The sequence below is a fragment of the Phocoena sinus genome, chromosome 5 (genome assembly GCF_008692025.1).
Source record: "Phocoena sinus isolate mPhoSin1 chromosome 5, mPhoSin1.pri, whole genome shotgun sequence".
NCBI lineage: Eukaryota > Metazoa > Chordata > Mammalia > Artiodactyla > Phocoenidae > Phocoena > Phocoena sinus.
The window spans coordinates 19268419-19329366 of NC_045767.1; the positions used below are offsets into that span (position 1 = coordinate 19268419).

At 35.5% G+C, this 60948-nt stretch overlaps 1 protein-coding gene across 2 annotated transcripts; it reads right to left on the reverse strand.

The window, feature by feature from the left end:
* Window positions 1-3875: 3875 nt before the first annotated feature.
* On the reverse strand, window positions 3876-59746 carry ADAD1 (adenosine deaminase domain containing 1). Of its 2 annotated transcripts, none has more exons than XM_032633108.1 (11): window positions 59575-59746; window positions 58639-58827; window positions 56316-56483; window positions 51594-51661; window positions 46877-47003; window positions 40027-40150; window positions 38058-38195; window positions 36612-36841; window positions 25221-25458; window positions 20972-21104; window positions 3876-3989 (listed from the first exon to the last, which is right to left on the reverse strand). In XM_032633108.1, the coding sequence occupies exons 1-11, from the start codon at window positions 59744-59746 to the stop codon at window positions 3876-3878; spliced, it is 1701 nt and encodes a 566-aa protein (XP_032488999.1). The 2 variants fall into 2 exon arrangements, with proteins under 2 accessions (XP_032488999.1, XP_032488998.1); XM_032633107.1 differs by having other exon boundaries at window positions 38058-38228.
* Between the last annotated feature and the right edge of the window lie 1202 nt (window positions 59747-60948).

Sequence of the window (60948 nt, forward strand, 5' to 3'; positions counted from 1 at the left end):
AGAGAGAATATTAAAAGCAGCAAGGGAAACCAACAAATAACATGTAAGGGAACTCCGATAAGGCTATCAGTTGACTTTTTAGCGGAAACTCTGAAAGCTAGAAGGGAGTGGCACAATATATTTAAAGTGATAAAAGGAAAGAACCTACAACCAAGAATACTCTACCTGGCAAGGCTCTCACTCAGATATGATGGGCAGATCAAAAGTTTTACAGGGCTTCCCTGGTGGCACAGTGGTTGAGAGTCTGCCTGCCGATGCAGGGGACACGGGTTCGTGCCCCGGTCCGGAAAGATCCCACATGCCGTGGAGCGGCTGCGCCCGTGAGCCATGGCCGCTGAGCCTGCGCGTCCGGAGCCTGTGCTCCGCAACGGAAGAGGCCACAACAGTGAGAGGCCCGCATACCGCAAAAAAAAAAAAAAAAAAAATTTTACAGATAAGAAAAAGGTAAAAGAATTCAGTACCACCAAACCAGCTTTACAAAAATTGTTAAAGGAACTTCTTTAAGAAAAGGTCACAACTGGAAACAGGAACATTAAGAAATGAAAACGTTCATCAGTTAAGGCAAACATACAGTAAACGTAAGAAATGATCCACACACAAAGCTAGCAGACAGGTTAAAAGTAGTACTAAAATCATCTATATCCACAATAAGCAGTTAATGGATACACAAAACAATTAGATGTAAAATATGATATAAAACGCAGTAATCATGATGGGAGGTGAGAACAAATGCAAAGTTATTAATATGCATTTGAAATTAAGAGACCAGCAACATATGTTATAAAGCAGAAACTAACACACCATTGTAAAGCAATTATACTCCAATAAAGATGTTAAAAAGAGACCAGCAACTTAAACCCATCATGTATATATATAGATTGCTATATAAAAACTGCATGATAATCACAAACCAAAAATCTGTAATAGATACACATGCAAGAAAAGAAAAAGGAATTCAAATGTAACACTAAAGATAGTCATCAAATCACGAGAGAGCAAAAGAAATAACAGCAATAACCAATAACAGCAGCAAAATGAGACTGTGGGAAACTCTGCAAACAAAGAACCCAGTTTTTTCAAGAACTAAATTAAAAGAAAAAAATGAGAGGGCATCTATAGATTAAGAGATACTATGAAACAAGATTGTTTTAATAATCATGCCATGATTTATAATACATGTGTGATGGGTACTACTCTCTCTACTTCTGTATGTCTGAAAATTTCCATAAAAAGTAAACAAAGAAAATGTGAAATGCTGTTTTACTGTAGGTCACTTCCCTACACAAAATCTTTCAAGGACTCCCTTCTGCCTACCAAACAGAGAACATCTGCTAGACTCATTTCTCAAATCTTCCATCCAGTGTTCTATATTGGCCTCAAACACTGTAACATTTCCCCTCTAATCTTTGCTTCAATTTCCAAGTGGAATGCATTCTCTCTCTCATTTCAACCTTCTAAATTTTATCCATCTTTCAGTGCTTGCTTCAGGTAACATAACAGAACCTTGGAGCTAAAAGAGGACTTTAAACTAGTTTCATGGGTTTTTGAACAACTTTAGAAGTAGAGGTTTAGAAGTCTAAATTTAGAAGTTTGCTTTTCCCAACAGAACTTTAAAAATAAATGGAACTTTGAATAAAATGTTTTTCCTGTATTGAAAAATAGCTTACCCCTAAACCTTCTACATAAAAGTATTTCATAATTATCTACCTTTCTTATAAAAATCTTTGAGAAGTATCTGCCACTAATAACGTATTTATCATGCTTACAAATATTGTGCTCAGCATGCTTATAAATTAAACATTACATATGATTTATATTAAAAAGTTTGCTTTTCTTAAAGCAAAATATTTTGTACAACCCCAATACATTATATATAGAAGAGATAATAAGCATTTCTACTTTTGATGAAGGGCAGCCTGAAGTCCTTTCTATTAAGCTTCCAACCCTGAACAAAGAATAACAACCACAAGTACCAATTTCATCCTTGCAAAGATAAAAAATTGAGCTAAAAGAAATTAAATAATTTACAATTGTCAAGAGTCATAACAGCCAATGTTGGGTTTCACATCTATATCCTGCCCCTTCTGCTAAATGACTGCCTTCTACTAAATGCCATCTCCTTTACCCTTTATATAGCTTATCCCTCTCTAGAATATAATCTTTCTCTAAATCACAACACCATATGTAAGTTAAGTAGACATAATACATACACAGAGACACTCAGTGACCACTTGTTGAATAAATAAGTGGCACTTACTAGATTCTGTCTATAAAACAGCTGGGTATATTTGTTTTATCTTATCCTTAAAATTAAAATTTTCTTGAGGAAATAAATTGTCTAACATATGACCTTTCACTAGTTAGGTAAAACTTTCAGAAGCAAATATTAACAACTTGGTGCTTTTCCTTATTTTGTGTCAGTCAAAAGCAGAATACCCACAAATGTGAAGAGCCAAGAGAAGATGAAAGGTGTTGTATTTTTAGAGGCAATTTACTATCAAAGAGAGGTAAAGTAATAGAAATAAAGGCTGGAAATTAGCTGTAGATGGAATCAACCCAGATAAGAGACTAAAATGATTTTAGAAGGAAATACCAATATAGAGAAATTAGCACTAGATATCATCTAACTGATGGAAATGGAACTTATTAATAAGAGTATATTTATGTTGATCTACATGAAACTGTCCATATTTGACCATTTTTGACCTACTTCCCCCCATAAAAATGGCAATTTCACAGGGTTCAACCTACTGATAAGTATAAAATCTAGTTTACTGAAAGACATGTAAGTATGTCTTTCCAGAATGACTTCAGTGTTCATCAACTAAACTCTACCATACTTTTTTAGAATAGACAAAAAACAAATCCAAAAACCAAAAACACAAAAACCCTACATTAATCTTATCAGAGATTATAATAGTTCATATGGGTTGGAGTTGGAGTGAGACTAATTTAATGAAGATCCAAGCTAAGAGGAACAATGTCTGAGAGCCAATGCTTAATTCATCTGTGATTTAAACTAAGGAAGAGATTGAAGAGGCTAAAGTATGGAACAAACTCCCAACTTCAATAAAGATATACATCCTAACCCAAGAGTAACTAAACTTTCTCTTTCATCTAACTGTATAAACAAATACAAATATAAAGCTAAATAATCTTTTATTGATCTATTATTAGAAGTCCCTACTAATCTAAATTATAAAGAATAACATTTGGATGAATCTTACAGAATACCTGAAAATAGGCAATCTTAAAGCATTTACAATAATCCTCTATTAATCAGAATAACTAATGTATCAAATTATTCCCTAACATGGTTAACGTTTTTCTGCATTTACATGTTCAGTTTGCATTCAAGAGCTTCTCTGACATGAGAAATGATGTTTTAGTTACTGTTTCTTACTATGGTTATTGGCAAATATTAGACATTCAAATGTCTGTTGATTTAATCAACAAATAAGAATTATTATTTATATTCTTGAATTCCAATTTTTAATTAAGAAAAAACGAGTGAGATATCAGGACACAATGCTGAATATCTTTGCTGAACAAATAACTTAAAGCAAAAACTTAAAAGAAAATGAATATTCTTTTAAATTACAAAAGGGTAATGGCTTTATAATATCTATAAAAATAAATACAAAATAGCTATATAATGAAGCAGGTAATTATTTTTTCAAAAACTAAAAAACATTTAAAACCCTAATGTTTCAACATAAATTGACACGAATATTTACAAAATTTCAGCAATCTCTGAACACTGCTGTTGCATGACTCTGATTTTAAAAGCTGAAAACCACCAACATTTAAAAAAAAATTTTAGTAGTCAAAACACATGAAAAAAAAAACGATTTTTAACATGACAATGGATTAATTCACATACTAAATTGCTCTATACAGGGAGATTTCACAATCCAGGAGCCATAGCCATGCTGCTGTAAGTAGGATTTCAACAAAGTTTTAGCTTCTTGATAGGATCCAGACATATGCTACAGAAAGAAAAAAATATTGAATTATAGAATATAGGCAGAATTAGGCTTATGAAAAGTAAGTAGCCCTAATCTTCTTTCTTTAGTTTGACATTTTAAAAATTAAGAAAAATCTTTTTATTTCCCATTTTCCTCAGTATTGTTTTTGAAACTAAAAATTTTCCTTCCCAACACCCCTAAAAGACAGTTTTTCTTAATTTTTAATTAGAAGAGCAATCATACTCATTACAGAAAACTTGAAAATAGAGAAAACAGAATAAAAATCACCTGTGCTGGATCACATGGTAAGTATATGTTTGTCTGCATAACAAACTGCCAAACTGTCTTCCAAAGTGCTTTATACCGTTTTAACATTCCAGTCAGCAGTGCAACAGGTTTCTAGTTTCTCCGCAAAAACACCCGGTGTAGTCAGTCTTTTGGATTTTAGTAGGTGTGCAGTGGTATCTCATTGTGGTTTGATTTTGCATCTCCCTAATGAGTAATCAGGCTGAGTATCTTTTATATGTGTATTAGCCATTTGTATATATTATTTGCCACTTTGAAAAACTGGGTTGTTTGCCCACTTAATAATGAGTTATAAGAGTTCTTTATCTATTCTAGATCTAAGACCTTTGTCAAGTGTATGATTTGCAAGTATTTTCTTCCATTCTGTGGCTTGTAGCTTCATTTTCTTAATCCAAGTTTTAAATTCTGGAGTCCATCAATTTTTTCTTTTATGGATTGTGCTTTTGGTGTCATATCTAAGAAAAATTTGCCTAACCTAGGAAGACAAATGTTTCCTCACATTTTCTTTGGAAGTTTTTATAGTTTTTACCTCTTTTAGTTCTATGATCCATTTTGAAGTTTTTGTATGACTGATATAAGTCTAAGTTAATTTTTTGGCTTGCCCACAGATACCCAACTGTTCCAGCACCATTTGTTGAAAAGATTTTTCTTTCTCCCATTAAATTACTTTGTACCTCTGTACAAAATCAATTGATTGTAAGTGTGTGGGTGTATTTCTGGTCTCTTATTCTGTTCCACTGATCTATATGTCTATCATTACATCAATACATTGTCTTGATTACTGTGGCTTTATGGTAAGTTGTTGAAACTAGGTAGGGTACTCTACCAATTTTGTTCTTTTTAAAAATTGTTTTGGTTCTTCTATGTCCTTTGGATTTTACGTAACAATTTTAGAAACAGCTTGTCAATTTCTACACAAAAGCTTACTGGGATTTTGATAGAACTTGCACTGAATCCATAGATTATTTAGGAGAGAAGTGACATTCTAAAAACACTGAGTTTTCCAATCTATTAATTGGTACATCTCTCCACTTACTTAGGTCTTTTTAAATTTCTCTCAGCAATGTTTCATCATTTTTGGTGTACAGGTCTTACCTTCTTTTATTAAATTTATTCCTAAGTTTATTTTTATGCTCCTGTGGATGAAATTTTTTTCTCAAGTGTAATTCTGGGGTGTTCAGTCCTAGTATATAAATATACAATTTATTTTTCTATATTGTTCTTACACCGTGTGCTAAATTCACATATAATATAGTTGTTTTGGGTAGCTTCCAGAAGATATTTTACATACAATATCATTTAGAAATAAGGACAGTTTTTCTACTTCCTTTCCAGTCTGGATGCCTTTTATTCCTTTTTCTTGCCTTGCTGCTCTACCTAGGACCTACAGATCATGCTGACTAGAAGTGGTGAGAGCAATCTTTGGGGGAAGGGGAAACAGTATTCAGCTTTTCAGCATTGTCAGGTAAACTGTAGTTTTTCAGTGATGCCCTTTATCTGGTTGAGGAAGTTCACTTCTAGTTTGTTCAGTGTTTTTATTGTGAATAGGTGTTGGATTTTGTCAAATGCATTATGTACATCTACTGAGATAAGTATATGGGTTTTGAACTTGAATATATTCACATAATACATCAAATGATTTTCTGATGTTAAATCACCCTTGCATCCTGGAATAAACCTCCTTGGTCATGGTGTATAATCCTTTTTATATGTTGCTGGATTTGGTTTGTAAATATCTTATGAATAATTTCTGCATTTATGTTCCTAAGAGATACTGATTTGTAGTTTTCACTTCCTGTGATGTTTCTGACCACTTTTGGTATCAGGGTTATTATACTGGCCTCATAAAATGAGTTGGGAAGCATTCTCTCCTCCTTTATTAAACAGTTTTTGTAGGATTTATGTTAATTTTTGCTGTTATGTTTGGTAGAATTCACCAGCGAACCCATAACTGCACTTGTGCTTTTAAGAATTTTAACTAATAATTCAATTTTTTTTTACTTTAGTTCAATTCAGATGTTCTGTTTAGTAAGGTTTTGTAATTTGTCTTTCTAGGAATGCATCCATTTCATTTAACTTGTCTAATTTGTTGACAAAAGGTTGTTTATAGTATTTCCTTATAATTATTTTAGCTCTTTGGGGTCTTCAGTGATGACTCTTCTTTCATCAAGATTTTGATCACTTGCGTTGTCTCTTATTTCTCAGTTATTTCTTAGTTCTTTAGTCTAGCTAAAGTATTATGAATTTTTTTGCTGATTTTTTTCAATGAACCAGCTTTTGATTTCATTGATTTTTCTATTGATTTTCCTGTCTTTTATCTCATTAATTTCCAACCCATCCTATATTATTCTCTCTTTTTTTAAAATTTGCTCTTCTAACTTCTTGAGGTGGAAGGTTAAATAACTGATTTTATGGTTCTCTTCCTTTCTAATATAAGCATTTAAAGCTATGCATTTCTAAGCACTTCTTTGATTATATTCTCTAAATTTTAATATGCTGTCTTTTCATTTTCATTCAGTTTGAGATATTTCTTAATTTCCTTTGTATTTCTTCTTTGACTTGTGGAATAGAAGTTGTTTAATTTCCAAATGTATAATTATTTCTAGATTTCATTCTGTTGTTTTCTAATTTAATTCCATAGTAGTTAGAACATACTTTGTATGATTTTAATCCTTTAAACTTATTGAGACTTGCTTTATGGCCTATATGGCCTATAGTGGAGAATGCCTCATGTGTATTTGAAAAGAATGTATATTCTGCTGTTGTGCATAGTGTTTAGTCTGGTTGGTTTGTAGTGCTATTCAAGCCTTCTATATTCTTACTGATTTTCTGTCTAGTTGAACTATCAATTACTGAGGGAGGAACATTAAAACCTCCAACTATAATTGTAGAATTCTCCATTTCACCTTTAAATGCTGTCATTTTTTGCTTATGTATTTTGGGGATCTGCTGTTATACCCATATACTTATATAATTGTTGTTATGTTCCTAATGTATTAACCGTTTACCACTATAACACGTTACCCTTTGTCTCCAGTAATATTGCTCATCTTGATGTGTACTTGTTTATTTTAATGTAAACACTCCAGCTCTCTTACTGCTATTGTTTGCCTGGTATGTCTTTTTTTTCATCCTTTTACTTTCAATCTATTTGTGTCTTTGAATTTAATGTGTCTCTTACAGATAGTATACAGTTGGATCTTGCTTTTTAGCCCAATCTGAAAAATCTCTGTCTTTTTTCTGGAGCATTTAGAATATTCAAATTTAATGTAATTATTGATATAGTGGATTTATGTCTGCCATTTCACTTTATTTTCCAAGTCCTGTGTCCTTTATTTCTCTGCTTCTTTATTGCCTTCTAGTCCTTTTAAAAATGCACTTTTAGTACACCATTTTAATTCCTCTGTTGATGTTTTAGCTGTAGTTTTCCAGCTATTCTCTTCATGGCTACTTTAGTAATTACAATATGCCTCTTTCTCTTACCATAGTCTGCTTCAGATTCATACTGACTTAATCCTGCTAATATATAGCAACTTTGTTCCAATATTGATCCATTTCTTTCTCTGTCCTTTATTATTGCCATTTATACTCCACTCACATACATTATAAAATTCAATAATACAGTGCTAAAATAATTTTAAACAACTTTGGTTTTTTAAAGAAAATAAGAAAAAAAAATATACACATCTTTAATTTTTTTTTTTTTTTTTAAACATCTTTATTGGGGTATAATTGCTTTACAATGGTGTGTTAGTTTCTGCTTTATAACAAAGTGAATCAGCTATACATATACATATGTTCCCATATGTCTTCCCTCTTGCGTCTCCCTCCCTCCCACTCTCCCCATCCCACACTTCCAGGCTGTCACAAAGCACCGAGCTAATATCCCTGTGCCTTGCGGCTGCTTCCCCCCAGCTATCTACCTTACTACGTTTGTTAGTGTGTATATGTCCATGACTCTCTCTCGCCCTGTCAAAACTCACCCTTCCCCCTCCCCATATCCTCAAGTCCGTTCTCCGGTAGGTCTGCGTCTTTATTCCTATCTTACCCCTAGGTTCTTCATGACATTTTTTTCCCTTAAATTCCATATATATGTGTTAGCATACGGTATTTGTCTTTTTCTTTCTGACTTACTTCACTCTGTATGACAGACTCTAGGTCTATCCATCTCATTACAAATAGCTCAATTTCATTTCTTTTTAAGGCTGAGTAATATTCCATTGTGTATATGTGCCACATCTTCTTTATCCATTCATCCGATGATGGGCGCTTAGGTTGTTTCCATGTCCTGGCTATTGTAAATAGAGCTGCAATGAACATTTTGGTACATGACTCTTTTTGAATTTTGGTTTTCTCAGGGTATATGCCAAGTAGTGGGATTGCTGGGTCATATGGTAATTCTATTTGTAGTTTTTTAAGGAACCTCCATACTGTTCTCCACAGTGGCTGAACCAATTCACATTCCCACCAGCAGTGCAAGAGTGTCCCCTTTTCTCCACACCCTCTCCAGCATTTATTGTTTCTAGATTTTTTGATGATGGCCATTCTGACTGGTGTGAGATGATATCTCATTGTAGTTTTGATTTGCATTTCTCTAATGATTAATGATGTTGAGCATTCTTTCATGTGTTTGTTGGCATTCTGTATATCTTCTTTGGAGAAATGTCTATTTAGGTCTTCTGCCCATTTTTGGATGGGGTTGTTTGTTTTTTTGTATTGAGCTGCATGAGCTGCTTGTAAATTTTGGAGATTAATCCTTTGTCAGTTGCTTCATTTGCAAATGTTTTCTCCCATTCTGAGGGTTGTCTTTTGGTCTTGGTTATGGTTTCCTTTGCTGTGCAAAAGCTTTGAAGTTTCATTAGGTCCCATTTGTTTATTTTTGTTTTTATTTCCATTACTCTAGGAGGTGGGTCAGAAAGGATCTTGCTGTGATTTATGTCATAGAGTGTTCTTCCTATGTTTTCTTCTAAGAGTTTGATAGTTTCTGGCCTTACATTTAGGTCTTTAATCCATTTTGAGCTTATTTTTGTGTATGGTGTTAGGGAGTGATCTAATCTCATACTTTTACATGTACCTGTCCAGTTTTCCCAGCACCATTTATTGAAGAGGCTGTCCTTTCTCCACTGTACATTCCTGCCTCCTTTATCAAAGATAAGGTGTCCATATGTGCGTGGGTTTATCTCTGGGCTTTCTATCCTGTTCCACTGATCTATCTTTCTGTTTTTGTGCCAGTACCATACTGTCTTGATTACTGTTGCTTTGTAATATAGTCTAAAGTCAGGGAGCCTTATTCCTCCAGCTCCTTTTTTCGTTCTCAAGATTGCTTTGGCTATTCGGGGTCTTTTGTGTTTCCATACAAATTGCGAAATTTTTTGTTCTAGTTCTGTGAAAAATGCCAGTGGTAGTTTGATAGGGATTGCATTGAATCTGTAGATTGCTTTGGGTAGTAGAGTCATTTTCACAATGTTGATTCTTCCCATCCAAGAACATGGTATATCTCTCCATCTATTTGTATCATCTTTAATTTCTTTCATCAGTGTCTTATAATTTTCTGCATACAGGTCTTTCGTATCCTTAGGTAGGTTTATTCCTAGATATTTTATTCTTTTTGTTGCAATGGTAAATGGGAGTGTTTTCTTGATTTCACTTTCAGATTTTTCATCATTAGTATATAGGAATGCCAGAGATTTCTGTGCATTAATTTTGTATCCTGCTACTTTACCAAATTCATTGATTAGCTCTAGTAGTTTTCTGGTAGCATCTTTAGGATTCTCTATGTATAGTATCATGTCATCTGCAAACAGTGACAGCTTTACTTCTTCTTTTCCGATTTGGATTCCTTTTATTTCCTTTTCTTCTCTGATTGCTGTGGCTAAAACTTCCAAAACTATGTTGAATAAGAGTGGTGAGAGTGGGCAACCTTGTCTTGTTCCTGATCTTAGTGGAAATGCTTTCAGTTTTTCACCATTGAGGATGATGTTTGCTGTGGGCTTGTCATATATGGCTTTTATTATGTTTAGGAAAGTTCCCTCTATGCCTACTTTCTGGAGGGTTTTTATCATAAATGGGTGTTGAATTTTGTCGAAAGCTTTCTCTGCATCTATTGAGATGATCATATGGTTTTTCTCCTTCAATTTGTTAATATGGTTTATCACATTGATAGATTTGCATATATTGAAGAATCCTTGCATTCCTGGAATAAACCCCACTTGATCATGGTGTATGATCCTTTTAATGTGCTTTTGGATTCTGTTTGCTAGTATTTTGTTGAGGATTTTTGCATCTATGTTCATCAGTGATATTGGCCTGTAGTTTTCTTTCTTTGTGACATCCTTGTCTGGTTTTGGTATCAAGGTGATGGTGGCTTCGTAGAAGGAATTTGGGAGTGTTCCTCCCTCTGCTATATTTTGGAAGAGTTTGAGAAGGATAGGTGTTAGCTCTTCTCTAAACGTTTGATAGAATTCACCTGTGAAGCCATCTGGTCCTGGGCTTTTGTTTGTTGGAAGGTTTTTAATCACAGTTTCAATTTCAGTGCTTGTGATTGGTCTGTTCATATTTTCTATTTCTTCCTGATTCAGTCTTGGCAGGTTGTGCATTTCTAAGAATTTGTCCATTTCTTCCAGATTGTCCATTTTATTGGCATAGAGTTGCTTGTAGTAATCTCTCATGATTTTTTTTATTTCTGCAGTGTCAGTTGTTACTTCTCCTTTTTCATTTCTAATTCTATTGATTTGAGTCTTCTCCCTTTTTTTCTTGATGAGTCTGGCTAGTGGTTTATCTATTTTGTTTATCTTCTCAAAGAACCAGCTTTTAGTTTTATTGATCTTTGCTATTGTTTCCTTCATTTCTTTTTCATTTATTTCTGATCTGATTTTTATGATTTCTTTCCTTCTGCTAGCTTTGGGGTTTTTTTGTTCTTCTTTCTCTAATTGCTTGAGGTGCAAGGTTAGGCTGTTTATTCGAGATGTTTCCTGCTTCTTAAGGTGGGCTTGTATTGCTATAAACTTCCCCCTTAGAACTGCTTTTGCTGCATCCCATAGGTTTTGGGTCGTTGTGTCTCCATTGTCATTTGTTTCTAGGTATTTTTTTATTTCCTCTTTGATTTCTTCAGTGATCACTTCATTATTAAGTAGTGTATTGTTTAGCCTCCATGTGTTTGTATTTTTTACAGATCTTTTCCTGTATTTGATATCTAGTCTCATGGCGTTGTGGTCGGAAAAGATACTTGATACAATTTCAGTTTTCTTAAATTTACCAAGGCTTGATTTGTGACCCAAGATATGATCTATCCTGGAGAATGTTCCATGAGCACTTGAGAAAAATGTGTATTCTGTTGTTTTTGGATGGAGTGTCCTATAAATATCAATTAAGTCCATCTTGTTTAATGTATCATTTAAAGCTTGTGTTTCCTTATTTATTTTCATTTTGGATGATCTGTCCATGGGTGAAAGTGGGGTGTTAAAGTCCCCTACTATGAATGTGTTACTGTTGATCTCCCCTTTTATGGTTGTTAGTATTTGCCTTATGTATTGAGGTGCTCCTATGTTGGGTGCATAAATATTTACAATTGTTATATCTTCTTCTTGGATCGATCCCTTGATCATTATGTAGTGTCCTTCTTTGTCCCTTTTAATAGTCCTTATTTTAAAGTCTATTTTGTCTGATATGAGAATTGCTACTCCAGCTTTCTTTTGGTTTCCATTTGCATGGAATATCTTTTTCCATCCCCTTACTTTCAGTCTGTATGTGTCTCTAGTTCTGAAGTGGGTCTCTTGTAGACAGCATATATAAGGGTCTTGTTTTTGTATCCATTCAGCCAATCTGTGTCTTTTGGTGGGAGCATTTAGTCCATTTACATTTAAGGTAATTATCGATATGTATGTTCCTATTTCCATTTTATATATTGTTTTGGGTTCGCTACTATAGGTCATTTCCTTCTCTTGTGTTTCGTGTCTAGAGAAGTTCCTTTAGCATTTGTTGTAAAGCTGGTTTGGTGGTGCTGAACTCTCTCAGCTTTTGCTTGTCTGTAAAGGTTTTAATTTCTCCATCAAATGTGAATGAGATCCTTGCTGGGTAGAGTAGTCTTGGTTGCAGGCTATTCTCCTTCATCACTTTCAGTATGTCCTGCCACTCCCTTCTGGCTTGTAGGGTTTCTGCTGAGAGATCAGCTGTTAACCTTATGGGGATTCCCTTGTGTGTTATTTGTTGTTTTTCCCTTGCTGCTTTTAATATGCTTTCTTTGTATTTAATTTTTGACAGTTTGATTAATATGTGTCTTGGCGTGTTTCTCCTTGTATTTATCCTGTATGGGACCCTCTGTGCTTCCTGGACTTGATTAACTATTTCCTTTCCCATATTAGGGAAGTTTTCAACTATAATCTCTTCAAATATTTTCTCAGTCCCTTTCTTTCTTTCTTCTTCTTCTGGAACCCCTATAATTCGAATGTTGGTGCGTTTCATGTTGTCCCAGAGGTCTCTGAGACTGTCCTCAGTTCTTTTCATTCTTTTTTCTTTATTCTGCTCTGCAGTAGTTATTTCCACTACTTTATCTTCCAGGTCACTTATCCGTTCTTCTGCCTCAGTTATTCTGCTATTGATCCTATCTAGAGTGATTTTAATTTCATTTATTGCATTGTTCATCGTTGCTTGTTTCATCTTTAGTTCTTGTAGGTCCTTGTTAACTGTTTCTTGCATTTTGTCCATTCTACTTCCAAGATTTCGGATCATCCTTACTATCATTATTCTGAATTCTTTTTCAGGTAGACTGCCTATTTTCTCTTCATTTGTTAGGTCTGGTGGGTTTTTATCTTGCTCCTTCATCTGCTGTGTGTTTTTCTGTCTTCTCATTTTGCTTATCTTACTGTGTTTGGGGTCTCCTTTTTGCAGGCTGCACTTTCGTAGTTCCCGTTGTTTTTGATGTCTGTCTCCAGTGGCTAAGGTTGTTTCAGTGGGTTGTGTAGGCTTCCTGGTGGAGGGGACTAGTGCCTGTGTTGTGCTGGATGAGGCTGGATCTTGTCTCTCTAGTGGGCAGGTTCACGTCTGGTGGTGTGTTTTGGGGTGTCTGTGGCCTTATTATGATTTTAGGCAGCCTCTCTGCTAATGGGTGGGGTTGTGTTCCTGTTTTGCTAGTTGTTTGGCATAGGTTGTCCAGCACTGTGGCTTGCTGGTCGTTGAGTGAAGCTGGGTGCTGGTGTTAAGATGGAGGTCTCTGGGATATTTCCACCGTTTAATATTATGTGGAGCTGGGAGGTCTCTTGTTGACCAGTGTCCTGAAGTTGGCTCTCCTACCTCAGAGGCAGAGCCCTGACTCCTGGCTGGAGCACCAAGAGCCTTTCATCCACACAGCTCAGAATAAAAGGGAGAAAAAGTAGGGAGAATTAGTAGAAGTATGAGTAAAGAAAGAAGGAAAGGAGGAAAGGAAGGAAGGAAGAAAGAAGCAAAGAAGGAAAGAAAGGAGGGAGGGAGGGAGGGAGGAAGGAAGGAAGGAGGGAAAGAAGGAAAAAAGACAGAAAGAAAGATGATACAGTAAAAATAAAATAAAGTATAATATAGTTATTGAATTAAAAAATATTTAGGAAAAAAAAAGGGACGGATAGAACCTTAGGACAAATGTTGGAAGCAAAGCTATACAGAGAAAATCTTACACAGAAGCATACACATACACCTTCACAAAAAGAGGTAAAGGGGGAAAAATCATAAATCCTGCTCCGTGAGACCACCTCCTCAATTTGGGGTGATTCGTTGTCTAAAGGAGGGAAGGAAGGAAGGAAAGAAAGAAAGAACGAAGGTAAAGTATAATAAAGTTATTACAATTAAACTTAATTATTAAGAAAAAGAATTTTTAAAAAAAAGTCATGGACGGATAGAGCCCTAGGACAAATGGTGGAAGCAAGAGTATACAGACAGAATCTCACACAGAAGCATACACGTACACATTCACAAAAAGAGGAAAAGGGAAAAAAATCATAGATCTCGCTCCTAAATTCCACCTCTTCAATTTGGGATCATTCCTTGTCTATTCAGGTATTCCACAGATGCAGGGTATATCAAGTTGATTGTGGAGCTTTAATCCGCTGCTTCTGTAGCTGCTGGGAGAGATTTCCCTTTCTCTTCTTTGTTCTCACAGCTCACAGGAGCTCAGCTTTGGATTTGGCCCTGCCTCTGCGTGTAGGTCGCTGGAGGGCGTCTGTTTTTTCGCTCAGACAGGACGGGGTTAAAGGAGCCTGTGATTCGGTGCCTCCAGCTCACTCAGGCCGGGGGTTGGGGGATGGGGGAAGGAGGGGCACTGCGTGCGGGGCGGGCCTGCGGCGGCAGAGGCAGCGTGACGTTGCGGCAGAGGCCGGCGTGATGTTGCACCAGCCTGAGACCCGCCGTGCGTTGTCCCGGGGAAGTTGTCCCTGGATCCCGGGAACCTGGCAGTGGCGGGCTGCACAGGCTCCGCGGAAGAGGGGTGTGGAGAGTGACCTGTGCTCGCACACAGGCCCCTTGGTGGCGGCAGCAGCAGCCTTAGCGTCTCCCGCCCGGCTCTGGGGTCCGCGGTTTTAGCCGCGGCTCGCGCCCGTCTCTGGGGTTTGCGCTTTCAGCCGCGGCTCGCGCCCGTCTCGGGGGCTCGCGCCCTCAGCCGCGGCTCGCGCCCGTCTCTGGGGTTCGCGCTTTTAGCCGCGGCTCGCGCCCGTCTCTGGAGTTCCTTTAAGCAGCGCTCTTAAACCCCTCTCCTCGCGCACCAGGAAACAAAGAGGGAAGAAAAAGTCTCTTGCCTCTTCGGCCGGTGCAGGCTTTTCCCCGAACTCCCTCCCAGCTAGTCGTGGTGCACTAACCCCTTCAGGCTATGTTCAAGCCGCCAACCCCAGTCCTCTCCCTGAGCTCCGTCCAAAACCAAAACCCGAGCCTCAGCTCGCAGCCCCGCCCGCCCCGGCGGGTGAGCAGACAAGCCTCTCGGGTTGGTGAGTGCTGGTCGGCACCGATCGTCTGTGCGGGAATCTCCCCGCTTTGCCCTCCGCACCCGTCGCTGTGCACTACTCCGCGGTCCCGAAACTCCCCCCTCTGCCTCCCGCAGTCTCCGCCCGCGGAGGGGCTTCCTAGTGTGTGGAAACTTTTCCTCCTTCACAGCTCCCTCCCACTGGTGCAGGTGCCGTCCTTATTCTTTTGTCTCTGTTTTTTCTTTTGCCCTACCCAGTTACGTGGGGAGTTTCTTGCCTTTTGGGAGGTCTGAGGTCTTCTGCCAGCCTTCAGTAGGAGTTCTGTAGGAGTTGTTCCACGTGTGGATGTATTTCTGGTGTATCCGTGGGGAGGAAGGCGATCTCCGCGTCTTACTCTTCCGCCATCTTCAAGGTCCCCCCCACATCTTTTATATCTACCCACATAATTACTGTTTATAGTATTCTTTATTCCTTCCTGTAGACTTGTTATCATCTGGTATAATTTCTTCTAAGCCTCAAGGACTTCCTTTGGAATTCCTTCTAGAGAAGTTCTGCTAACAACAAATTTTCTTAATTTTTGTCTACCTGGCAATGTTTTTATTTTGCTTTTGTTTTTAAAGGAATCCTGACCCATTAGCAGTCACTTCTCATTCTCTCCTCCCCACAGCCCCTGGAAATCAGTAATCTACTTTCTGTTTCTATGAATTTGCCTATTATAGACATTTCATATAAATGGAATCATACATGCAGCCTTTTGTGGCTGGCTTTTTTCACTTAACATTTTCAAGGTTGACCCACACTGTAGAATGTATCAGTACTTCAGAGTTCCTTTTATGGATGAATGGTAGTCTGTAGTATGGACATGCCACATTTTGTTTATCCATTCATCAGTGGATGAACATTTGGATTGTTTCTACCTTTTCTGTATTATGAATAATGTTACAGACATTTATGTTTAAGTTTTGGTGTGGATAAGTGTTTTCAATTCTTTTATGCATATACCCAGGAGTGAAATTCCTGGGTTACATGATAACTCATATTTAACTTTTTGAGGAACTGTTAAATTGTTTTCCAAAGTAGATGTACCATTTTATATTCCTATCAGCAATGCATGATAGTTCCAATTTTTTCACATTCTTGACACTTGTTAATGTCACTCTTTATTACAGCTATGTCCTAATGTGTGTAAAGCAGTATATCACTGTGGTCTTCATTTGCATTTTCCTAATGACTATGTTGAACATCATATGCTTATTGGCCATTTTAAAATTTTCTTTGTAGAAATGTCTGTTCAAATCCTTTGCTCATTCAAAAAATTTGGTCATCTGTCTTTTTATTATTGAGTTGCAAAAGTTTTTTGTGTATTCTGGATACACGTCCCTTATTAAATATATGATTTGCAAATTTCCTAATGATAATTTTTGAAATGCAAAAGTTGTACTTTTAATGAAGTTTAAAATACTATTTTTTTTCTCTTTTGGATTGTGTTTTTGTTATCAGATCTAAAAAGCCTTTTTTCTTACTTAGGAATACAAATATTTTCTCCTATGTTTTTCTCTGAGTTTTATAGTTTTAGCTCTTACGTAGGTCTATCCATTTTGAGCTCATTTTTGTATATGGTATGAGGTAGAAGTCCAAGTTCATTCTCTTCCATGGGGATATTCAGTTGTCCTAGGACTACTTACCGAAAAGACTATTTTTTCCCACTGAATGATCTTGGCACTCTTGTTAAAAATCACTTAACCATAATTGCCAGGGTTTATTTCTGGAATGTCAATTATATTCCATTGATCTATATGTTTATACTAATACCAGTATTATACTATCTTGATTATTATGGCTTTGTAGTATGCTTTGAAATCAAGAAGTGTGAATCCTCCAACTTTGTTCTTTTTCAAGATTGCTTTGGCTCTTCTGGGTTTGCTTCCATTACTGCTAATGAGAAATCAGCCTTAAATGTATTGGTCTATGGTTGATAACTATTTTCTCTCTTGCTGCTTTCAAGATTTTCTCTTTGTCTCGGTCTTAAGCAGTTTGACTATGATGTATCTAGGTATGAATCTTTATTTTTTTCTTTCTTGGGGTTTCTTGAGCTTCTTGGATCTGTTAATATTCTTCCTCAAATATGGGGTTATTTTTAGTAATTTCTTCAAGTGTTTTTCCTGATCCCTTTTCTCTCTCCTTTTCTTCTAGGACTCCTAGCATTGGGTTGGCCAAAAGGTTCATTTGGTTTTTTCCGTAAGATGGCTCTAGTATCACTTAGTTGTCTTCAACTTCATTCAAAACAATTTTGTTAGATTGTATGTGACAGCTGTCATATCATCGTGCATTTAAAAAAAGACTTTTCAAAATTGGTGAATTTTTGTGTAGCCATTTTAATACTGAAGATGGAAGAAAAAAGCAACATTTTCAGCATATTATGCTTTATTATTTCAAGAAAGGTAAAACGCAGCCGAAATGCACAAAAAGATTTGTGCAGTGTACGGAGAAGGTCCTGTGACTGATCAAACGTGTCAAAAGTGGTTTTTGAAGTGCCGTGCTGGAGATTTCTCGCTGGAGGGTGCTCCACGGTCAGGTAGTCCAGTTTAAGTTGACAGCGATCAAATCAAGACATTCACTGAGAACAATCAAAGTTGTACCATGTGGGAGATAGCCAACATACTCAAAATATCCACATCAAGTGCTGAAAATCATCTGCACCAGCTTGGTTATGTTAATCACTTTGATATTTGGGCTCCACATAAGTTAAGCCAAAAAAAACCTTCTTGACTGTATTTCCACATGCGATTCTCTATTTAAATGTAATGAAAATATTCCGTTTTTAAAACAAATTGTGATGGGCAATGAAAAGTAGATACTGTATAATAATGTGGAACGGAAGAGATCATGGGGCAACTGAAATGAACCACCACCCAACCACACCAAACGCTGGTCTTCATCCAAAGAAGTTGATGTTGTGTATATGCTGGGATTGGAAGGGAGTCCTCCATTATGAGCTCCTTTCAGAAAACCAAATGATTAATTTCAACAAGTACTGCTCCCAATTAGACCAACTGAAAGCGGCACTAGATGAAAAGCATCCAGAATTAGGCAACAGAAAATGCATAATCTTCCATCAGGATAACGCAAGACAGCATGTTTCTTTGATGACCAGGCAAAAGCTGTTACACCTTGGCTGGGAAGTTCTGATTCATCTGCTATATTTACCAGACATTGTACCTTTGGATTTTCATTTATTTCGCTCTTTACAAAATTCTCTTAATGGAAAAAATTTCAATTCCCTGGAAGACTGTAAAAGGTACACAGAGCAGTTCTTTACTCAAAAAGAAAAAGTTTTGGGAAGATGGAATTATGAAGTTGCCTGAAAAATGGCAGAAGGTAGTGGAACAAAAGGGTGAATATGTTGTTCAATCAAGTTCTTGGTGAAAGTGAAAAATGTGTCTTTTATTTTTACTTAAAAAACGGAGGCAACCCAACATAAGTTGGTACACTTAATACTGTTCCACAAATCTTTGAAGTTCTGTTCATTTTTCTTTAACCTGTTTCATTCTGTCCTTTAAAATAATTTCTTTTGATCTATCTTCAAAGTCCACTGATATTTTTCCTGCAGTCTCAAATGTACTGTTGAACCCATCTAGAGAATTATATTCATTTCAGTTATTATATATTGTTTCAATCCTAGAATATTCATTTGGGGTTTTTCTTTTTGTAGTTTCTATTTCTCTACCGAGATTACCTATTTACTGAAACATTGTTGTATTTTCCTTTAATTACTTGAACATATTTATAATAGCTGCTTTGAAGCCTTTGCTATATTCAACATTGGGATCCACTCAGAACCAGTTTCTATTGAATGTTATTTTTCCTGAGTATAGGTTTTACTTTCCTGTTTTTTACATATCCCATAATTTTTGGTTGAAACAGACTTTTTAGATAATATATTGTAGCAACTCTGGATTCTGTTTTATTTTTTTTAAGTTTGCTGCAATTGTGAGATCTGTTTTCCCCATGGTGTGTACTGTCTCTTTCTAGTTTTCTTATGTTTTAGCCTGGCTTCCTAGGGGTTACCCTGTAACTGCAAAGCTTAGTGATAAACAAATAGCTTAGTGATAAGGAAAAGATTTCAGCAGACATTATGCTCGAACACCTTGAACCTAAAAGGCTTCTACCTTTTTCTGATCAATTCATTTGGGGAGGGGTGGGTGGTACAGTGTATTTAATGTTGCAGGCAGTTCTATTTCACACTTTCACTCTTTACTAGGTTCTCTTGAGTCTGCATTGCACATGAGTGTAATTTCTCAGTCAGCCAAGGATATATAGAGAATTTCTCTCAACCCTTCCATGGCTCTTTCACTTCCAAGATCTCCCTGTTAAGTTACTAACTGGTATACCACTTGCCCCAAGGACTGCAACCTTGGGCCAGCGAAGTTACTGATTTTCTCCATTATTTTCCTCTACCAGGTTTGGCACATTTAGTTGAAAAAGTCACAAATTTTCACCCTCTGCCACACATCAAGTTCATCCCCTCTAGCAGAAAATCTACTACTTTTGGTGGCATTCTCAATCTGATAAAACTACAGTTCTTGCTGTTCAAACTAGCAGAGAGGAAGGAGAGAGAACAGGAACAGCTTTGGGCAAAGGTGCCACAAATTCCTGCTGTTCTTACCCAAAGTTCTAAAAGTTTTACAAGAGTATACACTTTTCAGTGTGTTTTCTGCCTTTAGTTAACTTCCAGAGTTGTGAGAAGGGGTTTTATCCCCTGATAATTTTGTCCAGCTTTATGTTTTTTACAGAGATGACTTGCAACCTCTTTATGCCCAAACCCGAAATTGTCTAGGTAAGCTTTTATACTGAAAAATGTTTGTATATACAAACAAACCTACAGTTAATATTAATTGCTTTACAGGATGGAATTATACAGTTTGAGTATTAAGATATTGGTGAAATTAAGAGACTTTCACATAATACTATATTACTGAAACTGAAATTAGGTTATTAAAAACAATTTGTATTTAATAATTTGATAACATGGATATAACATATTATGAAACGGCTCAGGTCTTAGTATGTTGAATGAAAAAATCAGATTAACAAGCATATATAATATAAGCTTAATATTTTAAAATATATACATACACAAAAATATAAATACATGATAAGAAACTGAAAGAATATGCTTACATTACAAGATTAGAGTATTATATTTGAGTAGTAGGTGGATTTACAAGTAATATTTTCCTTCTGTACTTAAAAAGAAAATTCCAAATTCTGTACTCAACATGAATTATGTTCGTAATACTAAAAAAAGAATATATATATTTAAAGATAGAAAAAGGCTACCTACATCACTTAAGCCCAAATCACAAACTCAAATTAAAGGTGTTTCACAATTTTAAGATAGGCAAATTAATTTATATGAATATACTAATATATCATTTTAGAATACTTAAATACTATCGTTAACATAGCTAATATCATATACGTAAGAAATTTTATTACCATTTTGTTCCTCTGGGTATGACAGTAGGTTTTGATCGATATTGTCAAAGTAGGTACACACCATACTGAGGTAGCTACTTTCAGGGGCAACACTTATTTACATATCCAATTTCCAGCATGTTCACTTAAAAATTAATTTTATCACTACATGGTAATCTCTTATTTTCAGGAACTATTTACTCAACTTTTGCTATGTATCATCAGCATTATAAAATTACCACATTATTATTGTCTTAAATTTTTATTTCAGTGATTAGCTTCATTCCTTTTAAGACTTACCTTAGCTGCATGATATGTACTAGCTTCAAGTAAATCTTCTTTTTTAGCTTCTTTGGCAAGTAGGTTAAATCGACTTAACATTGCAGCCTTACAAAGCCGACTTGCCATTGACACACCACTTTTAAATGGGGAACTGAAGTAGAAAAGAATGAAACATTCACTAATCATTATTCAGTATTTATGTTGGCACTTGTAGGGATTAAAATCAACACAGAATCTACAAATATTTATCTCAATTATGTACAGTGCATATAGTGACATTTTTTTACATAAAATTATTCTGAATATTTAACTTTCTGAAGCTAATTTCTTTTATGAAATTATAGTTTAAGTTATCAGAGTACTGCAATAAAAATTAAAGCAGAGGATGGATATTTGGAACATTTCTTTTGTTTGAAGCAAAATTAATCTATGGTGATCCAAATTAAAACAGTGGTTCTACCAAGGATTGACTAGAAGAGGGCAAAAAAGTATTTTCTGAAATGAAGAAAATGTCCTGTATTCTGACTGGGGTAATGGTTACACAGGCATGTATATAAATAAATAAATAAATAAATGTATACATATAAAAACTCATGAAATTGTACATTTCACTCTGTAAATTTTGACTCACTAAAAAAGTAAATTATACACACTCACCTCACCACCCTCCATATATATGTGTGTATGTATGCACATATAGATATGTATTTTTCTATGTTTCTAATAGAAGTGGGTCCACAGATCATGAGCTTTCTTGCTATTGTAACTCTTTCCCTTCATTATATCTTCTCATTAGTTGTTCTCCTGATAGATTACAAAAATTGCCAAAATCCTTTATTCCTTCCTGTCTCCATGCTCTTCACAATGTAACTTTTCAGATTCTCCCATCACTAACTATGGTTGATTGCTCCTCCCCATGAATTTGGGCTGGCCTTGTGACTTGTTTTGGTGAATAAAATAGACTATGTGCCAGTTCCAAGCCTGGGCCTCAAGAGGCTTTGTGTTTTCATTCTCTGGGGACCCCTTCCTCTGCCATGTGAGCCTCCTAAGACTGGTCTACTAGAAGGTGAGAGAACACATGGACCAGAGCCCAGCTGTCCCTCTAAGATCAGCCAAGATGCCCTACAGCTGACCTGGAGTGGACCCCAGACACATGGGAGAGCCCGACCAAATCTAGCTCAGTTGACCTAAGGACTTGAACAGCAATAAATGGTTGTTGTTTTAAGCCACTAAATTTTGAGATAGTTTATATGCAGTAATAGTTAACATAAATGCCTATTAATGAAATGTACTAATCTCTATATATTAATTTTCCACCATCATACCTTTTTTTGGTGGTGGATTTTTAGATGATTCTCTTGGGCTTTTCAGGTATAAAATGATACCATATGCAAAAAGTCGTAATTTTACCTCCTCCTTTCCAATATTTTATATCTCTCATTTCTTTCTTTTGTTCAAATGCATTAACTAACATGTTAAATAACAGCAATAACAGTAAACAATCATGTCTTGTTTCAGATGTTAGTAGAAATGACTCTGAGATTTCATCATTAATCATGATGGCACTTTTGGACTAATAAAGATATATTTTACCCTTAACAAAAATATCTACTCCTTTTTTATTGAGTATCTTTATCTAGAATAGTTGTAGAGCTGTATTACATGTCTTCTTAGAATTTATAAAAATGAATATATGGTGTTTTTCCCTAGATCAATTAATATGACAAATTATATTAATACGAGTTTCTAATTTGGTATTATTTTTACTATGTTATTCTCACATTTCTAGAAAAAATTCCACTTGGTATTATTGTATAAAATATATTATTTTAAGGTTCTGCTTCCTAATATTTTATTTAGCAATTATGCTTGAATATAAAAGTGAGCTTGGTCTGTAACTTTTGTGGTAGGGGGACAGCAATCTTCTATTAGGTTTAAGTATCAATGATACACTTGCTTCATAAAAGTATTTGAATGTTTTCTATCTTTTTAGATAGCACTGGAAGTTCCTGCTATTTAATGGTTTATAAAATTAATCCGAACCACCTCAGAATGGTGTTTTCTTTGAAAAAGAGGTAGGGCGCCTTCTTGGTAACTTTCTCAAGAAAATAATGTTAGATATTTTTCCCTCTTCTGTACCAATTTTAGAAAAATATTTTCCTAGAAATATATGCATTGCACCCAGATTTTCAAATATATTTGCATGGTAGGGCAAAGAAGTTTCTTATGACTTCTTTTAATTTTCTCTGTAATTACTCCTTTATCATTAGTATATATGAGATTAGCTACTGATTTTTTTTCACAGAATCAGTTTTTTTATGATCATTTCTAACTTCTTCAGTTCTCTAGATCTTTAATTTACATTTCTAGTTTTATGAACTTCTTCATTCTGTTTATTTTCATTATTTGTTGCTATATAAGAATTGGCTTTTCCATTCACTTTGCTTTAGCTATATATCCTACAAGTTCTGAAATGCAATGCACTAAATATCCGTGTTTTCTAAATATTCTAATATTTTCTAAATATTCTAAATATTCTGTGATTTCATTTTGTATTTCCTCTTTGAGCCAAAAGTTGGAGAACTTCTTTTTCCCAATGAAAGTGGTTTCTAAATATTCTGATCTTGTTATTTACAGTTTGATTGCATCACAATCAGAGAACACTGCCTACATCACTTTTACTTCTTAGAATTTCAGATTTTTTTTGTGGCCTAACATACGGTCAATTTTTGTTAATGTTCTGCAGGTTCTTGAAAAGCAGGTATATTTTATATTTTATGGTACAGAGTTTTAAAGAAATTAATCAAATCTACCTTATTGTTATTTAAGACTGTTATATTCTTGCTTATTGTTTTGTTTACTCAATCTACTAGGAACTGAAAGAGGTGAATTATTGCCTCAACTAATAGTGTATTTCTATTTATCCTTTTATTTTCTGTAATTTCTGCTTTATGAAGGTTGATACTATGTTATTTGCTGCAGTTACTCAGAACTGTTCTTCTTCGTGGATTATATTGCTAAAGTGTCCTTTGCCTTATGTAATGCTTTGGGGATGAATAATCAGATCATATCTGCTTTCTTTGCAATCACCTGGCAAACACTTAGCCATAATAAATGAGTTAAGCTCATTTTACATTAATTTCATCTTTGTTATACTACTATGTTTTCAGTAAACAGTTTTTTTATTATTTTTTTTTGGCCTTGCCATGAGGCATATGGGGTATATTAGTTCCCTGACCAGGGATCAAACCCATGCCCCCCACATTGGAAGCATGGAGTCTTAACCACTGGAGCACCAGGAAGTCCCTCAGTAAACAGTTTTTTAATGTCTTCCACAGAAGACTTGTTTTGTTTGTATGTGTGTAGTCTGTTATTAACAGAAATACACTTCTTAACGCTGACTCAATGCATAAGTAGTATAATTCATCCTAGTTGAAATAATCAATAGTATGCTTGACTGAGTTCATACCAAGAAACATTTGTATGTGATCTTAATTTAAATCTGTCTTTCACAAAGAAAGCAAATTTAGGCACTTAAACTTTTAACATTATTCATTACCACATTATAAATGTATTTTCACACTAAAAGGAGGATTTTAGTTTTACTTGATAATCAATGACAGGAATATTACAAAGAAATGTCTAAAAGGCATAATGTATTATGGCTAAGAACAAAGGCTTTGGAAATAAAATGCCCAGATCAGAATCCTACTTGTGTCACTTAATAGTTGGGTGACTTTAAGCAAGATATTTAAACTAGCTTGAATCTCAGTTTCTTTACCTGTAAAAAAAACAATATCACCTAACCCACAAGGTTTTTATAAGAAAGCAGTATAACATAGTACAATAGTTCTCACACTCAAGTGTACATAAATAATATTTGGGAAAGTTGTCAAAAATACAGATTCTGGAGCCCTAAATCCAGACATTCAGATTCAGTAGGAAAAACTGAATTTTTAAAACAAATACATTATTTGCTAATTATCACTAGAGAAACAAAGGATCTGGAGACTGATTTTGAATGCTGGCTCTACCATTTATTATGTAACTTTGGTAAATTATATAACTTCTCCAGGCCTGTGTTCTCAAGAAAAAAAAGTTTTTTAATTAGTACAATGCCTGCAACATAGTCACACTTGATAACTGTTATTATTATTAATCACAACTCAAAAAATTGTATTCAAAAAACAAGATAGTTTTTAAAAATCATATTAAAATGTATTGTTTTGCTTAATATGTGATTTTTGAAGAAATTAGTGACGCTAACCTTTCGGTGGTCTTCCCAGTTAGGCCATCCACAATCTCCAAAGAAATGTCCCCTTGTGCCCAATTCAGACTCAGGAATTTATATTCCAAGTTTGTTTGACATGGATATGCAGAAGGTACTAAACTAATATGAGGTCTGTTGACCAAGTAAAACATTGGAAGTTTTGAAGTGAGTGCATCATCAACACGTTGCTTTATAGCAATTTCTAAGCCTCTAGTATCACTGCAATTCCCATCACCTACAAAGCAAAAACAAAGTAAATACTCAGAAGTTCAATATGAAAAGACTATACTGAAAAAAAACGATATAAATAAAAGTTTAATCGTAAATAGTTCACTTCTTTATCCTGTATCTTGCAACCTTCTCTTTCTGACTTCTACTCTCTTAGTAGCTACTTCTATACTCTTTACCAGAATCAAGACAAGGTAATAACAGTCAGAATTTCCATCCAAAAAAGAATCTTCTACAGAAAATAATGAATTGACATTCCAGTGAATAAAAGCAAAAAGCCAGACCTGACCAGAAACAAATCAGTACTTTTACAGGGTTCTGCCAGAGAGAACTGGCTCATTCTGTCTTGATTTCTAAGATTACAGCATGAAACCAGCACATAATGTAGCAGATATATGTAGCTGAGAAATAGCTGGTTAAAGTGTGTTATTTTTCCACATCTGAGAGCCACAGCTTGGAACTGTTCCAGTACCACATGGCTTAGTTTCACAACATGAAGTACTTTAAAGAATGACCGTTTCTGATTATAACTGTGGCCAATGCCAAAAGCTTTGAGTTCTCAGTTAAAATTACTGTTGAAGAAGAAAGCTCAAAAAGATGATTAGTATAAGAAAATGGGCTGCGTCAAACTTAAAATAGAAGTTAGGGAACAGTCATTCCTATTTAAAAATTAATAATTCCAAAGCAGATCTCTTTCCTCCTTAGAGGGTCTGAAGTTCTCACAACAAGAGAATCTTTATATACCAGTAGACATATTTCACAGATAAAGTTTTGTTTTCACACCACTGGAACTGTTGAGATGGCTACTGGGCTTACACTCACTATGATTATTTGGGAACTAGAAAATGATGTAAAAAGAACATGAGTTGCTTCTGACACTCTTTTTCTAAGCACTCCTTTCAATGTTCCAAATCAAGAGATACTGACTAATGCAAGCTAGTTAAGTTAAAGATATACTTAGACGTAGGAAAAAAGAAGAAATAAGTTCTGTAGAATAGTCATTGTATCTATAACGAACAGAAAACATGGGTTAAAAAAAATGTTACGTATTACACACTGTACTACAGACTAAGTGTGTCCCCACAAAATTCATATACTGAAACCTGATCCCCAATGTGATGGTATTTCGAGGTGAGGCCTTTGCAAGGTGATTAAGTTATGAGGGTCAGAGCTCTCATGAATGGAATTGGTGCCCTTATGATATGAATGGAATTGGTGCCCTTATGATATAAGAGACCCTAACCCCTCCCACCATAGGAGGACATACTGAGAACAGTCATCTATGAAGCAGAAAGCAGGTCCTCAACAGATAATGAATCTCTCAGCCCTTTGATCTTGGACTTCCCAGCCCCCAGAACCGTGAGAAATAAATGTTTATTGTTTAATCCATGCAGTCTATGGTATTCTTTTGTTTTTTGGTAGCAGCCCAAACAGACTAAGACACTGTAATAAGATAATGACATTGGTTGTGCCTAAAACAGCAAGATAACATTTGGAAAAAGAAAAATAAAAACCTACCAGTAACTCCACGTTAAGATTCTCTAAACATCAAATTGTTTCACCTAGATGTTTTAATGTGGTGGTATAAAATTTAATAGAAAAAAATCAAGTATATTAATATTTTATTAGAAATTTTACTTTCTCCATTTATATATGTATGCTTTAATTATTAGCTATACCTGAGGTATGATTTTAATTTTATCTTGAGGCTAAATCCTGTTCCCGGGAAAATATATCTCTAAAATTATATCACACAATTTCGATTTGATTCATCTAAAATGATTTGAAATAATAACATAAAACTCAAAGATTAAAGGCAAAGGTTAAATCTTAGTAAAGACTATAGCAAACCTGACCTGAGAACTTTCCTGCATGAATAGGTCTCAGATGGGATTGATATATATATACTAAATATGTATAAAATAGATAACTAATAAGAACCTGCTGTATAAAAAAATAAATTAAATTTAAAAAAAAAAGAAAAGTTCTCAGGACCTTAGTCTACCATAAGTTAATATAAGTGAACAGAAACAGCTGCTGAAACAAGTAATGAAGGCATACCTCAATTTATTGAACTTTGCTATATTGCACTTTGCAGATATGATGATTTTTACAAATTGAAGGTTTCTGGCAACCTTGTGTTGTCAGATGATGTTTAGCCTTTTTCAGCAATAAAGTACTTTTAAATTAAGGTAAGTACGTTGCTTTGTTTTAGACATAACGCTATTGCACACTTAACATATAGTATAGTGTAAACATAACTTTTATGTGCACTGGGAAACCAAAAACTTCGTGTGATTCACTTTATTGTGATATTGACTTTATTATGGTGGTCTGGAACTGAACCCACAATATCTTTGAGGTGTGCCCACACAAACTGAAGCTGCATTAATAAAAATACAGTGTCTAAGTCAAAGAATTCAGCATTATTATAGAACTATGCACTGCTCATATCATGTCTGAAACATCATATTTAGTCTGAGGCATTACATTTTAACACCGCCACCCACAAATTACAGAACATCTGGAGAAAACAAATCATGCTCCTGTGAAACACAAATCATGTCTAAATAGGAGAAGACATGAAGGCAGAAGCATCTTATCTTTGTATTCTTAATTCTCATTCTATATTTTATGTGAATGGTGCCCCTGAGAGTTATTTAACAGTGCACAGCACCTAGCATATAGTAGATGGCTCAATAAACACCTGATGAAAAAGGAACATAAAAGATCAGATTATCAGAGAGCAGTAATCATCAATTCTGGATACACATTAGAATCAGTAAGGATGGAGATATTAATACTAATGCCATTCCCATATTATTTTAAAAGCTATCCAGGTGAACCTGAAGTGCAACAAGAGTAAAGAATAATAGTTAAAATTTATTTTTCAAGTTTTCCAGGCAGCAGAATTGGTATTAAGAAGAAAAATAAAAGCATTTAAAAAAAATAAAACATGCTGACTCAAAGCATTTATCCATGAAACATTTATTGACCTCCTGGTACAAACCAGACCAAGATGAGTGTCGCAAAGCACCTGCCTTTCAAGAGTGTCAAGTTTAGCAGACACAATAGTGGGATTCTAGTCACTGGCTGGGCTCAGACAAAGCTGTCAGAGCTCAATTTAATACAAAAGGCAGAAGCATGAGAAGTTATGAAAACTGAGTATGAGTCCAGGCTCTGCCAGCAGGCAAACTGAATGATTTTGGGCACGTATTTTTATTAACATTCTAAACCTCTTATTACTGACCTGAAAACAAAAAAAAAGAAAGAAATGAACAACAGAATCTCTAAGGTTATCACATGCTTCTTAAAAGTTCATGAACTATGTTGAAAATAGATTCCTTCACTAAGAGGGAATCAGAATTTAGTATTCCCTATAATGGAATTGTACAATTCAAATTAGCGTATTGAAAAGGACTCCTGAATGGAAACACCTCTGGATAAACATTCTTGAGGTATTTATTCAGAAAACTTTATCTTAACAGGATAACAAATTTGCAAATACACCTTAAAAGGCTTGAAAACGAATATAAATCCAGCTCTTTTAATAACTAAGCAAAATGAATTTTTTTCCAGATTACTCTGGATTATTTTCTATACAAATAATAGTGCCTTTTTATAGTGCAAGTTTAAGACATTTTTCTTAAAAAAGGAAGACTATCACCATAAAATGACAAAATGAATTATCTGAGAACATCTACAGTATAAAATTAGTTTCCAAAAACTGCCCGTTGTGGAGCACAGGCTCTGGACGCGCAGGCTCAGCTCACGGGCCCAGCAGCTCCGCCGCACGTGGGATCTTCCCAGACCAGTGTACGAACCCGTGTCCCCTGTATCGGCAGGCGGACTCTCAACCACTGCGCCACCAGGGAAGCCCTCCAAAAAGTTTTTGAAAAGTTAAATGAAGTCTTATAATAATCTCTCCATTTTTAATTGATCTACTAAAATATCTTAGGTTTTTCAAGCATCAAAATAAAGATTTGCAAAAGATTTCATAAGACTTAAGAGAAAAGGGGACAAGGTCATTATCATCAAATAATTAGATTTAATCTGCATTGTCATTTAGTTCAGAATTAAAGGGAAACAAATTTCAATTCTAAAGAGTAATTTTTTTTTTTTTTTTTTTTTTGGAGGGCTTATAATTTTTATTTCCTCAGCTGTAAAAAAATTTTTTTTTTTTTTAAACATCTTTATTGGGGTATAATTGCTTTACAATGGTGTGTTAGTTTCTGCCTTATAACAAAGTGAATCAGCTATACATACACATATGTTCCCATATGTCTTCCCTCTTGCGTCTCCCTCCCTCCCACTCTCCCCATCCCACCCTTCCAGGCTGTCACAAAGCACCGAGCTACTATCCCTGTGCCTTGCGGCTGCTTCCCCCCAGCTATCTACCTTACTACGTTTGTTAGTGTGTATATGTCCATGACTCTCTCTTGCCCTGTCAAAACTCACCCCTCCCCCTCCCCATACCCTCAAGTCCGTTCTCCGGTAGGTCTGCGTCTTTATTCCTATCTTACCCCTAGGTTCTTCATGACATTTTTTCCCCTTAAATTCCATATATATGTGTTAGCATATGGTATTTGTCTTTTTCTTTCTGACTTACTTCACTCTGTATGACAGACTCTAGGTCTATCCATCTCATTACAAATAGCTCAATTTCATTTCTTTTTAAGGCTGAGTAATATTCCATTGTGTATATGTGCCACATCTTCTTTATCCATTCATCCGATGATGGGCGCTTAGGTTGTTTCCATGTCCTGGCTATTGTAAATAGAGCTGCAATGAACATTTTGGTACATGACTCTTTTTGAATTTTGGTTTTCTCAGGGTATATGCCAAGTAGTGGGATTGCTGGGTCATATGGTAATTCTATTTGTAGTTTTTTAAGGAACCTCCATACTGTTCTCCACAGTGGCTGAACCAATTCACATTCCCACCAGCAGTGCAAGAGTGTCCCCTTTTCTCCACACCCTCTCCAGCATTTATTGTTTCTAGATTTTTTGATGATGGCCATTCTGACTGGTGTGAGATGATATCTCATTGTAGTTTTGATTTGCATTTCTCTAATGATTAATGATGTTGAGCATTCTTTCATGTGTTTGTTGGCATTCTGTATATCTTCTTTGGAGAAATGTCTATTTAGGTCTTCTGCCCATTTTTGGATGGGGTTGTTTGTTTTTTTGTATTGAGCTGCATGAGCTGCTTGTAAATTTTGGAGATTAATCCTTTGTCAGTTGCTTCATTTGCAAATGTTTTCTCCCATTCTGAGGGTTGTCTTTTGGTCTTGGTTATGGTTTCCTTTGCTGTGCAAAAGCTTTGAAGTTTCATTAGGTCCCATTTGTTTATTTTTGTTTTTATTTCCATTACTCTAGGAGGTGGGTCAGAAAGGATCTTGCTGTGATTTATGTCATAGAGTGTTCTTCCTATGTTTTCTTCTAAGAGTTTGATAGTTTCTGGCCTTACATTTAGGTCTTTAATCCATTTTGAGCTTATTTTTGTGTATGGTGTTAGGGAGTGATCTAATCTCATACTTTTACATGTACCTGTCCAGTTTTCCCAGCACCATTTATTGAAGAGGCTGTCCTTTCTCCACTGTACATTCCTGCCTCCTTTATCAAAGATAAGGTGTCCATATGTGCGTGGGTTTATCTCTGGGCTTTCTATCCTGTTCCACTGATCTATCTTTCTGTTTTTGTGCCAGTACCATACTGTCTTGATTACTGTTGCTTTGTAATATAGTCTAAAGTCAGGGAGCCTTATTCCTCCAGCTCCTTTTTTCGTTCTCAAGATTGCTTTGGCTATTCGGGGTCTTTTGTGTTTCCATACAAATTGCGAAATTTTTTGTTCTAGTTCTGTGAAAAATGCCAGTGGTAGTTTGATAGGGATTGCATTGAATCTGTAGATTGCTTTGGGTAGTAGAGTCATTTTCACAATGTTGATTCTTCCCATCCAAGAACATGGTATATCTCTCCATCTATTTGTATCATCTTTAATTTCTTTCATCAGTGTCTTATAATTTTCTGCATACAGGTCTTTCGTATCCTTAGGTAGGTTTATTCCTAGATATTTTATTCTTTTTGTTGCAATGGTAAATGGGAGTGTTTTCTTGATTTCACTTTCAGATTTTTCATCATTAGTATATAGGAATGCCAGAGATTTCTGTGCATTAATTTTGTATCCTGCTGCTTTACCAAATTCATTGATTAGCTCTAGTAGTTTTCTGGTAGCATCTTTAGGATTCTCTATGTATAGTATCATGTCATCTGCAAACAGTGACAGCTTTACTTCTTCTTTTCCGATTTGGATTCCTTTTATTTCCTTTTCTTCTCTGATTGCTGTGGCTAAAACTTCCAAAACTATGTTGAATAAGAGTGGTGAGAGTGGGCAACCTTGTCTTGTTCCTGATCTTAGTGGAAATGCTTTCAGTTTTTCACCATTGAGGATGATGTTTGCTGTGGGCTTGTCATATATGGCTTTTATTATGTTTAGGAAAGTTCCCTCTATGCCTACTTTCTGGAGGGTTTTTATCATAAATGGGTGTTGAATTTTGTCGAAAGCTTTCTCTGCATCTATTGAGATGATCATATGGTTTTTCTCCTTCAATTTGTTAATATGGTTTATCACATTGATAGATTTGCGTATATTGAAGAATCCTTGCATTCCTGGAATAAACCCCACTTGATCATGGTGTATGATCCTTTTAATGTGCTGTTGGATTCTGTTTGCTAGTATTTTGTTGAGGATTTTTGCATCTATGTTCATCAGTGATATTGGCCTGTAGTTTTCTTTCTTTGTGACATCCTTGTCTGGTTTTGGTATCAAGGTGATGGTGGCTTCGTAGAAGGAATTTGGGAGTGTTCCTCCCTCTGCTATATTTTGGAAGAGTTTGAGAAGGATAGGTGTTAGCTCTTCTCTAAACGTTTGATAGAATTCACCTGTGAAGCCATCTGGTCCTGGGCTTTTGTTTGTTGGAAGGTTTTTAATCACAGTTTCAATTTCAGTGCTTGTGATTGGTCTGTTCATATTTTCTATTTCTTCCTGATTCAGTCTTGGCAGGTTGTGCATTTCTAAGAATTTGTCCATTTCTTCCAGATTGTCCATTTTATTGGCATAGAGTTGCTTGTAGTAATCTCTCATGATTTTTTTTATTTCTGCAGTGTCAGTTGTTACTTCTCCTTTTTCATTTCTAATTCTATTGATTTGAGTCTTCTCCCTTTTTTTCTTGATGAGTCTGGCTAGTGGTTTATCTATTTTGTTTATCTTCTCAAAGAACCAGCTTTTAGTTTTATTGATCTTTGCTATTGTTTCCTTCATTTCTTTTTCATTTATTTCTGATCTGATTTTTATGATTTCTTTCCTTCTGCTAGCTTTGGGGTTTTTTTGTTCTTCTTTCTCTAATTGCTTGAGGTGCAAGGTTAGGTTGTTTATTCGAGATGTTTCCTGCTTCTTAAGGTGGGCTTGTATTGCTATAAACTTCCCCCTTAGAACTGCTTTTGCTGCATCCCATAGGTTTTGGGTCGTTGTGTCTCCATTGTCATTTGTTTCTAGGTATTTTTTTTATTTCCTCTTTGATTTCAAGAGTAATTTTTAAAAACAATTGGAGCTATCAATTAATGGAATAGATTGTCTTTAAATCTTATACTCCACATTATTGGATCCTTTTAAGGTAGGGTTAGATGATCCTCTATCAGAAATGGCATAAAAAGAGTTTGCGAAGACATACAGATGGCCAAGAGGCACATGAAAAGATGTTCAACATCGCTAATTACTAGAGAAACGCAAATCAAAACTACAATGAGATATCACCTCACACCAGTCAAAATGGCTATCATAAAAAAATCCACAAACAATAAATGCTGGAGAGGGTGTGGAGGGAAGGGAACCCTCCTACACTGTTGGTGGGAATGTAAATTGGTACAGCCACTATGGAGAACAGTATCGAAGTTCCTTAAAAAACTAAAAATAGGGACTTCCCTAGTGGTCCAGTGGCTAAGATTCTGCACTCCCAGTGCAGGGGGCCCAGGTTTGATCCCTGGTCAGGGAACTAGATCCCGCATGCTGCAACTAAGACCCGACACAGCTAATAAATAAATAAATAATTTTAAAAAACAAAACTAAACTAAACTAAAAATAGAGCTACCATATGATCCGTAATCCCACTCCTGGGCATATATCTGGAGAAGAACATGGTCTGAAAGGACACATGCACCCCAATGTTCACTGCAGCACTGTTTACGATAGCCAAGACATGGAAGCAACCTAAATGTCCATCAACAGAGGAATGGAAAAAGAAGATGTCGTACATACATACAATGGAATATTACTCAGCCATTAAAAAGAATGAAATAATGCCATTTGCAGCAACATGGACAGACCTAGAGATTGTCATACTGAGTGAAGTAAGTTTGACAGAGAAAGAGAAATATTGCATTATATCACTTATATGCGAAATCTGAAAAGGAATGATACAAATGAACTTATTTACAAAACAGAAACAGACTCACAGACTTAGAGAACAAACTTATGATTACCAGGGGGGAAGGGTGGGGGAAAGGAATAGTTAGGGAGTTTGGGATTGACATGTACACACTGCTGTATTTAAAATGGATAATCAACAAGGACCTACTGTATAGCAAAGGGGACTCTGCTCAATATTATGTAACAACCTAAACGGGAAAATGTGTAACTGAATCACTTTGCTGTACAATGGGAACTATCACAGCATTGCTAATCAACTATACTCCAATGTGAAATAAAAAGTAAGAGTTTGTATAATAAGTGAGAAGCTGTACTACACGACTAGTTCAATAAACTCTTTAAGATTCTTTTAGCTGTACATATCACACTTTTAAGTATACAGACACTCTGAGTATTTCTCAATGTGAGCCATTCAAATCATCTGTATCAGAATCACCTGGTGGTGCTCTTTTAAAACATATATTCCTGGGGCTATCCCCCAGACATACAGTACAGATCTTAAGAGGCTGAGAAATCTGCATTTTTAACAAACATTAAAATCTGTTTAGGTTATGCCAGACAGAACACCAATTAATTTAGATATGTTCCATAAAGATGCAAAGAAAGAGATCAGAAGCAATTTTACCAAGTTTTATAGTATTTTTATTGCTACTTGGTATTCCTACTGCTACGTGCAAGATGACAGGCAAAATGATGAGATCTAATTTTTAAGCCCCTGTCCAAACCACTAAATACTAAATAATTCTAAAGGAATCTAAGATTCTACCCTTTTAAGAAACTAAATATAGTACAGAGTTATGTCATACAAAAGGCAAACTGTAAAATATCTTTCTTCACAAAAGTCAAAGAAAGCCTTGCATGCCAAACTGTGACTCTAGAGAATGCACAGACATTTATTAGACATTTTGTAGACATTTATCAAGAACAAAAATTGCCTTTCCTAAAGAAGATTGAGAAAAGTTTGAAATGTCTGAGAGAGTATCTGAACTGACTAAAAGAAAACATCATAAAGCATAATTTTGGTATCCAAGTTAAATCTAAGAAATAAATCATCTACAAGAATAAATATTTGGAAAAAGAGTTAGAAATAACCACTTTTTAGGGTGTGAGCAAACAGGCACTCTCAAATATTGCTAGTGAGAATATGATTTGGAGGGTAACTTGGTAATAGTTTACAAAATTGCAAATGCATACCTCTTTGACCTGCAACTCTACTTCTAGGAATTCATTTTATATAGATATATTTTACATGTGTCAATAACAAATGTAATAAGGTCATGATTCATGATAGCATTTGGTAGCTGCAAAAGATTAAAAACAATCTAAAGTTCCATTAACCCACAACTGGTTAAATAAATTATAATACGTTTGTACAAAGAAATACCATACAGAGAGTTATGAATTATAATAATGAAAAATTCTTCATATACTCATATGGAAAAATTTCCAAGACACTTTGTTAAATGAAAAGAGCAAGGTGCAGAAAAGTATGAATTGTATGATCCCACTGGTGTAAAATACAAAAAAATATGCATATACTTTTATAAGCATAAACTACCTTTGGAAAGAAAAACAAACTAGTAACAATGGATGCCACAGAGGTAAAATGGGTTCCTAGGGCCCTAGGATAGAAGGAAGACTTGACTGAATACCCTTTTGAATCTTTTGAATTGTGAACCAAGTAATAGGTTTCCTAAACAAAGAAAATAAGCTTAATATTAGAAAAATAAATAATTACTATTTCCTTTTTATCATTTATTAAAGCCAAACCAAACAAAAATGGGAAGAAAATAAAATATTTTGTATATACATGGAACTGAAAAAATACTGTCTATAGGAGAAATTCCTAAAGAAATGGGTATAAAATATATAGAACAACAACAACAAAAAACCGCAAGAATAAAAGAAACAGCACTTTCTAAAAGTAAAACTACTTCTCATGCAAGGATCCAAAGCTTGCATATGGGCCATCATTATGAAAAATTAGCAGTAAACAAAGAACAGCCAAGTAATGGTAGTATTTAAATTGTTTCCCAAGGGTAACTGAAACTTTGAAACTCTTAGGGCTTTATGAAAACTATAGAATTGAGTGCCCAAAATGTCTGTCAATGGGATAATATCTGGAAAACCATTCAAATATAAATACAGCATTCTATAATAGCCCCTACCAAAGAAAGAAATAAATTACTAGTTCACATTATTTGTGTTCTAGTTACTTCCCACTCACTTCACAAATCAAAAGGATCCAAATCATAACCAAATGTATAAAAAAAGCATAAAAGTAAGAAAGAACCAAAATGGGCATTTAATATTTTTTATTTCAGGAATAACTAAATATAAGCTTGTAAATTTGATAAGTTCAAAGAAGCATCTTCTTCCACAAGAAAGGGAAAAATTGAATACTGTACAAACAAAAGTATACATTCAAGACAGAATACATGTAATTGCCTAACATAAAATATTGATTCTTATTAGCCTCCTGTTAAGATGGCAAAAGTCATATTATACTAAATGTGATGACCAGTTACCATGAAATGAAAACCTCAACAAAACAGTGGATCTGAATTTTACCTTAAGTAAAGCTTCATACATGCAAATTGTGATTTTACACTGGTAAATAAAATATAGTGAAATGACTTAGTGAAAGAGGCCAAGAGGTACTGTAATCCAACTCACCAACAAGTATATTGCTGATATAAACTGGCTGTATAAACTGACTCAGCAATGCTCCCTGTACACCAAGCACTCCCCATCTCATCAGTTTGTCACTTGAGGCCATGCTGCTTATTCTATTAACAACATCTGCCGGGCAGTAGACAGTCAGATGAATTTTGCCTTCAACAGCCACATGGAGACTCAGCTCTTCATGGGCTTCAAATGCAGACACAGAACGTGGATTAAGACGCCTAGAGAAAGAAAAGAAAGTTTCTCCCTTTAAAAACCAAAGCCCCGAGCTGACCTCCCTGTGCTATGTGGCCAGCTAGAGGGGTGGGATAGGGAGGGTGGGAGGAAGGGAGAGGCAAGAGGGAAGAGGTATGGGGACATAGGTATATAGTATAACTGATTCACTTTGTTATGAAGCAGAAACTAACACATCATTGCAAAGCAATTATACTCCAATAAAGATGTTAAAAAAAAACCAAAACCCAAAGCTGACAAAGTAAAATCTGCATGTACCTAAGAACTGTTCTCAAACATATTTAACTTGCCAGTGTACATTTAATTCCAGTAACAGAAATAGATGCAAACCCAAAGCAAGGTAGGATGGAGTGACTTCATTCCACAAAATTAAAACCAAACAGAAATTAACCATATTTAGAGCTTCCAGCAAGGATAAATTTCATATTAGTGCCATTCTTTATGTCCCTTAAAATCAAATGAAAACCTAATTTTTGTCCCTGCCATAGTTTGTGAGTTATTTCCTTTCTCCATATTAAAATTTTTAAACACTACAAAATTAGAGAATGAAAAAAAGAAAACTGACAATTTATATCCAAGATTCACCTCCAACAAAATATGTTAAAACAGTAAAATCTAAAATTATTTTTCTTGAGGTTTCTCTCAAGAGAAACACTCACCCTTGTTTTCAAAGGTGTTACTGGAAGGCTTTTAAACAAACTATAAACCGCAGTTATCTCTAGATGGTTGGATTGAAGTGAATTTTACTTTCTTTTTTGTGCTTGCCTGTGTTGTTCAAACTTCATGCTAACTGATGCTACCCATTCATCAAGATAATGAAGTTTTGGCCACAGACTGACCAGAAGAATAGACTGCATTCCTTAACTCCTGTGTTAGTATGTGAAGAGTGTATAAATCCATACTTCCTAAAGTTTATGAAGTATTACAACTAGAAAGGAATAGAAGATTTTCAACAGCATCAAAAAGAGAGCAGTGAAGTACATGGAATACTTAAGTAGTAGTAATGGACCAGACTGAGTGGAGGGAAGGAGAAAGACTTTGTGGTCTTTCAGCCTTCAGGCTCTTGCAGCCTACAAATAACACCTCAAGGCTGGAGGAAGAATATGGATAGATATGAATTTACTTGTTCTTTTGTTGTATGGATTCAGAATGCATGATATGGCCATCCTAGATTCCTTCAAAAACAGCTTCCATAATACTTACAATTGTGACTTAATCTGGGCTGATCCTTTAGGCAACTGGTTCATATAGAGATAAATGTTGATATTCTGCTTGAGAGTGAGTAGATTAGAAGCTGGTTCTGTACAAAATATTGATTTTTCCAACACAGCAGGATTTTTGCTGTAGAAGAGTAGAAGTTGTCTATAAAAGTACCTAAAATTAATGAGATAGAGCTTAATCAAGTAAGAAAATTTTAAAATGAAGTATCTTAAACAAACATTATATTCATGTTATGAACAATGTCCCTATATGCCAAAAGTTTTGATATTGATAGGAACTTGTAAAATAATCTTAGCCTTACTTAATGAAGAATTAAGTCCCTTGATAAGTCTTCAGTTAGAGCCCAGTCTGCCCAGTGACCTGCCTTAAAGCATCATTCCTCGACTACCACTCCACTCTCATTTCACATTAAAGTACTCAACTATCATTTTCTGCAAAAGACCCATTTCTCTACTGATTCCTCCCTTCTTTCTTAGACAGCTCTGCTCCCAGCCTCCTAGGTGAAGTATCAATTTTCTGCTTTACTTCTATTTTCCCTTCCATGCCAAAACAGGCAGACCACAACTGTGGTTCCCACTGCTTAGTGGTTCTGAAGACAAAAACACAAGAGCGTAGGAATAACATAACAAAGCCTGTAAGTTAAATTAAGAAGTGAAATAGATTTCCTGAAACTACTAATCAAATCAGAGGACAAATACTATTTTGCTTATTTAAAAAACCATGATTTTAATCCTATCATCAGAAATATATAATAAAATATTAAGCACCAGTATAAATGACAGTGCCAAGCATGACAAGAAATAAACACAAAGAGGTAGTTTTAAAGGGGTCAAATAATTCACTAAGCACCAAGGGGGATGGGAGGACAATTAGTTGCATTACCTTCATGGACTTCCCAAAATCTTTCCTTTTAAGATTATAGGATTCTTTCCTTATTATTAGAGATATATACTTAAGTTTTTCCGATAAAATAATACATGTAAATTTGTTTTAAAATACTCCAGTAAAGAAATACCACCAACAAAAAGTGAGGGTGCATAAATTAAATAAGATCAACAGAATCCTAATAACTGGATATGCTAATAATTGGATATGATCATTGGGTATTGGTATCAGAATGCTGACAACTGAATGATGGAATTAATTATCTGATTCTCACTTTTGTTTGAAAAATTCGATTAAAAATGTTTTATAAAAAGTAAACTTAGTGACTTAAGAGAACAAAAGCTGGTAACTACTGCAGGAGGTAATGCTCATGTCCCACTTTTCATGTTTTTACAGAAAAGGAATTCCAAAGATTAACATTCTTGGTTTATTTCTCTACTATCTGCTAATTATGCCTCTTACAAGGAGCAGAGTGACTGATAAGTTTGGAAAAAGAAACTAGGCATCCTCGCTTTAGCCCCTTTCTCTCTTTCTCTCTGAGATCTGCCAGCCTAAAAAATACTTTATCGACACTCTGCTATATCGTAAACATTGTACAGACCTCATGAGTGGAAACTCATTGATTTCTGCCTTTGGATAAGTATGACTAATTCAGGGGTGAAATATTACCAAGCCTACTTGGTCCAGATCTAAAGCTATACTCTCCAATTACTTTTATCAGTAATAAAGACAGTATTTTTCTCTTAAAAAAAAGGTTGTATGACTCTTAAAACTGAGTTCATAAGCTCTTGATAATAGAAGCCACTAAAATTCATAGGCTAGACACTGAAATTACCATAAGGTTCCAAAAGTGACAGGAAAATATCAGATGGCTTGGATAAGTAAGAGACTGCCATACCCTTAGCTCAATGATGAGTAAAATTCCATTTGTAAATAAAGACATATATATGTGATTGCTTTAGGCTAAGAGCATTAATATTTGATGGCATTAAATATATCTGTTAAATATTAACAGATATATTTATATATATTTAATATATTTAATTAAATATATTTGTTACCTTACCTAAGGAGAGATCTCCTTGCCGTAACAACAGCATGAGTATCATGCAACACTCTTCCATTTGGCTTAATGCACTGACTATAATTGTATTCACCTGTGCCTATAGCTACAACTTCATGCTGTCCAGCTGAAAGAAAAGGTTAACAGTAGCAGGTTATTTTTACCTTCCTCTTCCCTATGTTCAACCTCCACCTCTTTCTTACCATTTTTTTTCCTATTTATATTCAACAAACTTTTATTTGAGCATCTAGTAAATGCCTGGTGTAAAAAGAAAGTAGGTTAAATGAATTAATTACACCGGTAGTTCAATGAAAAAGTCTACCTTACCATTTTAAAGTTAGTAAAATATATTGACCAAAAAGTTGGAAAAATAATTCCACAATTTCAAATAAGAGTTTGAGAGTCTTCTAGGAAGCAAAATTTAAAAACTACTTCAATAATATCACAATTTAAAAGGCAAATGTTTTATATTATACTTTATCTACATTTCTACTACAATCAACAGAATCATTTTTTGCTGTACTCCATTTGAGATTTCTTTGAAACTCTATGCTCAGAAGATAGTTTTTTCCTTTCACCTCCTACCTATGTGGCCTTTCTATATCCTAGTTGCTAGATCATTGTTTTTCTCTAAATATTCTTCTCTGAGTACCTATCTCATGCTATAGTTTACCTCTGTGTTGATGATTTCAGAAAATCTCTAGTCTTAGTCTTTCAAAGTTCAGTTCCACATCTGCAACTACCTAAGAAAGGACTTCCATTAATTCCACAAAAATTGTTGCGGTCCTACCAAATACTAGGCAGTGAAATAGATGCTAGGAATCAAATGCTGATTAAGACAGGCCCTCATGAAGCTTCTAATAGGAGAGAAGAAAAAAAGACTAAAATCACAAATTGTAATAAAAGCTTTGAAGGAAACAGATACACGGCTAATTTAAAGAATATTAGGAGGAAAGATTACCTCATGAAGACCAGTTGCAGAATCCCTCCTTATGAAACTGAAATTTAAGTTTCATTACGAGTGAGCAGCGAAAGGAGTGGGGTAAAGGATTCCAGTAAGGTCCAAGAAGCTGAATTAGGGGCTCTGTTACAGTAGTCCAGGTCCGAGATAATGACTTAAGACTCAAATGATGGAGGTTAAATGAAAAAAAAGGAAGATCAGACCTGAGATAGAGTTTGAGGATATAATAAACAGGACTTGAAGATAAATTGTAAGATGTTAGGGGAAGGGATAAATAAGGGATGACTTAGATTTTTAGCAGCTGGATGGATGCCATTTACTGAGATAAAGGCAGCTGGAGGAGTAGGATTAGATGAGAAAAGTAAAAATGTTCTATTATCTCTAATGTATTGGGTTGGCCAAAAAGTTCTAGTATGGGTGTGGGGGATGGGGTGATATAAGGGAATTGTACAGTGTCAGTGTAAGTTCTGGAATGGTGATCTATGTTCTGAGTTATAATGGGCAGTAGTGTAGCCAAGAGCTCAGCTTCTTTCTCTGTAACTCAAACTGCAATGTTTCAGGGAGATACTAGAGTTTGATAATGTAGGAAAAAGAGGGAATAACCAAAAGAAGAAATTCACCAAGATGCAAGAGGAAATGGCAGGCAAGCCTACCCTGTCCTCCACTGGGCTCACAGCCACCACACAGGGTCTGGTCTTATAGCCAACTGGGTCAGGGGCCAGGCCCGCCTACCCACATGCCCAGAGTCGTAGGCCCCACCACAACAGAAGGGCACACACATTCTAAATAGAGGGCACCCCTAGAGTATACAGCCCTGGTGACCAGAGAAGAATGTGTTGCTGGGCCCCACAGGATGTCTCCTACAGAAGGCTACTTCTCCAAGAGGGGGAAATGTAACTGAACTACCTAACACACAGAAATAAACACATAGAGAATTGGGCAATACAAAGAGACAGAGAATTATGTTCCAAACGAAGGAATAAGACATAACCTCACAAAAAGAACTAAATGAAGTGGAGATAAGCAATCTACCTGATTAAAGAGTTCAAGATAATGATCATAAAGATGGTCACTGAAGACAGGAGAAGAATGGATGAACACAGAGGTAGAAAATATAAAGAACCACCAAACAGAGCTGAGGAATACAATAACTAAAATAAAAAATACACTAAAAAAATCAACAGTAGATTAGCTAGTACAGAGGAACGAATCAGCGATCTGGAAGACTAAGTGGTGGAAGTCACCTAAGCTAAAGAGAAAAAAAAGAACCTAAAAAATGAGGATAGTTTAAGACACCTCTGAAACAATACCAAGCATACTAACATGTGCATTATAGGGGTCCCAGAAGGAGAAGATAGACAGAAAGGGGCAGAGAACTTATTTGAAGAAATAGTAGCTAAAAACTTCTCTAACCTGGGGAAGAAAATAGAAATCCAGGTCCAGGAGTCACACAGTCTCAAAAAGGTGAACTGAAAGAGGTTCAAACCAAGACACATTACAATTAAAAAGGAAAATATTAAAGATAAAGCAAGAGAATAGCAGAAAGAGAAAGGCAACTAGTTACATACAAGGGAACTCCTATAAGACTTTTAGCTGACTTTTCAGCAGAAACTTTGCAGGCCAGAAGGGAGTGGCACAATATATTCAAAGCAATGAAAGGAAAAGAACCTACATGAAAGGAAAAAACCTACGGTAGAGGATACTCTACCGGACCAGGTTATCATTTAGATTTGAAGGAAAGATAAACATTTTACAGATAAGCAAAAACTAAATGAGTTCAACACCAAAAAATCAGCTTTACAAGAAATGTTAAAGGGACTGCTCTAAACAGAAAAGATCACAATTAGAAATATGAAAATTACGAAAGGAAAAATTTCACTGGTAAAGGCAAACATACAGTAAAGTTGATAGATCAGCCACTTATAAAATTAGTAGGAAGGTTAGAAAACAAAAGCAGTAAAATCATCTATAGCCACAACAAGTAGTTAAGGGATACACATGCCAAAAAGATGTAAAATACATTAACCTTTGGGGGCAGTAAAAATACAGGGTGATTAGAATGCATCTGAACTTGAGAGATCCTCAACTTAAAAGACTCACATATATATATATATATATATATATATATATATATATATATATAAAACCGATAATACAGATACACACACAAAAGAGGGAAAGGAATTCAAACACAACCACTAAAGACAGTCATCAAATCGCAAGGGAAGAGAGCAAAAGAAGGGACAAAAAAGAACTACAAAAATAACCTGAAAACAAGTTAACAAAATGGTAATAAGTATATATCTATCAATAATTACTTTAAATGTAAATGAACTAAAAGCTCCAATCAAAACACATAAAGTGTCTGAATAAGAAAACAAGATCCGGGCTTCCCTGGTGGCGCAGTGGTTGAGAGTCCACCTGCCGATGCTAGGGGACACGGGTTCACGCCCCGGTCCGGGAAGATCCCACATGCTGCAGAGCGGCTGGGCCTGTGAGCCATGGCCGCTAAGCCTGCACATCCGGAGCCTGTGCTCAGCAACGGGAGAGGCCACAACAGTGAGAGGCTCACGTACCGCAAAAAAAAAAGAAGAAAACAAGATCCACATATATACTACCTACAAGAGACTCACTTCAGATCTAAAGACACACACAGATTGAAAGTGAAGGGGACAAAGGTATTCCATGAAAACAGAATGAAAAGAAAGCTGGAGTAGCAATACTTATTATCAGACAAAACAGACTTTAAAACAAAGACAGTAAAAAGACAAAAGAGGACACTACACAATGATAAAGGGATCGATCCTAAAAGTATATATAACATTTGTAAATGTAAAGCACTCAACATAGGAGCACCTAGATATATAAAGCAAATATTAATAAATGTAACAGGAGAAACTGACAATAATACAGTAATAGTAGGGGACTACACCCCACTTACATCAATGGCCAGACCATCCAGACACAAAATCAATTAGAAAACGCCGGTTTTGGATAACACATCAGACCAGATGGAATTAAACATATATGGAACATTTCATCCAAAATAGCAGAATACACATTCTTTTCAAGGGCACGTGGAACATTCTCCAGGACAGGTCACATGCTATGCCACAAAATAAGTCTCAATAAATTTAAGAATATTGAAATCATATAAGGCATCTTTTCCGACCACAACCCTATGAAAATGGAAATCAATCACAAGAAACAAAAGCACAAAAAAGCACAAACAGGTGGAGTCTAAACAACATGTTACTAAACAATCAATGGATCACTGAAGAAATCAAAAAGGAAATAAAAAAATACCTGGACACAAATGAAACTGCAAACACAATGACCCAAAACCTATGGGATGTAGCAAAAGCAGATGTAAGAAGGAAATTAAAACAAGTCTACTTCAGGGCTTCCCTGGTGGTGCAGTGGTTGAGAATCTGCCTGCCAATGCAGGGGACACTGGTTTGAGCCCTGGTCTGGGAAGATCCCACATGCCATAAAGCAACTAAGCCTGTGTGCCAAAACTACTGAGCCTGAACTCTAGAGCCCGTGAGCCAGAACCACTGAGCCCACATGCCACAACTACTGACGCACACCTAAAGCCCAGGCTCCGCAACAAGAGAAGCCACTGTAATGAGAAGTCCACACACCACAATGAAGAGTAGCCCCCACTCGACGCAACTAGAGAGGGCTGGCATGCAGCAACAAAGACCCAATGCAGCAATCAATCAATCAATAAATAAATAAAATAAACTATAAAACTTCTAAAAAAATTAGAAAAAAAGAAGTCTACTTCAGGAAACAAGAAAAATCTCAAATCAATCATCTAACCTTACACCTCAAAGAACAAGAAAAATAGATATAGCCAAAACCTAAAGTTAGAAGAAAAGAAATCAGAAAGATCAGAGCAGAAATAAATGAAATAGAGAATAAAAAAAAAACAATAGAAAAGATCAATGAAACTAAGAGTTGGTTCTCCGAAAAGAAACAAAATTGATAAACCTTTAGCCAGATACATCAAGAAAAAGAGAGAAGGCCCACATAAATAAAATTGGAAATGAAAAAAGGGAAGTTACAACTGACACCACAGAAATACCAAGAATCGTAAGAGATTACTCTGAACAATTATATGCCAATAAAATTAACAACCTATAAGAAACAGATAAATTCCTAGAAACATACAATCTCCCAAGACTGAACCAGGAAGAAACAGAAAATATGAACAGACCAATTACTAGCAATGAAATTGAATCAGTAATTAAAAAACTCCCAACATACAAAAGTCCAGGACCAGATGGCTTCACAGGTGACTTCCACCAAACATTTAGAGAAGAGTTAATACCTATTCTTCTCAAACTATTCCAAAAAATTGAAGAGGAGGGGTCACTTCCAAACTCATTCTATAAGGCCAGCATTACCCTGACACCAAAACCAGACAAAGATACCACAAAAAAAGAAAATTACAGACAAATATGCCAAAACACAGATGCAAAAAAATCTTCAGCAAAATATTAGCAAACCAAATTCAACAATACATTAAAAGAAGGATCATACACCATAATCAAGTGGGATTTATTCCGGGGATGCTAGGATGGTTTAATATCCACAAATCAATCAATGTGACACACCACATTAACAAACTGAAAATTAAAAAGCATATTCATCTCAATAGATGAAGAAAAAGCTTTCAGCAAAATTCAACATCCATTTATGATTAAAAAAAAACTCTCAACAAAGTAGGTAGCAACAGAACATACCTCAACATAACAAAGGCCATATGTGACAAACCCACAGCCAACATCATACTCAATGGTGAAAAGCTGAAAGCATTTCTTCTTATATCAGAGGAATAAGATAAGGATACCCACCCTCCCTACTTTTATTCAACATAGCATTGGAAGCCCTAGCCACAGTAATCAGACAAGAAAAAGAAATAAAAGGAAAACAAATTGGATCAGAAGAAGTAAAACTGTCACTGTTTGCAGATGACATACTATATACAGAAATCCTTAAAGACTCCACCAAAAAACTATTACAACTAATAAATGAATTCAGTAAAGTTGCATGACCATGCTCAAGGACTGGAAGAAGTAATATTCTTAAAATGACCATACTACCCAAGGCAATCCACAGACTCAATGCAATCCCTATCAAAATATCAACATTTTTCACAGAACTGGAACAAATAATTGTACAATTTGTATGGAAACACAAAAACACCCAAATAGCCAAAGTGATCTTGAGACAGAATGATAAAGCATGGAGGTATGCTCCATGATTTCAAACTAAAGTTGACCCTTGAAAAATCATATATATCTTCTCCCCACCTAGGTCACAAAAAATCCTTAAGAATAAGAACCAAATATCAAATTGTTTTTGTATCATCAATAATATTCAGAGATGAATATAAAATTCAAATCTGTTTAATTAATGATCAATCTAGAACATTACAGGATAAATAAAAGATAAAATGTAATTGGAATCACATCATAATATTCACAGGAAAAAACATAGATTCATGATTTTTCACTTTAATCTTTTATTATTTGAAAGTGAAGAAAATGTTAATTTTTATAGAGTCTCTCTCGATATTTGTTATAATGGGGTTAGATTTCAAGATGGTAGTGACTCCAACACAGTTACTGATTAAAATATTAGGTTATTTTACCATTCTGCAGTTCTCTATTGGTTCCTATTCAGTATACTTTATCTCTACCTTTGAGAATCTTTGTGTTTAATAACCCACACCTACTAGAAAGGGCCACTTCAAATCAATGCAGCACCACTGTCAACAGGGGCAAAGATAGTTAATTAAAATATTACCATAGCGTAGTTCAGATCATTAAGTTACTTAATAGCCTTTGTACAAATGAACACATCCCAAGTACTTGCACTTACCTCTTTCAATTATAAAAGCAGCTAATGAGTTGCTACATTTCAGATACTCTGAATGATTAGAAATTAGTTGATAAAATGTTTCTTTAACGATCTGTGAAATCTTTGCAAACTGAATATGTCTCCCTTCTAGAAAAAAAAAATCAAATGCAATATGAATTTGAAGAACACTGTGCTTTCTCCCAGAGGTCTCTATTATTCCTCTTATAACCTTTCAATTGAATGAGTTAATTTATAGAGATATATAAGCAAATTTATAATTTATGTCATGATTGATTTTAAAGTATTCCATTCTAAAAGAACACAAGTTATTGAGCTTTTTGGATTCTTGTAAAAAGATGTATAAGTATTACATATTAGAGGATTACTAATTTATAATTGATAAAACATTCAAAAGTCATACAGGACACAAGACAATTCTCCGTTGTATGGGATTGTCCCACATTGCCTGACAAGCAACATCTCAATGAATGCCAGCAGTCTTCCCCAATCACTGTGACAATCAAAATATACTCCTAAGTATTTGTCCCACTGACAACCACTACAAAGCACTAAACACTTAGACTCTTGATATAGTTCCACATTCGCACTAAAAAAAAAAGTCCCAAACTTTGAAAGGAGATAGTCTGAAGTAATCAGGATTACCATAGAACAGTTATAACCAAGAATAGACATCAAAAGTCACCCATGGACCTTTTTAAAAAACTGAAAGACTTGAGGTTCTGAGATAGAGCCCTGGCCATCTGTTGCTCTGTGTATGTATGCTTGTATATCCCCAGGGAAGAATCATTATTCTAGAGAATGAGAGGTTGCAGAATCACTTAATATAGTATTTCTCAAAGTTTAGTTGTTTACTAAACACTGATAGTTCTTGTTAGTTGCATGATAGTTGCTAAGTAGTCTATCAAGTGGTTCGCAGTCCACTATATCCTCAGAGGAAAAAAGTAAATGAAACAATTTTGCTCTCATACCTTGCATATATATGAATAGTATAACTATATTTTTCACAGAAATTCTTTTTACCTGCTTAATAATTATATTAAAAAGGCACATAAATGATAAAAATTTAATGTTAGTAGTCTCAGCTAAGACAACTCATTTCAGTAAGGCCATTTACAAGTTTTTACTTATATTTGTTAAACTTGAATTTTTCTTTAATATTGTTAAAGCTCTCTTAGCAAAAACATGTAAAGTCACATCAAAAAGAGTTAAAGAACATCATAAACACAATCAGAAGAATGAACTACTTGCTACATTCTTTTATCTAACCACAAAGCATACAATGAGAAGGTGCAAATTATTATAATTGCATGCTAGCATATATTTCATTTAAATTAGTAAAACCATCATGTGGTGTAAAAATTAGCTTTTGGTGCTTATGCAGTAAAACTATGACTGAGAAGTACTCAACAACTTGGCTCAGCTTATTACCAAAAGCTTATGATACAGGAGAAGCGTATTCATTTGATGATAGTATAAAGTTAAACGTTTTTTTCCCACTGAAACAGCAATATAAGAGATGTACATTCATAAGTCTCCCTCTCCAAATGCAACCACTATTACCAGTATGGATATTTTGATAAACAAAATATACATCTAAACATACACTAATTAAAAAATAAAAACTGGGGCATGCTAAAATCCACTTTGCATTTACACTAAGTTCTCTACATACGAACCTTCAAGTTGTGAACTTTCAAAGATGCAAAGGTACGTTCATATGTCCAATTATGTAAGTTAGTTCATGTGTCTGTCATTACACTGTCACGTGTGTGCATCCTCTACAAGTGGTTGTGCTTTTGTGTACTTTACTGTACAGTACTGTATACAATAGTACAGTATATTTATTTCAAGCCTAGGATGTCTGGAAGCAAGTGTAAAAGCAGCGGTGATGTAGCTGATACTACTGTACTTTTCAAGGTACTGTATTGTAAGATTAAAAATGTTGGGGCTTCCCTGGTGGCACTCTGGTTGAGAGTCCGCCTGCCGATGCAGGGGATGTGGGTTCGTGCCCCGGTCCGGGAGGATCCCACATGCCGCGAAGCGGCTGGGCCCATGAGCCATGGCCGCTGAGCCTGAGCGTCCGGAGCCTGTGCTCCGCAATAGGAGAGGCTACAACAGTGAGAGGCCTGCATACCGAGGGAAAAAAAAAAAAAAAAAGTTTTATTTTTTTGTGTTTGTTTTTTATGTATTATTTGTGTGAAAAGTATTATAAACCTATTACAGTACAGTACTATATAGCCGATTGTGTTATTTGGGTACCTAGGCTAACTTTGTTGGACTTATGAACAAACTGGACTTACAAACACACTCTCAGAATGGAACTCGTTTGTATGTAAGGGACTTACTGTACTTGGTCTTGGGCATCATTCAGAGGTAGTGCTACCCTCCTTCTTCTTAATGGTTCCATACAATGAATGCACTGTAATTTATTTAATCATGTCCTATACAGTTAGCAATTATTTTGTGCAATGATATAGAATAGAAAAATACACTGCAATTAGTACTGACAGATCAAGAATTATGTCTGTGGCAAGAGAATATTTTGCTGCATATTAAAAACGTTGCACCTGAATATCATAAAGAATGTTTGGAAGTTAACAACGTACTGATATAGCTCTTGATCTTAACTGGTGTTGAAGGAAATAACAAATGTTGTGAGTATAATCAAATCTTAGTTACTAAGTGTATCTCTTACTAGCATGCATATGAAGGAATAAGGAGCAAGTGCAATACTATTTTTCCTATACATGTGCGCTGGTTGCTGAGGAAATAAAATGTTCTCACAAACTATTGGAAGTGAAGGATGACATAAAAACATGACATACATGATGCTAATTAACACCAGTTCTTTGATTTCCAGTTGCTAATTTCAAGTGATCTTTAGTATCATAAGTAACCTGAACCTATCTTCAGAGCCAAAATATCACTATATTAAATGAAGATACACTCTAGTAAAAATATGGCAAAGTAGACAGGCTGTGAAATGGTGATACCCTCCATAACTAGCCCAACAGGACCTGTTCAGGAGATTTTTATGTATCTCAAATCTTTTTTTCTTCAAAAGTGATAACATCCAACTCCCGTGTTTACCTATAAGCCTGATAATGATGTCTGTTCTCCATTTCCCGACTAAAAGAAAACTGTCAAGTTTTAACTTTTTAACTCCTTACCTGAGCCTACCAAACCTGACTCTACTCATGTATTTCTTTAAACATACCGTTAACCACATACTCTTTCTTCCCCATAGATTGGTGTGTTTACTCAGGGTAACAGTAGTTTATATTATTTGCCAACCCGGGATTCTTTTTAACTATTCATTAAAAATGTCCACAGAGGCTGAAAAGAAAGACTAGAGTCCCTTCTCATATTAAGAAATCATTGCTGTTGGACTGACCACTCACTGTCCTTCTGTTCATCAATTCCTATGACTATTAGGGTAAATGACTATATCTGACTGACTATATTTAACTATTGGTAGACTTTGACTTTTGAATGTGCCCATTTTCCCTGGTCTGGTCGTTTTACTCCAAACAAGCACACAAATGCAGCTTTTTTTCTGTCTCAGAAAGACAATGGAAAACCAAACCTGAAAAGGCATAAATCCTAATCCTCAGACCTGGGAAACACAAAGAAAGAAATGCTGTTCTTCACTTTAGTTGCACAAACACTCTGAAATCTGAAGTGTTACTATTATGTAGGCAATGTAGAAATTAAGGATAATTTCCTGCCTTTCAGGGGATTCACAATCTAATGGGAAAAGTATACAATAATCTACATAATGTTGAATATAATAAAATGTTAAAATAATGGTAGTTACTATTTAGTGAGCACCTACTGTGTGCCAGGCACTGATCAAGTTTTTTTTTAAATGCATAAATTAATTTAATCCTCACAATAACCCTATGAGGTAATTATTGTTGCAGCTATTTTATAGACAGAGAAATTAAGGTGTACAGAGAAGTAACTGGTCCTAGGTCACATAACTAGTGATTTCAATTGCAGTTATAGTTTTCTTTGGGCTTGAGTGACAAATAACTAACATTAAAAGAAAGTGAATAGATTAGTTGAAATGAATACCCCAGCCATCAAGCACCAGAAAGCCACTGGATTTCATTAATGACCGGCCCACCGAAGCAAAGAGTTCTCAAAAAAGCAGTTATATGATATTGATAAGCCATCTCTTTATAGGAAAGAAACCACTTCTTCAATAGTTCCTCTCCAATTTTATTATCTCTCTAATTTTTAGCAGAGTATGGAAGGAAATACTCATCTTTGTTGAAGTGTGACAGGTTTGAATAATAAAATACTAATGTACATTTTCATACCTATGCATATTTTAATTATATGTTGTTATAATTTTTAATTGGGTTAATCTTCTTTAAAAATTATCATAGGGGCTTCCCTGGTGGCACAGTGGTTGAGAATCTGCCTGCTAATGCAGGGGACATGGGTTCGAGCCCTGGTCTGGGAGGATCCCACATGCCGCGGAGCAACTACCGAGCCTGCACATCTGGAGCCTGTGCTCCGCAACAAGAGAGGCAGCAACAGTGAGAGGCCCGCGCGCCACGATGAAGAGTGGCCCCCGCTTGCCACAACTAGAGAAAGCCCTCGCACAGAAACGAAGACCCAACACAACCAAAAATAAATTAATTAATAAATTCCTACCCTCAAATATCTTCTTAAAAAAAAAAAAATTATCATAAAGGACTTTCCTTCCATAATGTACTTTTGAAACATATACTGGTTCAGGTGAAACAATAGGTTCTGCAGGGATAGGAGGGGGACCTGTAAATAAAACAAAAACATAAGGAAAAATGAAACATCAAATGTTCCAAAGAGCAGGTATCATACTACTCTGTAATAAAACAGCAATCCAAGAATGATTATCTTTTCTGTATACTTCTGCCAACTCTAGGCCATCTATTATCCATTAGCTCAGCCTTGCTAAATGTCTTTCCTATATTGAAATCAATTCTACAAACACCAAATACCTTTCTGGGTGCCCTATTCTTATGCTACTATATAGCTTGCTTTGTAATAGATTCAACATTCTGAAAACCGGTAAAAATGAAACCCTGTTCTAAATGCTTATGAACAATTTTATATTTACAATAATACTAGGTAAAACATTTAAACTTAATATTCTACCAAAAAGTTAGTAAGTAAAAAATTACCATTTTAATGCTATTTTATCAGAGTAGTTTGTAGGGGAATACTTCATTCAAAGTTTTCTAAGCTTTTAGTCCCATTCTTTGCAATAGCTTTCCAATTTGGTTCCCAAGTTGGGAAATCCAGGAAGAACAAGAAAAGAACATGACACTAAACTAAAGTGATAAAAGATCAGGAAAGCTTAAATGAGAAGGGTCCAGGAGCAAAGGTTCAACTAAAGTAGTCAATATCTCTCAAGAAATCATTCATAAAGACAAAGAAAGAAAATAGAACTGCTACTCTGGACCTCATTTTGAGTAAAATGAGAAACTGGTTGTAACATAGAAATTAGCAAAGAAAGACTGACAATGTCATCTTGGGGTTCACATTAATTAAGTAAATGTTGACTATAGTTAGATATATACACTCTGGACTTTAAATAAGCAGAACTTTAAAAACTCAGAGAAAGATGGATTTTTTCCATCTACTCAGTGAGGATCAAGTGAAATGAAAACTAAAGATATTAAATCCTGTTTATCAAGCACAAATGCTTTCAATAAATAAGAAAATGTGACTGTACAAGTTGGTCTGCATTTTGAAACACCATATACAGAGTAATCTTGAAAAAGATGAACAAAGTTGGAGGACTCACACTTCCTGAATTCAAAACTTAATTACAAAAGTTACATTAATCAAAACAGTGTGGCAATGGCATAAAGACAGACACTTATAGACCTATGAAATAGAATAGAAAGTGCAGAAATAAATCCTTACAAAGGTGGTCAAATGATTCTCAACAAAGGTGTCAATACCATTCAATCGGGGAAAGGACAGTCTTTTCTACAGATTATGCTGGAAAAACATGATATCCACATGCAAAAGAATGAAGTTGGACCCTCAGATAACCCTATATACAAAAATTAACACAATATGGATCAAAGACCCAAATGTAAGAGCTAAAACTATAAAACCTTTAGAAGAAAGCATGGGCAAAAAGCTTCATGACATTGGACTTGGCAATGATTTCTTGAATCTGATGAAAGGCATAGGAAACAAAAAAAATAGGCAAACTGGACTTTTTCAAAATTGAAAACTTCTGTGACTCAAAGGCCACTATTAACAGAGTAAAAATGCAAATCACAAAAGAGGGGCAAATATTTGCAAATCACATATCTGATAAGGGCTTGTTATCTGGAATATACAGAGGACTCCTAAAACTCAAAAGAAAACCAAACAACCCAATTCAAAAATGGGCAAAGGACATGAGTATGACATTTCTCTAAAGAATATATACAAGTGGGCAATAAGCACATGAAAAAAATGCTCAACATCACTGGTAATTAGGGAAAGCAAATCAAAATCACAATGAGACATAATATCACACCCATTAGGATGGCTACTATCAAAAAAATGAAGAATAGCAAGTGTTGACAAGGATGTCAAAAAATTGGAACCCTTGTGCACTGCGGGTGGAATGTAAAAGGGTGCAGCCATTATGGTAAACAATACAGCAGTTCTTCAAAAAAATTAAATACAAAATTACCATATGATCCAGCAATTCCACTGCTGGGTATAAAACCTGAACAATTGAAAGCAGGGTGTCAAAGAGATATTTGTACACCCATGTTCATAGCAGCATTATTTACAATAGTCAAAAGGAGAAGCAACCCAAATGCCCACCAACAGATGAATGGATAAACAATATGTGGTATACACATATAATAGAATTATTATTCAGCCTTAAAAAGGAAGGAAATTCTGACACGTGCCACAACATGGATAAACTGGCTAAGTGAAATAATCCAGTCACAAAAGAGACACATACTGTATGATTCTACTTAAATGAGGTACCTAGAGAAGTCAAATTAATATAGACAGAAAGTAGAATGGTAACTGCCATGGGCTTGGTGGAGGGGGGAATGCAAGTAACTGTTTAATGAGTATAGAATTTCAGTTTTGCAAGATGAGCAGTTTTGGATGCACAAAAAAGTGAATGTACTTAACACTACTGAATTGTACATTTAAAATGGTTAACTTGGTAATTTTTACGTTTTAAATACATGCATTACAAAAAGTTTACATTACTTTTACATTATTAAATGATTTTTTAAGGGATATTGAACTAAAATAAACACAGAGCCAGATTCTTAAATCACTGTGTCAAAAAGTGTTAGATTTTCAAAACCTAACATAATATCATTAAGCATACTGCTCTTGAAAAGAGTCAGAGCAAAAAAGTATTTATATGGTTAACAAAAAACTAAGAATATACTTTTAAAAACACCATGTACAATATATGAAAGAAGATATACATGAAAAATAATTCTGATGAGTTCAGAATTTTGAAAAAATTAAAAATAAGTTTTTAAAATTTTACATTATAAATAGGGAGGAGACTAGAAGAACAAATATAACATTAACAGCAAAGAAAAGAAATAAATACTCAATACTTATCTTCCATATCTCTTCACAAGGAAAATAAATAGTTAAACTCAGTTGTCTAGGACAAACATTTTACAGAAGAAAATGTAGTTCATTATAAGGGAAAAGATGACCTAATTGAATTATTTCCAGGCTCTATGCCAAGAGAAAACCTTTTATTAAAGAACTCTTAGTCATCATTAAGGAACTATTGGCACTTTTTGAGAAAACAATAGTGAATATAAAAGTGGCATCAGTGCAGATGGGAAAATGCTACTTTTTCACAAAAAAGGGAAAAGATAAATGTTTAGAAACTAAAAATTGTGGCCCACAGGGCAAAAGATTTGCTAGCCCTAGATAAACATTTTGAAAACCCTCAGGGGAAATGCATTTTTCATGATAAGCCAATCATAAATATCATTTTCTGATAATTAAATTAGATGCGTGGGAAATTCTGTAGATATATTTTAACTTGATTTCAACTAAGTATTTTAGTTCCTTGAGGGTACAGAATGAGTCTTATTTGATTCTAGACTCCTAGTATTTACCACAGTCCCTGGAAGTTATCACAGTCCTAGTATTTACCCTAGTACATCTTCAAAACATAGATTTATTGATTTGAATGCATGTGACGGTTGGAAAGAAACAGGGAAAATATTGCTGGGGACATACCTAGGTGGGTTGATAGCTTATAAAATAATCACATATAAAGAATTTCCATTGATAAACTGCCAGCATGGATAAGACACCAAAATTATCATATCCAGCCCTAAAAAATTAATAAATCTAAAAAATAGTGAACAGAAATATGAAAATTAACAAAATACTTTCCTAAGTACTTATTTAATCCAAATTATCAGTATTTTGAAAACAATGAGAGAGACTACACATCAAAACAATAATGGTTTTAATTAAACAACAGAAAAATTAAAATATATAGAATAAGAACTGAACTTAGAGAAAGAACAAAATGACCTTAAGGAAAGTATTACAAAAGAAATATTAAAATTAATAGGTTATAAACAAACAAAAAAAAGCCCAGTCATAAGGTGATTTGAATTTAACTAGAATTTATTGTCACTGTTTAAATCAAATTTAAATGTTTTTATTTACTAAAGTTGCCTCATTTACAGCTAAACCAAAATGTAATCTAACATGAATGAAATATTGACAAAAACTGGTTACTATGCTAATGTATATATTCCTCAAATTGATTAATGTGTAATAAGAACCACTGTCATTTGATTATGTTACTGTTCACCAGGCACTGGTTATAAGTTTTACATCCATTATTTACTGAATCCTAATGACAGCCATAGTAGGTATCTATCCTTGTCTCCATTTTTCAAATGATGAAACTTAGGTTTAGGAAGCAAACAACTTGTCTTGTCCAGCGTCAATACTCAATCCTGAGCAATCTAATTCTGGACTTTACACTCTCAACCTATTTGCTATGCTACCTTAGGCCCTTATTTTCTCAAGTAACCCTACCATTATCGAATTTAACATAGGCAAACTTCACAAAAATTGCATTAATAACCTCTACATATTAAGTGCACAGTGTTAAGTTCATAGTAAGAATCCAATAAATTACAGAGAAAGCTAAGTTTCAGGACTCAAACCCATCTACAATCTGACAAGTTATCAGACAGTTCAGCAACATGTTTACATCTTTGGTGTTGAAATATACAAGAGCATTTTAACTACTATTAAATAAGTTAGCAATCGGCAACGGAAGAAAATTATTCAAATCCTGCTACTTCTATCTTGTAGTTGCCAAGTAACTCTTCATTAACATAAATCTTTCAGGTGACACTTTCTGGAAAATGATACACTTTATAAACACTACTTTATAATCAAAAATATTTACCTGATGTTTCTGAAATTCTTGGTTCAGTTTCATCCAATTGTAGAAGCTCATCAAGAGCTAATTTTGCTGCATTGGATCTAGACTCCTTTTTATTTTGTCCCAGTCCAGTCTTGTATTGAATACCATCCACCACAGCACAAAAAGCAAAATATGGTCCCATAACATTACCTTGAAAAATAACTCAGAATGAATGCTGTAATACTTCACAGTATGATCTTGCAAAAGATGTTACATAGAAAAACATCCCAGTACAACTGTAGAAAACTATCTCAGCCTACCAGTTATTCTGCAGAGCCAATACAGGTTAAAAGTAAAGCGGAGTGGGCCCCTGAACTAGTTCTGAGGAATCCTTCAAGCAGCCAGTTTGGCTCCAGATTCAGCATGAACAATAGGGCCAGCTTAGAGTACACGTCACACACAGAGTGACAGTGCCTTGTATAATTCCTGGCAATGGTAAGCATCCCAATATCTATCTAATGACCAATGAGAGGGAAGATGTGGAGCCTCTGGCAACATGTCTCTTCTTTCGAACTTCAATACCAATGAAGCTGAACAACTCCTACACTCCGAGTGCCCTGATACTCTTATAAGCTCCGGAACAGAAGGAATCCCTTTGAAAAAATCTTATGTTTCTATCAGGGAGTCACAATAAGCAATCCAAGCCATCACAGCCTTACGGTGTGTGTGGGGGATTTACAAGGAAAACCAAACCGTAAATAATAATAAGAAAAGATATGCTAAAGAACTGAACTGTCCAGTCACCCAAAATTCCCGGAAAAATTACCTTTACACAGTTACATTTACCTAGTTTTCATATTTGCCTGATGAAAAATGAAATGGAACCATCTTCTAAATTTACAAGCCAAAGATTTTTCTGGTTCAAGTTTTACTTGGTATTCAGACTATAGGAGGCCTTTAAGAAACTTAAGTCTCCACTCTGGTTACAAATGGCTACATACAGTGTCACTCCACATAAGCCTCATTATTATTGTATTATCTTGTCTTCTTACATATTCCATTAACTTCTGGGTTTTTCTTTAAGATGTACATCAAGAATTTAGAAGCAACTCCAGACTGCATCAGGGTAAACTATTTTCCTCCTAACATCTATGACCTCAGTTTCCCAAATTCCTTCCTTCGTGATCACCTGGGTTCCAATCCAAATTTAGTAAACCTGAGACTAGTTTATATTTTTTAACAAGTGGCCCAGATGATTCTTATTTGTGAGATATTATGTGTCAAATTTGTTAATAAGTACTGTGTCAGAGTGCTGAGACTTTAAGCTTCATCCTGTTTCTACCCCAGGTTCTCAAACTTGATCATCTAAATCCATACTAAAAAGCTTGTTAAAAAATACTGACACTCTGGTTTTTCTACCAAATCTACTGAATTAGATTATTCAGCTAGTACTATGCACATAAAATGAACATCATTAACAATCACTGGATTGTGTTTTTGAGTTTTTACTTTGTTCAACAAAGAGTTGCCCTGATAAGTTTTCTTCATACTGTGACCAATAGTTTACATTTTCCAAGGACAGTCTGAGAAGAATGGCAGAAAGCTAATTACACAGAAATTCAGTCCATAGTATTGATCGTATGAAGTTATCCAACCTACAGTGATAGAACCTAGGAAAACTTCACTTCATTATTAAGACCCTATTTTTGTCACCTGTTAATTTTCCTAATCACTAGTCATAAGGTTAAGAAATCAGAAACTTCTTTCCATCTTTTACTAATCTGTACTCCTGTAGCCTTCCACAGGCCCAATGTGCTAACAGATTCTTCTGGCAGGGGACAGTTTAAGAGAGAATGGAGAAATTTAGTCAAAGACAAGTTTGCAGACAGAGAATCAATCAGGTAACTGCTATTTTCCCTTATACTTTATAAAAACTAGGTTCTGAAATATAAATTTCAGAAGCCAAATTTGACTATAATTTTCATTAGGCATCATCACCACAGAATACTCATAAAATCATCAGAGTCCAAATATTCAACATCCCTACAGAAGTATACTTATGCTATAAGAAGTACTTACAATTGAAAATAATCTACAAGGCTGATGAGATTTAAACTAGCCATACACAAAAAATTAAAATTCAGTATTTTAGAACTTTTGTATGAGTAAATTTAGAGGCTCAAAAGGCTAAAGAAGTATGAACGTAAAAATTTCTGAAGTACCCTTGTCAAGACATACTAGCAATTATCTAACCCCGACATTAGGCAAATAAATAAGATAATCAAATTTTGTACCACTTATATACTGTTTTCAATAGGAAAATATTTTCTAGTACTGGAACAACCAGATACAACTTCGCACTTGCCTGTTGTTACTGTTTCCTTAAGGTCAAACTGAACCCGCTGCATTTGCGCAAACTGGTGCAAGGCTGATACCGGATTTATCTCTCCATGCTTGTATTTCATTATAAATTCCTTAGGTATTTTTTTTGGAGGAAGGAGAGGATTTGAAATAGATGAAAGACCTTTGGAGAGCAATGGTTCTGGAAAATTACCTAAAAATAAATGTTTACGCTTGTCAACTTGGTTAAATTAAAAAGAATAAGACAAGCAAAAGCACCAAACCCTTTCCTAAAATGGAAGGTGTTCCAGACACATTTAGTCACATGTGTTTTTCATTAACAATGAGTTTCTACTACTAAAGAAGTGTAACCTGTTACTGTATATATCTTTTAGAGTACTATTTTGCAAAGTACTATCATTGTCATATAATTAAGTGATATCAAAGAATCCTAGAATTTCAGTGATGTCAAGGTCTTCAGAGGCTCTCTAAGCCAGTTTTATCCATGATGTCACTAAGGCCTAAAATGTATTAAGACAGATTTGGGACTAGAACCTAGTTTCTGCTTCCCATTCACTATTTCATATTACCTTTCACGTTGAATTCAATCAAATTTTTTGTGTGTCTGTCCCTGCTTTACCCTTAACACTCTACTGAGTGATATGTGGAATAGAAACCAGTATAAATCCAGTCCTCTCTCCTGAAGGGGATGACACAGCCTCACCTCAAAAAGGCAAGACACACTGGAAGTGGTTGTACACCCAGGTGGTAAAGATTAAGTCAGTAGCCAAGGGAAGGACTACTGTGCTGGGAGTCAAATCCAAGTTTCAGTCGGGACATGGCCACAGGTAAATGGATATATATCCAGGAAACATTTAAACCGGGGGCTCAACAAAACTAACTGGCCATCTCAGAATCTTAAAGAACGTAGGCGTTAGTACAAATGTAAAGGAGTTTGTACCCGTCACTTGAGTAACCTTGGATGTCATGTTCGACAGGCTGTAACTTTCCGAGGAACATCCTGTGGGTGTGGTTACCGTCTGGGCTGATGGCTGAACTGCCAAGTTCTTTTTCAGCATCTGGGCAAAGCTAGGGACCCGAGAACTCTGAAACCAGTCATCGTGGCCAGACATTTTCTCACCTACAAATTGTAAGAAAGTTGGCAGAAGACAAAAAAAAAAAAAAAAGTACTACGCAAACTAAAAATACCCTGAAATAAAAACCAACCACATTCCCATAAGCGGCCTTTACACACACATGACAAGCGCTAAACCTCTAACTGATGTCACGGCTGCTCTGTGCCTACAGTTTTACGGGTGACAAAACTATCTCTCCTAAATCCCTCCCCCAAAGCACTACTACAAAGAGGAAAGAAGGGACGAAGTGGTCCGTGGTGAAAAGCCCTTCCTCGGGTGTCAGGAAAAACAACAACAACAAAACGAATACATTTGAGACCCGCAGCGGCCCGCCCGTTGGCGGCCTCCCGAGTCTCAGCCCAACACCCACTCACCAAAATTGTCCTTCTTGCCCTGCTGGCCAGACCCTGCCGGCGGGCAGCTCTGACGGAGCCGCAGGCCGGGTGCTCGCCGGCCGGCTGCTGCCGACGCCGTGGCTTCTTCCTCCCTGCCTCAACCTCTCACTTCAAATCGCTTGGCCTGACCACCACACGGCCAGGGCTGCGTCTTTCAAATGGCTGCCTCACGGCGTCCCTGCAGGCCAGGGACTGACGCCCCCGCGCCCTGCCTCAACCAGTCACCAACCGTCTTCTAGGCTCGCGCTACCGCCCCCCGCGCCTGCGCCTACGCGTGCCCGCCGCGCTCCACAGCTTGCGTCGCCAAGCGTCTGGACGCCGCAGAACGTCGTGCACGTTTAAGGCCACGGGATGTGTTCCCAGCTTTCCGAGGGTGGGTATCGAGGCCCCTTGGCCGCCTTGACTGCTGGAGCACACCGGTAACGTTGAGCAGTTCGGCCCCTTCGCTCCCCTGCCCGACGCCCTCTACGCACACCTGCCCCCTACCCACTCCATCCTGACAGAGCACTGGAATGGGGTCTCCTTATCTAGGGTCCTTGGAGGCAGCCCTAGGGCTACCTGTGTGTGTGGGGGTAGTTTAAAGGAAACCCTTCGCTTTGTCCCCAGTTATACTCTGAGAAGGTCCCTGTGGACAGGGTTTGGCCTCACGGTGTCTTTATTGTTTACAGGAAAAAAACCACCCTGTATTCTTGCAGAAGCTTCACATGGGGCCAAGCCAGGAACAGTCCTGAAAACAGGTATGGCAAACCCAGTGTGCCTGTCCTCAGTTCTTGGCTCTTGTGAAAATTGAAGGAGGCTCTGATA

Coding starts and splice junctions, on each gene's coding strand:
- ADAD1 (XM_032633107.1), bottom strand. CDS start 59,746: ATGTCTGGCCACGATGACTGGTTTCAGAGTTCTCGGGTCCCTAGCTTT. Junction 47,004..51,593: donor ATGTTTCAAAAGTACATTAT/GGAAGGAAAGTC, acceptor TTTTTTTTTCTA/GAAGGGAGACATATTCAGTT. Junction 25,459..36,611: donor TATCAGCAATATACTTGTTG/GTGAGTTGGATT, acceptor TTTGCTTTGTAG/GTGATGGGAATTGCAGTGAT.